This window comes from Vigna unguiculata, chromosome 3 (genome assembly GCF_037176805.1).
Source record: "Vigna unguiculata cultivar grain cowpea cultivar isolate G323 ecotype 2 chromosome 3, ASM3717680v1, whole genome shotgun sequence".
Lineage (NCBI taxonomy): Eukaryota > Viridiplantae > Streptophyta > Magnoliopsida > Fabales > Fabaceae > Vigna > Vigna unguiculata.
In genome coordinates, this window is record NC_140794.1 from 12,192,926 (window position 1) to 12,264,289 (window position 71,364).

General features: G+C 30.8%; 9 protein-coding genes across 10 annotated transcripts in view; 4 read left to right on the forward strand and 5 right to left on the reverse strand.

Annotated features, from left to right (window-relative positions):
- The window catches only part of LOC114177749 (transcription factor bHLH143-like), a 3,985-nt gene extending 2,649 nt beyond the window's left edge, over positions 1-1,336 (reverse strand). The window contains exons 1-2 of the mRNA XM_028063256.2: positions 1,137-1,336; positions 1-483 (exon numbers count right to left, since the gene is read on the reverse strand). The exon at positions 1-483 is cut by the window's left edge and continues 84 nt beyond it. The gene's annotated coding sequence lies outside the window, so the exon portion shown is untranslated. The remainder of the gene's footprint in view (positions 484-1,136) is intronic.
- An 8,327-nt stretch (positions 1,337-9,663) lies between these two features.
- Positions 9,664-11,399, forward strand: LOC114177282 (uncharacterized). Its single transcript, XM_028062560.2, has 5 exons — positions 9,664-9,981; positions 10,067-10,141; positions 10,644-10,726; positions 10,835-11,037; positions 11,140-11,399. Exons 1-5 carry the CDS (start codon positions 9,773-9,775, stop codon positions 11,215-11,217), a joined length of 648 nt encoding a protein of 215 aa, XP_027918361.1. The 5' UTR covers positions 9,664-9,772; the 3' UTR covers positions 11,218-11,399.
- A 1,419-nt stretch (positions 11,400-12,818) lies between these two features.
- LOC114176843 (uncharacterized) lies at positions 12,819-13,509 on the reverse strand. Its single transcript, XM_028062024.2, has one exon. The coding sequence runs from the start codon at positions 13,406-13,408 to the stop codon at positions 13,010-13,012; it is 399 nt and encodes a 132-aa protein (XP_027917825.2). The 5' UTR covers positions 13,409-13,509; the 3' UTR covers positions 12,819-13,009.
- A 4,275-nt stretch (positions 13,510-17,784) lies between these two features.
- Positions 17,785-18,609, forward strand: LOC146887475 (uncharacterized). The gene has a single exon (XM_085670249.1). The coding sequence runs from the start codon at positions 17,785-17,787 to the stop codon at positions 18,607-18,609; it is 825 nt and encodes a 274-aa protein (XP_085526375.1).
- A 2,919-nt stretch (positions 18,610-21,528) lies between these two features.
- LOC114178695 (bifunctional riboflavin biosynthesis protein RIBA 1, chloroplastic-like) lies at positions 21,529-26,353 on the reverse strand. Its single transcript, XM_028064750.2, has 7 exons — positions 25,999-26,353; positions 25,286-25,634; positions 24,956-25,177; positions 24,105-24,427; positions 23,530-23,659; positions 22,456-22,752; positions 21,529-22,042 (listed from the first exon to the last, which is right to left on the reverse strand). Exons 1-7 carry the CDS (start codon positions 26,040-26,042, stop codon positions 21,773-21,775), a joined length of 1,635 nt encoding a protein of 544 aa, XP_027920551.1. The 5' UTR covers positions 26,043-26,353; the 3' UTR covers positions 21,529-21,772.
- Positions 26,354-26,627: 274 nt separating this feature from the next.
- On the reverse strand, positions 26,628-33,178 carry LOC114179666 (uncharacterized). Of its 2 annotated transcripts, none has more exons than XM_085670928.1 (14): positions 32,075-33,178; positions 31,829-31,905; positions 31,412-31,573; positions 31,011-31,224; positions 30,576-30,662; positions 30,354-30,493; positions 29,912-29,992; positions 29,727-29,791; positions 29,244-29,419; positions 28,775-28,905; positions 28,581-28,668; positions 27,987-28,203; positions 27,798-27,901; positions 26,628-27,561 (listed from the first exon to the last, which is right to left on the reverse strand). In XM_085670928.1, exons 1-14 carry the CDS (start codon positions 32,240-32,242, stop codon positions 27,142-27,144), a joined length of 2,130 nt encoding a protein of 709 aa, XP_085527054.1. In that variant the 5' UTR covers positions 32,243-33,178; the 3' UTR covers positions 26,628-27,141. The 2 variants fall into 2 exon arrangements, with proteins under 2 accessions (XP_085527054.1, XP_027921879.2); XM_028066078.2 differs by having other exon boundaries at positions 31,412-31,551; positions 32,075-32,213.
- Positions 33,179-33,302: 124 nt separating this feature from the next.
- Positions 33,303-36,227, reverse strand: ABC4 (UbiA prenyltransferase family protein). Its single transcript, XM_028062170.2, has 11 exons — positions 35,977-36,227; positions 35,640-35,871; positions 35,457-35,560; positions 35,002-35,073; positions 34,755-34,893; positions 34,556-34,662; positions 34,377-34,476; positions 34,259-34,297; positions 34,055-34,165; positions 33,851-33,916; positions 33,303-33,768 (listed from the first exon to the last, which is right to left on the reverse strand). The coding sequence occupies exons 1-11, from the start codon at positions 36,063-36,065 to the stop codon at positions 33,640-33,642; spliced, it is 1,188 nt and encodes a 395-aa protein (XP_027917971.1). The 5' UTR covers positions 36,066-36,227; the 3' UTR covers positions 33,303-33,639.
- A 12,976-nt stretch (positions 36,228-49,203) lies between these two features.
- LOC114176689 (ABC transporter G family member 1-like) lies at positions 49,204-55,315 on the forward strand. Its single transcript, XM_028061802.1, has 9 exons — positions 49,204-49,428; positions 52,361-52,582; positions 52,691-52,770; positions 52,864-53,334; positions 53,427-53,513; positions 53,599-53,724; positions 53,837-54,031; positions 54,112-54,201; positions 54,543-55,315. The coding sequence occupies exons 1-9, from the start codon at positions 49,323-49,325 to the stop codon at positions 55,167-55,169; spliced, it is 2,004 nt and encodes a 667-aa protein (XP_027917603.1). The 5' UTR covers positions 49,204-49,322; the 3' UTR covers positions 55,170-55,315.
- A 9,167-nt stretch (positions 55,316-64,482) lies between these two features.
- Positions 64,483-67,584, forward strand: LOC114176690 (ABC transporter G family member 1-like). The gene is made up of 8 exons (XM_028061803.2): positions 64,483-64,692; positions 64,822-64,901; positions 64,982-65,452; positions 65,537-65,623; positions 65,777-65,890; positions 66,091-66,285; positions 66,444-66,533; positions 66,629-67,584. The coding sequence occupies exons 1-8, from the start codon at positions 64,515-64,517 to the stop codon at positions 67,286-67,288; spliced, it is 1,875 nt and encodes a 624-aa protein (XP_027917604.1). The 5' UTR covers positions 64,483-64,514; the 3' UTR covers positions 67,289-67,584.
- Positions 67,585-71,364: the final 3,780 nt, after the last annotated feature.

Genomic DNA, 71,364 nt, shown 5'->3' on the forward strand with positions numbered 1-71,364 from the left:
TGCTCGGAATCTTGTTTGGCTCGCTGCTTGGTACACCATAACTTCTTTTGTTTCTCACCACAATACTCAATCAATCTAATGTTATTGTACACAAAGAAGAAAAGTCTAATAGAATATCACAATGAAGATACCCCAATCTAAACACAATCAGAATCAGCTAAACTTTAGAATAACAAGAGATGAGAACATACTGAAAATACAAAACACGGAATGTTCCTTCACTTCCTATCTTTTAGCCTATTCTATACTTATCAGAAGAAACGATCAAACAATTAGCTTCCATGGCAGTAGCTAAGCACAGAGATTTTTGGGAATGATGATCTACAGAATAACTTTACAATATAAGTTCAACTGTATAACTTGGCGGAACACATCAACAGAAAGACCCAACCAACGCATGCTGATTTTTCCTGTGTGGCTTTAGATATAAAGAATTACTTAGACCTTCAGGCTGATATTATGCACTCAAAGAAACCAATATCCCTGAAACAAAATGATATCATAGAATAAACATCATAATTTCATTTTATCCAAAACATCACAACTTTTTTTTTTTTAATAAACCAAATAGCCTAATATTACAGTCAAGCCTTAAAAGAGAAAACATCAACAAATAACCACCATGGCCATGGCCAGAGACATTATACAATCTAACTTAACCGTTCATTCATTCAAAATAAACCTGTATGAACCTCATCCTTCTGTTAATTTTCTTGTTCAAATGGAAACATCCATAATAAGAAAACAGAAACAGAAATTGAACATATTCACTACAGGCTGACTTGTTCTCAAGTAACAGACGAGGACATGAAATACACTTAGCCTATTTGCAAAATCTGTCAACCATAAAGGTTTCTTCAACATAAAGGAGAATAAAAAATAGCAAAATAAATACTACAATCCTCAAATTTCTCAAAAGCAGAAGCCTGTCAGTTAAACAGAGTATGATCCAATAAGAATAGACACACAGATACTCTTACAAGACTTGACTCCGAAACCAAACTTCATCAAGGAGATCCTAATTCAACCAAAGGCTTCAGCTTTTTACTCCCCACCCCTTACCCACTAACCATAGCAAATAATTCAAAAAACCCACAAAGAAAAATTAAGAAGTAATCAATGTTTGAAATACTTACAGATGGATTGGAAGGAAAGGGTGTTTTGAATTGAACAGAGTGAAAGATATAAGAGAGAAGAGAAAAAGGGGTGATTGAGAATGAATAGGGAAGAGCAAGGAAGGAAGCATTCACTACAACAAGAAAATGTCCAAAGAGATACTGCTGAATGTGGAAGCCACTGCTATATAGACATCTAAACGTGGCTTTAGACTTAATTTCTTGGCAGTTGCTCATCAGAGTCGTTAAACTAACAGTGAATTTTTTATCAATAAATATTATTAATGTATTTTTTTATCATAATTTATATATTATTTTGATTTAAAAATGAAGGCATTGATTAATAAAGCTTCTTTTTTTTTTTTATTTTTTGAAAAGGATACCCATGAAGAGCCTTTAAAAATACGTATGTATTATAGGGCAATACCAAAAAAGGAGACATTCTTATAATGAGTTTTTAAACATAAAATAGGTTATTTTTTAGCAACAAATTACCTATATAATATTGTCTGTACCTATTTAGATTTGAAATGGAGAACAACTTTGGATCTCTCGTGAATTTCTTTGAAGAACTTTGGATCTCTCAAAGGTAATATTAGAATATGTTGGTGTAGCTACAGAGTAACTTTACTGAAATTTGGTAAGAATAATAAATTATGTATCAGTGTATTTTACTAATTTATAATTTAATTTAATCAAAATGAAATTTTTGATAAACATTTCAAAATAGTTTGTTTTATTAACTTTTAATTTATAAATTATAAACTATTTTAATTGGTTTATAACTTATGACTTATAACTTTTTATATATAGTAAAATTATAAGAAATAAATTCAATATAACAATAATTTAAATTTATAAGAAATAATTTTTGTTTAGATAGTTATAGATAATTTGACAATAATTTGGTTCTTGACCTTGTGAGTTGAAGCAAATTAAGTTATGATAGTTGAAAAGAATAGTTAGGTTGAAAAGATTAGTGATAATAAGAAGCATAAGCATGCTTACAACACGGTTGAATAGATATGATTAGAATGGCAATGACGACAATAGCATTGGTGAAGAGTTGATAAGAGACATAAACACTAATGAAATTATTAATCCATTGCTTACCACATTCCAACCTAATTTAATGGGTCCATTAGCCCCCACCAAAGTCACCACACTATATTGGATGAATCATTCAGGAGCATCACAATAAATACATAACTAAACAAATAAATAATAATAAATAAATAAATAATTAATTAATTAATTAATTAATTAATTAATTAATGTAGGACAAGAAAATTACACAAATGCAAAAACCATCAAGTGCAATCCAAATTTTTCCCACTAACAACAATAATCCAATCTAATATATTACACCCGTGCGTTTGATGAAAGCAAGAGAGACTCTCCAAATTTTAAAGAGGCCATCAATACCTCATTGTTTAAAGTAAAATTAAATTTTAAGCTTTTAACTTGTGATAATACAATGTCATTAAAAGAGTATTGAAGATTACACATTAAAATATAAATATGGTTAAAACAAAATACATACAAAGTAAAAAAAAAAAAAAAACCAATTATTTAAATTTTTGAACACATATTAGTTATTATTAAAAGAAATATAGGAATTTTGTAGAATTGTATAAATGAAGTAGATGGTGGAGGAAATACGAAAAATCATATAATGAGGTCTAGTGTTTGGGTTACATGTACCCCGAAAGTGTGGTTAGATTTGGGAGAGTGGACGCTAGAATTAAGGGATTCCTTTCACTAAAGAACATCCTCGGAATTGATTGCTTTCTACTTTTTGTTCTTTTTAAACCCACAAAAAGCATTTAACAACCTTTTTCTCTGCAAATGGTGTGCCGTGAGCTTTATCACAACCATCAATGGAGCCAACATTCTTACACTATCATTCTTCTTCTCAAATCTCATGCCTCAACACAATTGTGTTTGTAATACTTTTCAGATTATTAATCTCATGTAAATTAAACTTTGAAAATCTAAACGCAATGTTGCTACTTGTAGAAAAAGATCATGATCTTAAATTGTGTTAAGCATATATAGATTTTGAAAAGATCATTGAAATTAGTTAAAAAATAACTTTTAAACATACGAATGGTGCTATATGGATTAAGTTATTTCAAATTTGGTTAAATAAGTTTTTTTTTTTTTTTTTTTTTTAAATGAGTTAAACTGGAACAAAACGACTTATATGGTCTAACTTCTAACCCATTAACCCATTGTGATTGCCGATTAGATCAATTTTTCACGACATCCACAACAATATAAAAAGCAGTTATATATTATCTTTATGTATTAATATAGCTAAATAAATATTTTATACATTTTAAAAATGTAGTTAAGTGTTTATGTTTAAATATCTAAGTGTTTATGATTTTTAGAACATCATTTGTCTGATGAGAAATAAAAATTGTCAAAAAAATTGAGTGGCTCGCGAAGGGAATGGTAACGGAAAGAGAAACAAGACTCTTTTGAATATTGTTTTTATTATTATCAAGATATATAATTAATTTTTAAAATAATTATAAAATATAAAATTAAAAAATACAATATGAATATAAAAAATATTTTTAAAATTATTATTTAAAATAAAAGAAATTTTTAAAATAACGGTTAAAGTTGAATTATTTATAAAATAATTAATTTTTAAAATAATAATTAAGGATAAAAATAAAATAACGGGTGAATTAAAAAAGAATATTTTCTCGTATATTGTTATAGATTAGCTAAAATATATGTGTTATGTGTTCGTATTTTTTAATTTTTATAAAAGTTTAAATTAAAATAAATAATAAATATATAATTAATTTTTAAAATAATTGTTAAATAAAATTAGAAAATAAATTTTTAAAATAACCATTAAAATAAAAGAGGTGTTTAAAATAACCATTAAAATTAATCTATTTATAAAGTAATTAATTTTTAAAATAATAATTAAGAGTAAAACCAGTATAATAACAAAAATAATATCTTTTTATATATATGGTTATAAATTATTATTGTAGTTATATGATTAGTTTTTCGTTTATTTCGCCTTCCTCAAATATAATTTTTCATATACAAAATATTATGCAAACGTTAGCTACTTTGATTCTCAAATATTTTAACAAAAGTATAACTGTACATTAAATTATATTCGTTTTCTATGAAATGAAATTACATATACCCTTTTCTTATTCTATTATTCAAAATACATTTCAAATTTTATTTTCCAATTCATATTTTAAAGTTGATCTAAATTTTTAAATTAAGCATTTTATTGCCGTAGTGAAGAAATAAACATAAACATCTGATAAATTGGTCACGTCACTTCAATTTGTCCAACTCTCTTTTTTAAAAGAGAAGAAAAGACCTAATGTCCCCCTGATTTGAATCAAGAAAAATAATTAAGATAAACTATGGAAGGCATTGAAAAGAAATTGTGATCATTTAATAAATTAATGATTGTTATCCTTAATCATCATTACGTTGCCACATGTCTATTACCTTCTTTCACCATAAATTTTGGAGGTTTCCCGTTTGACAATTTCAAATCTACTAAATATGAATGATTAAGTTGAAAATTTGGCCATGGGAGGACAATTAGTCTCTCTAACCGATTTTACTCCACTAAGACTTCTACTTAAGAATTATATTTATTCTATAAAATAATAGAAAAAATAAAAAATGAAACATAAATAAGAAAAATGGATGAAAAAATTGCATAAACTATCCTTTACGTTAAATTTATCCATTGTATTGATAATGAGATTTGAAACATCCCGGTTAGATTGAAAAATTAGTGTTTACTAGTCTTGTGAAAAAACCTCACATTGAGACTATTTAATTGTAAAAAATAATAGGTAATCAATTTTCGTTGTTCGTGTCTTTTCCTTCATTTGAAGTAGTTGATTAAGTGATTCTCACTTATTCTTCTTTAGCCGCTTATATGCTTCAAGAGACTCAATGAGTTTTTCAACCAATAGCGTTGACAGGTCCTTGGACTCATGTTAATTTTATACACCACATTCTCAAAGTCATTTGTCATCGACCTCAAGATCTTCTACACAACTCAGCTAGTGGGGCATCATTTACTGAGCTAGTTCACCATGTTTTCTACCTTAGTAATGTACTCGGAAACTCTTTCTATCTTTTTCAACCTCATGTTCTCTAACTCTCCCCACATATATTTCACTCGGTCATCCCCTTATGGGCTTTCTCCAATATATCTCACATTTCTTTTGAAGATTTGACACTTGCAATCTTTTCAAAGTCAGACTTATCAATAGTTTGATACAATATGTATAGGGCTTCTTGTCCTTCATACGTGTTGCTTTCAATGCATTTAACTAAGCATTCAAGCAATTCGTGGTGTTTGTGTTAGTGAGTAATGTGGTTACATATTTTAGGAGCAATTATGTTTTTGTTGAACAAAAATCCACCTTATTATTAGGAAACAGAGTATGATATGTAGTGTGATATGTGCATAGGTAGTTTTTCAGTTTTCTTATGTAAGGCTATAAATATTAGCCAATTATATGATTCAATGCACAGTGAATAAAACACGTTCTTTTTTCATTTTATCCTCTATATTCTCGAGAATCCAACATTGTTGTATCAAAGCTCCATCACGGGGCATGGTCCAAAGTAGAAGCCACAACCTTCTAAAGCATCACACATGGCATTGGAAAGTTTGTTTGTTCAGCCTGCTATACCAAAGTTTGATGCTCATGGAGAATTTTTTGCATTCAAAGGAGTATTAGGGCTGGTAAAAAAAGGCATTCCTACATCAACAGAAGGAACACCTCTTTCAAACGCATAGAGGAAACACATTAATGGTCTTCAATTAAAGGATTTGTAGGAAAATAACTATCTATTTCAAGCATTAGATTGTCTAGTCTTGGAGAAAATTCTTAACAAGGATACATAAAATGATATATGAGACTCTTTGAAACAAAGTATCACGATACTTCATGGGTCAAGCATGCCCAGTTACAAGCTCTCCACGGAGAATTTGAAATTCTCCAAATGAAGGAAGGAGAATTTGCCAATGATTATTTTGCTCAAACACTTACTATTTCCAACAAGATGAAAACCAATGGTGAAAACAAAGGTAATGTTGTAGTTGTTGAGAAAATCCTACGGTTCGTGACTCCCAAGTTTGATTATGTTCTGGATGCAACAATTACATATGCGGGAAAAAATGAATATTTTTCAACTCTTGATGAAAATTACAAAGATTCAGTCAAGTTGGGCAATAATTCTAATACGACTATAGCGGACAAAGGCAATGTTCTAATACACATAATGGCAACACTTATACTATTATTGACATCTTTTTTGTGCTAGATTTAAGGAACAACTTACTTAGTATTGGGCAATTACAAGAAAATGGTCTTGGTATTGTTTTTCAACATGGCAAGTGCAAAGTGTTGCATCTTAGTAATAGTATGGAAACCAGAATATCTTCCAATCACATGTTTCTTTTGCATGCAATCCCCCCACCTACCAAATCCACTTGTTTCCACACAGTTTTGAAGGATATAATGCATCTTTAGCATTGTAGATATGGACATTTGGATTTTCAGGTTCTAAACACATAGTATCAACAAGATATATGGTACATGGTTTGCTAACGACGAAAGCACCTATGAAAATATGCAAGGATTGTTTGGTTGGGAAACAATTGCAAGATTCGTTTCCAAAGAAAAGCACTTGGAGGGCTACACAAGTTCTGCAACTAATTCATGCAGATATTTGTGGACCAATCGCACCTACCTCTCACAGTAAAAAAAATGTATATGTTCACCTCCATTGATGATTTTAGTACGAAAACTTGGATTTATTTCTTGACTGAAAATCAAAAGCTCTTTCTATGTTTAAGAGTTTTAAAAGTCATGTTGAAAAAGAAGCTGACTCATTAATCAAATGTTTACGTACTGATCACGGGGAGAGTTTACCTCTCAGGCCTTCACCAATTTTTGCTCTAATAATGGTATTCGTAAGCAACTAATAGTTGCATACACTCCATAATAGAATAGAATTGTAGAACGTAAGAACAAAACCATTACTAACATGGTTCAAAGCATGTTCTTAGAGAAGAAGGTGGCCAAAAATTTTTACGTTGAAGCTGCCACCTTGTCTGTTCACATTTTGAATCAGATCCCACATTAGTTGTGAGAAATAAAATATTGGAAGAAATAAAACACTAGTATTATCCTTTGTAAGTTTAACACCAGGAACAATTGTGTGGAATGCAAAGGTAGGCTGATATTGTAATTCATTGTGATAGTAGCTTTGTTATTAAATTGTCAAAAAATACAATAATGCATAGGCGTTATAAACATAGTAATGTCCGATTTCACTTCCTTCGACATTTCACAAAGACTGGAACTATCAAGATAATACATTGTGGGACACAAGAACAAGTGGCTGATATAATGACCAAACCGCTTAAGTTGGATGCCTTCTTAAAGTTTCGCAGGTCACTAGGAGTATCTAAAGAATATGATATAAACTAATATAATATTCAATTTAAGGGACAATTTGTTAGTGGGTAATGTGGTTACATATTTTAGGAGCAATTATGTTTTTGTTGAATAAAAATCCACCTTGTTATTAGGAAACAAAGCATGATATGCAGTGTGATATGTGCATAAGTAGTTTTTCAATTTTATGATGTAAGGCTATAAATATTAGCATGTTTTGTTATTCAATGCACAAATATGCTAATATTATATCTTCCATATAATATTCATTCTTTTTGCATTTTATCCTCCATATTCTTGAGAGTCCAACAGTTTGTTGGCTCTTCATGACCATTTTCCACCACCTCCCAATTATCTTGGGAACTAAGAACGACCTTCATTTGGAAACTCTAATTATCATAGTTGACCACCTTTGTCAACTTAGGCCGGGACACACTATTTGTAAAAGTAGTCATCTCACTCTTTCTTTTTCAAACAATCAAGCTCTCTCTAGGTCTTTTCTTCTCTTTTTTTTTCACTCAAACATTTAAGCTAACTGGCTCTTGAAACAAATTTGTAAACAACAAATCTCTCTTGTGAATAAACTTATTCACTTCTTATTTTTGTTCCATTCATGCAATCAACAACACAATTTATAGACCTATATATCTCTAACTATTGTACTCAAAACAAACAAAAATGGTTATAACGACTAATTCATCAACTACCAAAAGTTTCCAACCGTTAATACATTAACTCTCCATAAGATTTTAATGACTAATTCATTAATTACCCACAAGATCCAACAACTAATTCATTTTAGTTTATTCCATATCAACAATATGTACATTAGAAGAAGATTATATATATATATATATATATATATATATATATATATATATATATATATATGGGGTTAAAATACTCTTTTAGTCCTCTAATTTTTATAAAAAAATCAATAAGGTCCCTAGTTTTTCTTTTTCAATTTAGTCTTCTAATTTTATAAAATGTTTAAATTTGTTCATTTTCATTAGATTGATATTAGATTTTCATTAAAATTAATATACATTAAATCTCTTCATCTAACAAATCTAAATATTAAAATTAATTTTATTTTGTAATTTGAGTAATTTGATGTATAAATTATAAAGAAATTTTAATATCAATCTAACGAAAATGAGCTAATTAAATTATTTAAAAAAATCAAATAACTAAATTAAGTCAAATAAAGACGAAGGATTTAATTGAATTTTTTATAAAAATTAGAGGAACAAATTAGGATTTGAACCCCATTTATTTATATATATATATATATATATATATATATATATATATATATATATATATATATATATATATATAATAAATAAAAATTATTGTGAAACACTGAAAAATGTTATCAGTCCATAACATAATTATTTATTATTTAGATTCATCCAACATTATAACTAAATTTTTTTATATTGCTAAAGATTATACTTTTCTAATAATAATGTAATTGTAATTAACACTTTACTAGAAATTTAGAATACTATAGGATATAATTGCTTAAATTCTTTTAGCAATATTTTTAGTTTAAGCGTTGTGAATAAGTGTGTTTTAAGAGAGCAGATTCCAACAAAAGAGTGAGTTAACTTTCCAATAAAAATTAGTGATTATAAACATGTCATGGCTAAAAAAGATACTGCAAACATTGCTTCGTTTCTTGAACTAGCTAGTTGCTAATGCCTAAACCATTTTGTGCATATCTGTAGCAAAGGTCAACCCAGAATTTTTTTCTTCTTGTGTTTCACGTATTCAACCCTTTTTATTTCATGTTTTTTTGTTGCATGTTTTGGAAGAAACGCGTCTAGATGATAAAAAAGGAGAACAAATTATCACACTTTACCTTCAAAACCTAAAGGTTGAACTAACTTCCAAGGAACACACACATGACGCATGCAACAACACTTACGTACGTTTCCCTTTCTTTTGCTACAACTTTGCTTCAAGTAACCAAATTCACGTTCAAATTATTAGTTTCTTCTCATTTCCAGTGTTTTTAGCCTGCAAGACTATCCAATCTCATAACTATAAACCAATGCTAAAGCCATAGCCATCCCCATAATTGAATTTCTTATTATAAACCTCTTGCAAGAATCCATCATCATCTTTTCTCATTCCAACTTCGTTCAAGAGATTAAGAATATTTTCAACATGCCCGTTAGAGGCTCATCATGGATAACTCTGAAATTCAGAGGTGTTCTTGATGTAGTTCGAGCCACCAAGTTCCAATCAGGCTATGTTGGATTACAGAGAAACAGAACAATTGTGTCAGCTGCTAAACCAGAAACAGTTCATTGGATGCATCCTAATATGCAATTCTACAGCACCAATAGCAACAACACAAGTACCAATTCAAAAGGGTACACCCCAAAACCTTTATCTCCATAATTCCTAATCTCACTGTTGAATACTACATTCTTAAATTTGTTTATGAACTTTTTACAGTATAAAAGATGAGAAGGTTGAATCTGAACCTGCTGCACCTGCACATTCTTTTAAAAGTTTTGCCTTCTCTTATTGGTATGACACTAAAATCCCTTGCTGCTGCTATTTATTAGAGGTTCCACAATTTTTATGTCTCTAAATAAATTTTTAAAAATTTAATTATTTATTGTTGTCTTAGTTATATTATCACTTTAGTAACATTTTTTACTGATGTAATTGTTAACTTAAACTGTCTGATTTTTCTTTTGTCAATTTAAAGACTAATGCAATTAAACTCAGAATTAAATCCAAAATATGGATATTCAAATCTTAAACTAGCTGCATCAACAAGATAGATAAACAACTCATTAATCCATGTTTTATTGAAAAATCCACCTAAAATTAAGATAAAGTTGCAAGTATTAATTAATGGACCAAATTCTATCAGAATTATGCAATTAAACGGGTTTAGATAAGAATAGTATTAAGATGATTAATCTTCTGAAAAATCCTCTTATTGCACCTTAAAATTGAAAGAAAAAAAACTCAATGAAGGGAAATAAATATTTAATGTACATTTTTCCTTATGAACATGCAGGTTAAGATGGGTTTTGGGAACGACACTTTCTATCTTACTACCCTTCTGGAAACCTTACTGGGAGAAACTGCAGAGAATAGAAGGTAGATGAATATCTCTTACATATGGAATATTGAACAGACAATGTAATTTCTTAAAATTTCCAAATATACTAAGAAAATAGTTTGGAAACAAAATGTGAATTAATTCAGGAGAGGCAGAGTTTGTGATTGAAGAGGCTGAAGCGGTGGCAAAAGTGGTAGAAAAAGTGGCAAACGTAGCAGAAAAAGTATCTGAAGATATATCAGAGATGCTTCCCGAAGATGGTAAACTAAGGAAAGTAACTTTGGTGGTAGAACATGCATCAAAAGAAGCAGCACATGATGCTCAGCTTACTCAACAATTCATACATAAGGTACTAATTTACTCAAAAATTAAAATTTATTTTTTAAAAAATTTTGGTACATTTTATTCAAATAATTGCTGATTATTACTTTCTTCTATTACTGAAATATAGGTTGAAGAACTGAAGAATGACCTGGATGGTATAGAAGCCTTTGTTGAACCAGTAATTGACAAGATTGTAAAGATATAATTAACCCTTTCCTTGTAGTTATTGTTTTGTACATTGGTGTATTTTGAAGTTTGAAATTGTAGATTTAGAATTGAATAACTTTGGTGAGAAGGTGTTATTTTAATGGAAAGTGAGTGCTGGTTGGGTTGGTTTTATGTTGTTTGGTTGAAGTTGGTAAGAAAATGATTGTGATGGACACCACACATACATTAGAGTGTATATAAGTGCTTTTTTCACGTTTCAGCCGCGTAGGAAAAGCTACAATGTCAGTGCCACCCTCATCACCCAACTTTCTGTCTTCTTCTTTTTTTCCTCTCATCTGATTTTAGTACCTATCTTCATATTTATTCTTACCACTTTCCTAATTATCAACATTAATTTATGTAATATCAAATTATTTTTTTATGATTTGACATTAAATGTAAAATGCACTATATATATATCAATGGATAAATATAGGCAAACGTTGTATGTTTAAAGTCTAACAATAATAGTGGTAAAATTTTTCTCTCCTATATCACTCAATATTATTGAAAAATCTATATATAATAAAAATAAAAACAAATTATATTAAAAACAAAATAGTGACACATAATCGACGTAAGATTTATGTTGATTACAATATCAATATAAAGATATCCACCACTTTCAATATATAAATGAGATTTATATTGAACCACCATGGATAAAGAATGTCCAAAATAGATTATAAAATAAATTACTTCATATAGAAAATATTAAGCACCCCAAATCTGTGACGATGAGAATAAAAATAATAATCTGAAATAGTTTTCAAATTATATCCACCAGCAAGAACATATACTTGCAACAGTGCAATCAATGTTTCAAATTATACTTGCAACATTGTAATCAAAGTAATACTCACAGACTTTACCTTCATACAAGATGTAAGATTCAAACTTATTGTACAAATAATTAAACTAAATATATGGTGAAGTAAAACATGTTACAAAGAAACCATGTTTTAAAGATTCAATTTTGGACCACTTCATAGCTATGTCCATCAATAATGATAAACGGGCACCCTGCTTGCTATATTGCAATGTACATTATTCAAAATGAATGGAGACACTTTCTCATGTCTTTTGTTAGTAGTACACTTCGCTTTTGGCATGTGACCTTATCTTCCTTTGTGTTTTCAACTGTAACCAACCAAACTTCAATAATTCACTATTTCATCGTACAATGAGACTGAAAGAGAGGCCAAATTAACACACCAAAGTATCATTTCTCTCGTTCAAATTTCTCAACTTAACTTTTTCAAAAGAGAAAAATAAAAGTAAAGGAAAACGAACCACGAAGTTCATTGCATATGATTCCTCGCAACGGCCCCATTTCAACTTTTGATTCATTCCTCACACAACTTTACCAACCATCACTTTCTCAATCTAAGTTTTGGAGTCATGCTGCAATCTTAACCCCAAATCTTATATTTGTATTTACTAATTTGCGACAGATGTAAGAACTCTCACTATCTCATTACCGTTGTAAACAAGTTCAAACACATTGAATTTTCTCTTTTTTTCTTCACGGTTTTTCTTGAACCAACTAAACAATGATGCAAACAAATTATTAATAGTAGTGGAATAAGAATGAGAAAATTTAAGAGCAATAAAAGTGTATCAATAGTAATCGTCGTCATAAATACAATACACGAAATAATCCAAAGAATGAACTCTCACACAGCAAAGAAGAAAAATAAAAAACAAAAATGAAGTACAAGAGGAATTCGCGATCCGAGTAAATTCGCAACGACATTAGAAAAAAGAAGATAAACTCCACTAAACTATCTCTACATAAACAAAGCCGCAGCGAGAACCACGGCAGCGGCAGATCCGGCGAGGGTGAATCTGTTCAAAGCGGCGCCGTTTTGCGAAGGAGTCGGTGCTTCGGTCGGTGGAGCGGAGATTGCAGAAGGAGTGACGGAAGGAGCACCAGCCGGAGAAACGGGAGGCGACGGCGGAGAGTCGATGCCGGTCGGCGAAGGAGACGGAGCGTTCAGTGCCGGAATAGGGGGAGACGATGACGGCGACTCAGCGGCAGGAGAAATCGCCGGTGATGGAGAGCTCCGCGGTGTGGCCACGGGTGTTCTCTTCGGAGAGAGAGCTGGCGACGACGCCGGAGACTGAGCCATCGCGGAGATGACTAACAATGCGGCGACTAACGTGAACACAACGGTGGAGTTAGCCATTGTAGAAAGAGAGAGTAAAACACAAAAGGATTATGGAGTATTAATTGAACTATCAGAGAGAATAAGTTGATGAGTGAGAACGTGTGTGTAGTGAAGAGAAACATAGGGTTGTAGGGTATTTATAGAAGCGTGATCGCGTTGAGGTGAGTCGTTACTCACCGTTGATGCGTTGAAATCATTATCTGGTTGAACACGCGGCACTTATTCCTTCTGCCAGTGCACAAATAAATAATAATAAAGAATAGTTTCCTTTATTTATTTTTTTAGAAAAAGTTTTTCACTGATTTTAATCAATAACATAAGGAATAAAATTAAAACTATATTTGATTTACGAAATATGTGAATTAAAAATTGGAAAAAAGAAAAAAAAAAAGGAGGAGTTTGAGTTAAGTAGAAGGGTAAAGCAGAAACGACACGGCACGCGAGAGATTGAATGTGGGCAGCGAAACTGCAGATACAGCTGTCTTTGAATCAGGAACGTACTCGTGGTGGAGAAGTTTGAAGGATGAGATGAATCGGTGAGCGTTGGATGGAAGCTAGTTAAGGAAAGTGGTAACGGTCGAAAGAAGTAAATGAAGTGCACAAAATTTTCATGTCAATTCTGTGGTACATAGTTTCATTAAAGTTGGAGTCGGTCCTAAAACTGGCAGGGACCACCTCATTTGTTTTCGACAAAGGTAATAATTAACAAGTAACGGTGTCTCTCTAGTGTCTTACCATCTTCACCGGAAACTCACCGCAAACAACTTCTTTCCAACTTTTCAAGAAAATCTATATGTGTTAGCTGAGGTTACAAAATCATATTAACTCTTCTCTTTTTATTTACCAAGTGATGAAAGAGATTACTTTTTAAATGAAGTGAACCATATATTTAATGTAAGCATTTGAAACTAAAAAGTTGAAGCAGCATGCTTGGTCTTATGCTAGGTTGGACCCTGTAGCAGAAATCATATATCAATACAATACTGAGAGCAGAGCCTGAAACAAGTCTTCATAAACTATTATGAAATTTAAAAATGCTACCTTTTCCTTTTGGTTGAAATGATGCTGTCCAGCCAGATTATATCCACTGAGTTGATCACCAAAACCAAAGATTATATATATAACAGTTCACTAAGTAACTCCAATATTTTAGCTTCATTTTTTACATGGTTGTCTTATTATGCTAGATGAAGTTAGAAAATGCATGAAAAACAAAGTTTCTTAGGTTTTCCATTATCATTGTGAAATAATGGAAAGCAAATGTCTTTATAATGAACCACTGAGAACGTACACATGCATTTGCTGCGTGTTTACTTTTTGAATTTGAAAAATAAATGTAAATAATTTTTTTTTTTATTTTGTAAATAATTTTTTTATTGAAAATGTTTGTTTTAATTTAAAAATGACTAATTTAAAAGAAATTAAATGAATGAGATAGTTAAATTTAAGATAACAGGTTATTTAAAAAGTAAAAATAATAAAACAACTATTTTAATTTCAAAAATATTATTTATTAAAGGGTAAAATTGAAAATAGAATTATATATACCAAAATGAATTATCCATTTTATATATAGTTTTATATATAGTATAGATAAAGTTAACAATGTTTTAATGTTTTAAGATGATTTTTTTAGTGACAAGTTAATTCCAACGTCTTTTGATTTAATGAGTCATTTTTTTGTTTTGTTTTATATACTATTACATAGTGATAATCACACACACAAGACTGACTTTTTAAAAATCTAAATCTTTTAAATTAAATTTTATTTTACGATCATGTCAATATAAATCAAATTTTATTTTAGATTATCATAATTAGTAATGTTTTAAAATTTAAATTAATTCATATCTTATAATGACATGTGTTTTTCTCTCTATTGGTGAACTATGTTTAAGCATTTCGATAAATGTTCTTAGAGTTTTAAGACACTTTTGGATCCCGATGATTCGTAAATTCACTCAAACATTTTTATAATAAAAAATGCTATTGACTTTATTAAATTCAAAGGAAATCCTAATAACTCACATCACATTTTCTTTAAAATAGTATTACTCCTAAAACACACAAGAAGGCCAGAGGCTGGACAACCCCTTTCAGCAAGAGCCTAAGGTAAAGTTAGGTTTGAATAAACTTAGAAGTCTAGCAACATCACATGCAGTACAACAAATTAAAGAGATGCAAAATCACACATGTGAATAATGATACATGTCAGAATCTAAATTTCATTCATAGGTAGTGTTCATAGCCAGAGCAAAGAAACACAAGACGCCAATTCTTTACCATTAAACAGTCCTAGTTTTCTCAAATTGAAAATGAGTGGAGCTGGGGTTTGTCACTGGAACAAGAAAAACCTTTCTCCCACCCTCCAAAGAAAAAAGATATCGTTTTAACCAACCAATACAAATCAAATGGTCCCAAAACGAATTGTTTCCTCTTCTTTTTCTTTTCTGCTGTTAGCTTTAAACAATTCAATGTACAAAACATCACCACATGGCCAAATTTTTCAGTCCATTGAACCATACGACCTCATGGCCTCAACTTCTTGGCCAGCCGATGCATTTTATCAAGGGGCCTTCTCCCTGCACCTCCAAGAGTTTTCCTGTACCCCCAAAATTGACGCTTATGCCCTTATTTAATATACCGTGAGAATGGGTGAAAGTGGATAGGGACGCAGTAAATAAATTTACTGCATCAACGTCCCTGCACCTCCAACGTTACTATTAGTATTCGTTGTAATCTCGTTTCTTCTCCATGCCAGTGTTTGCTTTCATTAAAATTTTGCTCAGTTTCATTGTGGTCCGTGGTCCTGAGAGCTGTACTTCATTCGTTCATTGTCTCTGTGGTGGTCCCTCTTCTGGTTTGTATGACTTCCAATTAATTTTTGTTAAGGAATCCTGTTTATTCTCTGAGTGTCTTAAGTTTGCATTGTGGTTATTGTGATTGAAGGTTGGTTCTTTGAAGGAAGGTGGTTGTGAGTAACTGCGTTATCTCCTCTCCAAGTGGTACTTCCGTCAATCCAGGTTAGCCTTCATACCACCTTAAGTTGTTTTAAGTTGTTTCCGTTTGCTTCTGATGTGAAACGGAATTTGTTTTACGTTTGATAAACTATATAACGAAATGTTTTATAGAACGGATTCTCTAATGCGTTTCAAAATTTTACCAAACGGAATACAAAAGTTGGTGCAAGATAAAAGTAAAAATGTATGGGAAACGGAATACGGAATCCGTTTCAAAATGTTATGAAACGGAATTTGTAATCCGTTTCATAAAAAAAATTGCACTTTTTTGAAACGGAATACAGAAGCTGTTTCAAAACGTTATGAAACAGATTCTGTAATCCGTTTCATAAAAAAAATTGCAATTTTTTTTATGAAACGGATTACAGAATCCGTTTCATAACGTTTTGAAATGGTTTCTGTATTCCGTTTCCCATAAATTGTGATGTTCGCATGATTACAAAATTACACACACATATATATATATATATATATATATATATATATATATATATATATATATATATATATATATATATATATATGTTCATGACTCATGTTCGTAGCTGGTTGTGGGGATGCTGTAAGTCACCTAATTTAAGAATACATTTGGTGTTTTTGTTGTACGTTTGTTAAATGATAAATGAGAGTTGATAAGGAATCCATTTCACAATATTTTATGAAACGGAAAGTGTATGCTGTTTCCCATAAATTATGATTTTTTCGCTTCCACCCCATTCATAAAAAAATAACACCCTCACCCCATTACTTTTAAACGTTAGTGGTAAATAAACCTTGCATAATAATCTGTTCAAAATTACACCCACACACCCACACCCCATTTCTTTCTTCTTGATTCCATTTCGAGTTCCGACAACAATGTGCAAAGAAAAGAAGTCGTGAATAAGATTGGTGTACGTGTTGTCCTCGTCTTAGAAATAGAATTGAATCACTTATTTCGTTCAAATTCCCGCTCCTTATTTGCATGGATGTTTTGTTCGACAGACCAAACACTTGAACATCAAAAGTTTACCAAAATTTTGTTTTTCCAAACGGATTACATAATCCGTGTCTTAAAGATGTGAAACGGAATTTGTAACCCGTTTCACCAATTTGCCATATGTTTGTCAAACGGAATAGGTATTCCGTTTCATACTTGGATTTTGTGTGTTGGTGTGTATATTGTGTTATTGGTGAATTTTTAATGTGAGTGAATGTATACTGTGTGATTGGTGAATTTTCTAACGTAAATCATGCAATGCAATTAGTTTTCAATTTTTGATATGTTGCATTCACTCGTTTTCTGTGATACATGTTGCATTCTTTATGCATTTATGTGGTTATCCTGGATGGGTTATTTACGTATTAAAATTTCTTTTTTTATTATAGTTCATTATGGAAGATCATCATTTTCGTTATTTGAGTTTTTTGGATTCTCAAGCGGAATCTCAGCTAAATTGTAGTCTCATGTCAGAGTTTTCTGATTTTGTTCATGATATCTGCAAACATGATTATACATCTCATTTTACAACCGATGATATTTTCGCAACACGTGAAGATTTAATTAAATGGGTTAGAGGGGTTGCTTATAATCTTGGATTTGTCGTTATTATTCTAAGATCGGATAAATATAATGGACAACCAGGAAGAAAGATCCATGTATTATTAGGTTGTGAAAGAGGTGGAAAATATAGAAAATACAAGTGTGATGCAGAACCAAGTTTATCTGGGACAAGAAAATGTGATTGTCCCTTTAGATTGAGAGGGAGACCCATCTCTCAAGGGGAGGGATGGGTGTTGAACGTAAAATGTGGTTACCATAATCACGATGTCTCTTCTACTCTAGTTGGTCACCCCTATGCGGGTAGGTTGAAGTCTACTAAACAGTCATTGCTTGTTGATATGACCAAAAGTCAAGTAAAACCTGCAAATATACTTCTCACTCTGAAAGAAAAAGATGATTGTAATGTTACAACTCTGAAGCAAGTGTATAATGCAAGATATAGGTACAAACGTTCAATAAGAGGTTCAAGAACTGAGTTACAACAGTTAATGTTGATGTTGGAACGTGATCACTACATCCATTTTAGTAGATGTCTTGATGAATCTGATGTGGTAAGCGATTTGTTCTGGACCCATCCTGATGCTGTGAAGTTGTTAAATTCATTCAATATTGTGTTCTTAATGGATAGTACCTATAACACCCCACTCTTCCCTTAGGCTGTGTTCCTTTACCAATTCAAATTCAATCATTAATACTGTTCTCTCCACCTCTCCAACCAGTTTAAAACACGCTCCACCTCTCCAACCAATTTAAAACACGCTAAAACGGGTTTCGGAAAAACAAAAAAAAAACAAACGGAATACGTATTCCGTTTCAGCTAAAATCAAAAACCTAAACACGAAACAGATTGTGTATTCCATTTCAGCATTCTGGGAAACGGATTACACAATCCGTTTCGAAAAAAAAAATAAAAAACATGGAAACGGATTACACAATCCGTTTCAAAAAAAAAAACAACGAAACAGATTACACAATCCGTTTCGAAAAAAAAAAACCAACGAAACGGATGACATAATCCATTTCACATGCGTTCACACGCATTTCCAAAGATGCTCCTTCTCCTCCATTTCACACAATAATATATATGGATGATGGACCCAATCAAGTAACTTTACTTCATCATCTGGGTCCTACACGTCCCTCTACCCTAAAATCACAAAATTAATTTAATTTTGGTCAACAAAGCTTACCCTTTCAGCTGCCAATGCCATGCACATCCAAATTACCACATCTAGCTATCTGCCACATGTACCAGATATTAATTAATTCAATCGCAAATCCAGAACCAAAAGTCAATTTGCCAATTACCCATCTCTTGCATCACCCTTATAAATATCAACACCCAACCATGTCACAAATCTCTCTCATCAATTCCATTTTTATCGATCCAGCAAGGTAGTAGATATTTACAATAGTATATACAGGAATGGGAAACTGTTGTGCCACAGAGTCGTCTACGACAAATTGGGGTGGTGATGATTGGGGTTCTTTGTCATCGAGGAGGAGGAGCATGAGTTCGAAAAAAAAAAACAAGGAAACGGATTACACATTCCATTTCCTTAAAAAAAAATAAGGGGTTTGAATTCCGTTTCACGCCTGCTCGTGGAAAATCTGTGCAATAAATATTCAAACCAACACGATCTTCTAATCTATTGGTAAAATGAATTAAATCAATTAAAATGTAATTACACATGCACTATACTAATATTAAAATAACATTACTTAACTGTAAAAAAATGGAGTAGAGGACTTGCGCGAAAGGAGAAAATGGTGTTGCTGACCCAGGGGAGAAGAAGGGTGTGTGGAGGACAAAAGGATGCTGCGGAGCTTCGGGAGAAGAACGGTTTGGAGGAGAAAAGTATGCTGGCTGGGGAGAACAACGCTGTGTGGAGGCTGTGTGTGTGGGAGAAGGGGAAGAAGAACGATGAACACTGTGTGAGGCTGCGTGGGAGAAGACCAAGGAGAAGAGGGAGGCTCCTTACGCGCACTAGGTCAAGATTCTTCTGTTGGGGGTGCAGGGAATCTGATTCTTTGCATTGGGGTGCGTTTTGGAGGTGCAGAGGGCCACAGTGTGTGCTTTTGGGGGTGCAGAGACACGGTAAAAAAGAGAGAGTGAGTTACTCTTCATTTTTACCATGGGCAAAGATGGGAATAAAATTAGTTTTGGGGGTACAGGAGATATTATTGGAGATGTAGGGAGAAACCCCCTTTTATCAAACAGTTTTGAGGCATCATTGAAGTTTTATGGCCCAGTTCAAGAAGAAATGCAAAACTCGGGGATATTGACCTTATATTAAATTTTCCATTGCAGTACATTATACTTATATATAAAAAAGATAATAATATTTTGACTCATTTTTAATCAATCATTATAATTACCCTTCGATTATGTATTTTGATTATTTTAGTGATGTGATGGAATAATCTAAATGTGATTGTAGAGGTGGATTAAAAAGGGATCAAAATATTATTACCTTATAAAAAAAACTAAATGTAAATCCCATTACCTTAGTTGCATATTCTAATCGAAGAACAATGGGAATGTTGACCTAGGACAAGATTTTGAACGTTATTCCAAATGAAGATTTAGAAAGGGTTTATGTTATGTTTCGATAAATGATTTAGAGGATAATTTATTTATTTGAAGAATTTAAAATTCTTTATATTAAACGATTGATTTGGATAAAATAATTAGAAAGAACTTTAAATTTAAGAAAAATTAGAAGGTATTTCAAATTAATAAAATAAAAGAATTTCAAATACTCTAAAAAATATAAGAAATTTGAAATTTCGCTCATTTTCACCCACTCTCACTTCACTAACGAAAGTTAAGTCGAGTCGGCTCAAGCTAAAGTCTTAGTTGAGTCAACTCGGACTAAAGGCTTAAATCACATTAGCTTGAGTTGAAGGGTCAATTGAGTAAATTTATACTGAAAGTTGAATCAATTTTGCCCAAGTTGAAAAAATCCAAGCCAAGATTGGGCTAAGTTAGTCCAGGTTGAATTGACTCAAGTTGAACTAGGTTGAATCAAGTCAAATCGACTCGAGTCAACCTAAACCAAAAGTTGAAACATGTACAAGATTGAAGGTCGAACTAACTCAACTTGGTCTTAATGATAAAATTGACTTCGTCTTAAAATAGAAATTAAATTACTTTATCCAAAAAAAAATTAAAATATAAAACATTTCAATTATTTTATCTAAACAAAGTATTTAAGAAATAAAAAATAAATAAATTATAAATAATTTAAATAAAATGTATTTCAATTTCTTATAATTGTGAAAATCTTTTCTCCAAACACAAGGTTAAGAAAAAGGAACTGTGTATGGCGGTCGGTTTGGAATGGTAGTGATGGGTTTGGGTAACAAAAGCTCAGTGTAAAAGATGTACTTTTCTGATAACGAACCTCTCTACAAATGCACACAATACTGTAAAATGAAACTACACAAACGCGCACACCTTTATATATATATATATATATATATATATATATATATATATATATATATATATATATATATATATATATATATATATATATATATATATATATCATAAACACAGAAGAAAGCAATAAAGTGAACCTCAAGTTTGTCTAGACAATGCCTGATATATCATCTACGAGACTACGATATACATACATTACATGGCACTTAATAAAGTTTAAGAGTGACAAATGTTTGACGAAGCCTAATTTGTAGCCTGCCAGAAGAAAAATCAGGCAAATGAATCAGAAAAATTAAATCATGAACCGTATAGAAAACCACTCTTTATGCTGTTTGTGAGATAAAATTGCGTATCTGGCAGGAAAAGCAGGTTTATAAGCCAGGAGCAGCATTAGAATCATCACCACTGCCGGCTTTACCATTGCCACTGTCTGGATTGTTCAATATGCTGTTAAATTCTGAGCCATATACATGACCCATTTTCGCACGTTTGGTCTCTAAGTATCTCTTGTTCTCTTTTGTGATAAGTGATAACAATGGTATCCTACCGGAAATTGTCAAACCATAACCTTTGAGTCCCACATACTTTGCTGGATTATTTGTCATTAGCTTCATAGAACGAACACCCAAGTCTCTCAAAATCTGCAAAAGCAATTTCAAATTCCAACCCTGACTCAATACAAAAAATAAATCGTAGGAAATTATCTGTTGCACTAGATATAGCATGCCAATGAACTTTCATCTCGTTGTAAATTTTTACATTTCAATCACAAAAATGATATACATAGTAAATTTGTTGACTTCTGTGATAACTATTACGGTGACAAAACAGGCTGAACACACAGACTAGTCCGTTAACCCATGTTAAAAGGAACGGATTGGATTCAAGATTCCTAGAAATTTCTAATTAGTTAACCAAGTCCAACTTTTTAAGATCCGCGCAAAGAAATTAAATTCCATTCTAAATCACCATGAACTAAGAAGTAAGACCGTAAAAGAATCCAAAGAGTATAACATTCAATATTCCATTCGTTAAGTATTTTTACTATAATTACCTGTGCACCAATTCCATACTCCCTTGAGTCAACAGGCAATCCCAACTCCTCATTAGCCTCTACAGTGTCCCGTCCATCATCCTGTAGGTTATAGGCACGAAGTTTGTGGCCCAACCCAATGCCCCTTCCTTCATGTCCACGAAGATAGACCAATACACCTCTACCAGCAGTCTCAATCTGTTGCATTGCAATCGAAAGCTGATGTCCACAGTCACATCTGGCAGATCCAAATATGTCTCCTGTGAGACACTCTGAGTGTACTCTCACAAGTACATCATGTCCATCACCAATGTCACCCTGTTAAGCTATAAACAGTCAGAACCACCACATTGGCTAAAAGTTTACTGTTAAGCAATTTAATTTTCTAAACGGAAAAAAGTTAAACATAAGTTGAGCAAATTCTATTTTGCAAATGCTTCAGGTCCATAAACTTACCAGCAAACACCTTGAAGACAAAATGATGAAAATAACAAAGGCTGAACATCAATTTATCCCCATAGAAAGAAAATACTACGCCGATGTTAGTTTAAATGATAATAATATGCTTACATACATTTGTAATTCCTAAAGATAACCACGATTATCACCCCTATACTTTAAGAGTTTGGCCTTAATCCCAATAATTAAGATAAATAACTAAATTAAGCACTTATTTAATAAGCTTTCATCACATGAGAGCTTATGCCATGAATTCAATCATGAAACTTATATGCTAAAAAGAGTGTATTTTGATCATATTCTCACAAAGACACTTATTGAAATAAGCTTAAAAAAACTTATTATAAGTAGTAAGTCATTTTAATTTTCAGAGAAAGAAATTTGGAAATATCAATTTGCCCTAAAGTAAAAAGGTTGGATTTAAGCATAGCAATAAGGATTTATTGCAGCGCTGTATGATTAACATAGACGAAGCTGCCTGGTGATTTTAATTCATGTTGTTATACGATATTGGAATCCTTTCTATTTTCACATTTTTTTCGTTGTTATTTATTTAAAATATTCAGTCCAACTATCGACACTGTTCGCACCTGTTGCTACAAATAATGGTCCAACATAAACACAAGCATTGCTCACCTTAACCATTGTAATATGCTCAATGCCATCTAAAAGCGACCTATAGCAGTTAGCTGTAAATGGCCCCCACATTGTTGGTATTACTGCAGAACCAGCAGGCTCTACTAGTTTATCTCTCTTCCTTCTATACCTGCAATAAAAATAAGAGTCAATCTCTGGAGTATTCAAAGAAAAGTCTCCAGGAAGCAAAACCCAGGGAAAGAAGACCTGTGTAAGGAAAAAAAGAAATAAAAGCACAAAATCAAATAAGCATTGAGAAAATTTTAACGGTTTATATAGATTCTTTTTTTTGTTCAATGGCACTCTAATTCTGGGACATATAATGGAATAAAAATAAAATAGAAGTTCTGTTCGAATAATTTTATTTGAAAAAAATCATTGTAAATGAAAATTTAAATCAAATGTACTTCATAAGCAATCATTGTAGTTATTTGACAATGGCCTCAAAAGTCAAAAGTATAACAGAAAAACAACTTTTGGTATTTTAAATTATATCTTCAGTAGCTGAAGAAACTCACTTAAAAGATATCATAAACATGCATACAGTGAATGTTTCATGAAATATAAACACATACCTTATTAAGTCAGCAATAGATACAATTTTTAAATTCTCACGCTCTGCAAACTGGCGAAGCTTAGGTAATCTAGCCATTGAACCATCATCATCCACAATCTCACACAGAACTGCTGCAGGATTCAGACCAGCAAGTATGGCAAGATCAACTGAAGCTTCTGTATGTCCAGCTCTCTTCAGCACACCACCCTCCCTGTACATTAGTGGGAAAATATGGCCTGGGCGGTTGAAATCACTTGGTTTTGAATCTTTGGATGCAAGGGCCAAGACTGTCGTAGCTCTATCGCGAGCTGACACCCCTGTGGTAGTACCATGTTTAGCATCCTGCAAGTACGTAAAGCGTTAAGTATAGAAAGATACATTAATAATTTCCTTAATGGTAACAAAATACGATTCCATAACATCGTATGATTAACTGCATCATAGGATGCATGTTCCAAACAATTTGAAATGCACCAGTTTGGTTGCTTCACTTTGTAATTTCAGGATTTTGATTCATTTGGACGCGAAAATATTTCAATATCACGAGTGTTTTTAATGGGGAAGCAAACATGAATTTAATTTCAATAAGCTCTGTTAACATGATGCATGCTGGTAAATGATTAAATGATCTGCAAATATTTGGAGATACACGATAAATGTAATAAAGTTGCACTGAATTCCTAACCAACTATATGGCATATCGAAGGATAGCTTCATATAAGACAAATTATTCTCTGAAGTTAACTAGCTTGACTATCTCGTTAGGCAATGAAATGTAACGCTTCTAGCTAACATTAACAAAGGAGGACCATCATCATAGATACACAGAACAACTACATACATAGAATGGATGCACCAAATTGTACATACCACTGTTACAGTGAACGCTGTGCGAAGTTTCTCATCATTATACTGACTGTTTACCATCAAAGGAAGCTCCAATCTCTCCAAATCTTCCTCCTTCATGCTTATACAAACTATCCCAGTTCCATGCTTCACAATAAAAGCCATGGCCTCAGGTGTAACCAACTCCGCAGCCATTATCACGTCTCCTTCATTTTCCCTATCCTCGTCATCGACAACCACAACCATCTGAAGCACAAATTTAGTTCATAAATGCAAAACCAAAACCTTTCACACTATAAACCTCCCCTTAACTAAAAGAAAAAGACAGATCCCATAAACAGAGAAAGCAACAACCTTTCCATTCCTAACGTCTTCAATGGCCTCCGGAACGGAAGCAAAACCTTCTGTTGGAGTGTCGAAATCATACTCGTCATCATCATCATCAGAAAAACCACTGCCTGCTGGCACTGCTGTGTCTATTCCCGGAGTTCCAAATGCTGCGACATCACGTTGCCCCTCAGTTCCCACACCATTGCTGTTTGGATAAGACACCCAGACTCCTCGTCCAGAGGTCAATGTAGCTTTAATTCTAAAGGTAGCACTGGAGACACTGGCATTGAGTTGGAGAAAGGACAAATCCGACCCAGGTCCATTGAGAGAGAACTTGTGCAACCCAGTAAACAATTTCAATTGTTTGCATACGCTACATCCAACAGGAAAGCAGCCAAAAGGTATACAATTAGCACTTTTAACATCCAAAAGGTGATATCACAGACACAACATGTGATATCCAGAAATTAAACATGTTTGATTGAATCCACACTCTGATATGCTCAATTAAATTCTCAAAATGGACATCCATAATTCAGAACTGAAAATTATGCCAATCTTAATTTCGTTTCCGGTGATATGCTGAACTAGAGTTATACTAAAACATCAAAATTATCACCAACACTGGTTAAACTAAACCAAACGAGAACCAAACATTCGTAAAGTAACTTTTTCTTTTTTTAAAAAAAAGGGGGAAATGGTGTATGAAGTGTTGAAATGGAGAGATGGAAACAAACCTAGGGCGGTAGAAAGGAGTGGAGAGACTGATAGAAGAAGCCATTTGCGTTGAAGAGTTTTAGCGAACTTCTCTGCGTTGCGTAATACGAATATGCCAAAAAATCACACCCTCCTTACCTTTTCTCTTTCGTCAATTCATCAACAACTAGTCTGCTTATGCGGACGCTCCGACCCGTTTGAGGTCCGCTTTTTAAACTGACGGATAAGTCCCAACCCACGAAATAAACGGATTTTTTCTAGCCAAAGCTTTCAGATAGCACTGCTTCGCGGGTTCAAATAATAATAGGTAAAATATTTTTCTTCAAACAGCGGATCTTCTTCGCTGAGGAACCACCGTGTGTTAGCACCGGCGACGGGGTCTGCAGCGGCGACGTCTCTGCCTCTTGGCGCTGAAGGAGGCAGGTCTTAAAAATGGGTCCGTAAATGGTACGTGGATCCGAACCGGTTTACCTACCTCTAATGAACATACATAAACGTGGAGTGGCCACTGTAACTGTAACGATGGACCTCAATAATTACATGCGTGAAAATTTTCAATTTTTCTTCCTATTTATGCTGTTTTACTTACCATAAATCTATTCTCAAAACTAAAATTTATTTATTTAATCTTCATCCTTGTAACATTTGATTCCGCAATTCTAAGAAATACCAATGGAATTTGTGAATGGTGGTGCAGTGATAGTAGAAAACCTGTTGTAAGAAAAAGAGATCATTAATTTCAGATTAATTACTGCACACTATGTCTCTTATTTGAAACTGTACACACTTCCTCCATACTTGTATTAAATAATATTTAACTGATGTGAAATAAGAAAAAATCTTTATTAATTTCATCACCATTAAAATATTAATACCCTAATTTTTTCTACTCATTTCCAACAGAAAAAAAATTGAGACAGATAATTCATGAAAAATGTGATGTTGTGAAGAGTTACTGTTAAATGCTAAGAGTATCCCTATAGCATTTCTTCAAACTGTGTTCACATTCTACGTGTTCTTGTTTTGCATATGAAGTTCAGCATAATCTATCATCTGGGTACATTTCTATCAGAGGAGAAAATTTGCTCACTAATTCTCCCTATATAAGAGATACACAGTTTATCTTGCAAATGCCAATTCCCTGAAGTCCACTCATGATCATTTCAGTCATCAGAATCCCTGTATTCAGGAGGAGCATGTTTCAATTTCTCAAATATTTCATCAAGGGAATCAGATGAAGATTTTGAGTTTAGAATTGACTCGGGAGGATTAGATATAGGGATAAATCTCTTGGAGTCAATGTTAGATCTAAAACTTTTGAATCCATCCATCATTGATTCCCATCTTGAGGCTAACACTGATGATGATGATGATGATGATGGTGCTGAACTTGTGCTCTGAGAATCATTAATATCACTTGTAAAGGAGGAAGAAACTCCTTCTTGGGTCAAATCTTTTGTAGACACTTCCTCGTTGAGGCTTGTCCTCAAAGCTGCATATTTTCTGCTGCCAAATTTTCTAATCTTGTCCTGGTTTTCATTTTCCTCTTCCAGTGTGTTGGTAGTGTCACTCTCATCCTGATCCTGAAGAACAAATAGAAGGAGGGAAGTGAGAGTTTAGTTAATATGGTTAGTTGAAAAAGACTAGCCTAGCGATATTGCTTGTAATGCTTCTTCTACAAATCTCTGTTCTGTTGCTGATCAGATTTCTTGGTTCAGTGATACAATAAGCTTAAGAATTTGAGCCAGTTTTAAAATTGGGACACATTCTAAGATTCTAAGAAGAAAAATGATCAAGCCTACTGAGTTTAGATGCATACCGTGGTCTTGTTTGTTGACTCAACATCCATAGTTATGCTGAAACTTCTGGCCAGAGGGAAAACAAGTTCACCAACATTGTGCCCTTGCTGGAGTAGAGAACGTTCTGAGAAAAGGTAATAAATTAGATGTAATGGAGTTACGGCTCCAAAATTAAGGATGTTGTAGAAACTAAAAAGGTTTGAACTCACCTCTCCGCAAGATTATTACCCCAGATGGATCAAATCCATCCATATCTTCTGCATCCTCATTGATGAACTTAAATATTTTCAGATTCCCAAAATACTTGATGACCCGGTCAAAAGTATTTGCTGCTATTAGTGAAGTGTATATAACCATTATTAGGGGGTAAATTTTGTTGAATCCTTTCCCAAAAAAGGGAACAGCGTCATTGATTTTTCCCATTTTCTGCACAAAAAAAAATGAGTATTTCAACAATATTAGGGAAGAGGTCAGGAATATCTAATGAGCTGAGGTGAAGATCTTCTAAATAACATGCAGTGATAGATTAGATGTTAAATCATTGCAGAAATTTTCATGTTATCATTCTTATGGTTGTTTGATGGAAACACTCTCCTAAGTTTCTTCCTACTGTTTTTATAAGAGCTAGAATACAGAGTTTCTGTAGGTATATGAATTGAAATGAAGAGTTGGGATAAACATAAAATATTCAACCAATCCATTCCTTTGTTACCCTCAAATTTGGATGAAATTCTTAGACAATAGATAAGGAGAACATCATGACTTTAGAACAACAAATTAAGCACCAGTATATAGTAAAATACTTTCTCAAAAACGGTTTTTCTATGCCCTCCAATATTTATGAGATTGAGAAAGTTGTATGAGATGGGTGCGGCATATCTTGCAATCATCCTACACACACAAAAAAAGAAATACATGCAAAGGCAAAGAATTTAGAATGATTATACACTTCATACAAATGAATTAGAAAATAGTATATTTATAGAAAGCGACTTACGAGCATATCATAAGCAAGCTTACTGGGCTTGTTTGCTTTGGAGTCAGTGAGTAAAACATCATCGTTCCCATTTTAAACAAGGAATAATATGTACAAATACACATATACATCAAGGGGATGAAGGCAGCTAACTGGGAAAATGAACAAAGGAAACTATTAATTTCATGCTGTATGTAGATGGCAAAACCGAAACTTCTGCAAATGTTTCATCTTTCTGACAGGAAAACTTGTCTTTCCTAAACAAAATTATCTCATGGATAAATGATTAATTACTATTTCTTTTAAATTTATTTTTTTTATTTATGAATAAACCAACTTTTTTAAATGTTATTTTAGATATTCATTCACCAACTTGAGGGGATGTGTTGTTAGAAGGATATTATGTATACTACTAGATGTTATTACAAAGAGATAAGAAAATTACTTTATTACAAAGAAAAGTATATTGGAAGAATCCTACAAAAATTACCTGCACAAGCACTTCTTGCTGTCCAGCAGCGTGTACTAGGATAGAGAAAAGGGATAAATCAACTCCACTGGTTAGTATGGTAGCCTCTGCTAATAGAATTGCAAATGACATGACGCCCAATATAACAGCCAATGATTTCTCAACATATTTCCATAATATACATCTCCATAGAAACTCTGATAAATTTACATTTCAGTCAGATATAATGGTTCTGTTCAGTACCTAACAAGAAACTTTTTGTGGAGATCCAAACTCTAATACTTTTGTAAAACAAAAGAAAATGACTTCATGGTGATGACTTTTGTGGAGATCATCTAGATAGCTTTTATATTTGGGGACATAGATTTTATTTCAAACACGCTACATGTAAAGAGATCAGTTTTAATACCATAAAGTAAAACTAGTGAGTCTAAAGGTGACAATACAAGCATTTATCAGAAAAAAGAGTAGAAAGAGCTCATAAATTTAATAAGCGGCAAGTACCACATGTTTCCAAAAATGCACCTACTCTGCCTATGCGTTCAGGCCTCAAGCATGAAGTATATTTCCTGCAACATGGAGAAAAAATATATCTTTAATCTCAAAATAAACAGCACAACGAAGAAACTGTCAAAAGAACAGACAATGAAGAAACTGAAAAATGAGAAAAAGTGAAGGTTAAGACAAACCATCCTGTAGTATCACGACGCTCATAATTCTTTATGGTATCCTCCAGCTCAAGGGCTTCTAAGACAAATTTTGTGTATTCACTGCAGAAAGATAACATTAATGAAAATAATAGTAAGATATTCATTACACAGATTTACTTAGGACATGCAGAGAATATGCATCTATTGAAAATAGGAGTATTATGGTATGTTGTATCAAATGGCATTTCAGAAACGAACACTTCATCATATAAACAGAACAGTGTACAGCACAAGAGGACATACATACACAAAAAGGTCAACTCATTAACCTTTATTTTGCTAGCCATGTTGCATTAAATTATCAAGATTTCATGCAGTTTCAAGGTATTTGAATGAGGCAAAGGATTTTCTTGAAGGATGAAAATAACTCCTACAAGAGTCTTGCATAACCCTGAACCAACATCTATATATCAGTGGCTACCTTCTATATCTGTAGTACTGCTCACGAGCTCTCTTAAGACGACGTCTCAGTGATGCCATAGATTTATCATCTCTGTCATAATCCATGTCACTTTCTCCTAGTCTTCCACCCTGTGGTTTGAAGGAGGGGTCTTCCTTCAACTGGAAAATCCAGTTACATGAACATGTATATATCAGTAGAACATTTTGAAGCAAAATACCAGCATGTATAAAAACGCTTTACCATCTGAAGCAACATTCTGTCAATTATATTCATGTAGGGTCTCAAAGAATCCCGCTTCGACATTTGCTTTGATGTTGCCTGTGTGATCTGACAATGGCACACCATCAAAAATCATATCTGCAAAGAATAAAGGATAAAAAAGAAAGCATTTCTCTTTATCATTGCAATGCAGATTTAGTTTGATCCACACCAAATTTGTCAATAAAGTGAATATGCTACTTATCAAGATGAAAGAATGCCAAACTTTCTACAGTTTTTATTGCAGTTCTCAAATTGAAATTGGATCAATAATGATTGATATTGCAGGGCAGGATACTTAAAATTACGTGACAACAATCCCACTTTCATGGAAAGAGACAATGAATGCAAATTCAGAAGACTTTACACATTTAATTGTTAGAGGGTCATTGTAGACAAATGGTATGAATAGCTTACAACAATAGCATTTGAAAAATTACGATGAGCATCGTCTAATTTGACTGCCATTTTTGCAACTTTATGTGAAAGAACTTTTTGCTCAATGCTCCAATCTGCATTCAACCAAATGCCCTTTGGAATTTCACTCAAACCAAATCCAAGTAGAAATGCACCAGTAACAAGTCCAAACGTATTGGAGCAAGCCATGGCAAAACCCGAAATATTACCACTCCTGAAAATTATGTAACATAAAGTTAGTAGAGAGGGTAAGCTTGCAATGATTTAAAAGTTTGGCAGTGTGCAGAAAATTTGAAAGTTGGATATAAAATTAATTTAAGGATAACTAGAAGAAGGGTTCACATCCAATGATTCAAGTAAACAAATGAAAGATAACAGAAATATAAAAGAAAGAAACAGACCAATAATTTTTGTGTAAAGAAATTAGTAAGATGACTCCAAAGAGTGCTACAGAACCGAGAGACAGATAGAAAACAAGGTTTCCGTGTAAGCTGGTCCTCAATCTTTCTTTCACTGTGAAGTCTCCAGCATCTTCATAACCCTGAATAGTGGGAACCACAGCCCTGTTTAGAGAAATAATTTAATACAGAACTATGAGTGTGTATTTCTATTCACCTAGCAGCCATAAACATCCTAAATATTGCACACAATTTCATACCAACTAGGATAATAACTCATGAAAAAAAATCAAAATCTTGTCAATTACAAAAGGTAATAGAATTATTCCACATGATGGAGGCATACATAAACATCACATAAAGCTATGAAATTTCAGAGGAGTTAGTCAAGTGGGACCAGATTATAGGGAAACAGCTTACCATGTAAGTAAGAAGGTACTCCAATATGACAAACTCCATAAGAAGGAGATTGCTCCACTCTCATAATTATTTAGTGCCTATCAATGAAGGGAAATGAATTGATCAAGTGGCAGTGAATCAAATACCAAAAAGTAAAAATATCTGTTCATGAAAGAAATAGAGTCTATAACTTAACTCTATTTCTTGTCTTTTTTGTACAGAAACAACAAAAACCATAGAAAACAGAAATAAATGTGTATGCATTACCGTCCAAATGTCTGCAGGGACGAGGATGATGATGGAGACAGAGCAGAACCAGGTGTATGCAACGGTGAAGAACACATATCTGGGTACATCAGGCCCAGAGAAATAATGCAAAGTAAAAATAACCATGCCAATAGCCACGGGCAATGAGAACATATAGAACACCCACATTTTAATGTTACACTGTCTTATGTTTCACGTTATGCATGCATGCATGTCCCTTTTTTTTTTTGTGTGTACAATAGTTTCCTCTCCTTTTCCAATCTGGAAAACAATACAGAGAAGATGGGAAATTGAGAAAAGAATGTTGTGTTAGGACCTAAGTTGAAGAAGAAGGAGAACCGCTCAAGAGGACCCCTTTTTTGCTCTTCACTACCTCATTTAGCATGCTATTTCCCCCATGTCTCATCTCATTTGTAAATTTTTTATTATTTAAACTGTGTAATTCTATAACATTTTATAATTATGACATTTAATTCTATTTTAATATGATCTTCTTTTCTTTTCTTATTTTATTTCATGTTTTTAATGTTTTATAATAAGTATAATTACATGATCGAATGTACTCAAGTTGTATAAATCCAAACTTATCTCAAAATGATTAATATTCATGTTTTAAATCTTAACATCTCTTAAATTCGATCATGTAATAATTGGTCGCAATACTGCTAATTATTTTTGTCTGTGTTTTTCTTTCAAACATGACCCTTTGGAAGATGATTGGTTTATATCATTTCATGGGGTAAAAGGCTAGTCCTACTTTGTGATTATTTGTTGATCCTACTTTTCCCACATAACATAAATTTAGGAGAGATGTGGCTCTTATTTTAATCACAAGTCAATAAATATATAATAATAAATAAATAAATAAAAGTTTGCATATTTCAATTCCGTCTTGAAAATAAAAAACATTTAGGACCCTTTAACAACATAATAATTATGTTGTAAGAAGTTGTAAGGTATTTTCAGTTGCACTAATTCAGATATAATAGGACAGATGACTATTTTAGTCTTTGTATGTATAAATCAATAACAATTTAATCCATGAAAAAACATAAACTATATTTTGGTCAGACAATAATATCTAATGACTAAAACATAATTAGATATTCTTTCCAAATATTTCTTACTTTATCATGAATAATAGAAGCTTACACGCTTTACGAATTTTTATTCTGTTATTTACTCAACATCTCATTAATTAATTAGTAAAGCTAGAAGCATTTCACTCTATGGTTAATCCAATTTTCATTCTAATCTGTATAGTTTGTTGTCAAATATTAAAGAATCTACATGTGATCTGATTTCACAAAAAAAAAAAAAAATTCTTAGCAGCGACTGTTGTTCTTCTAATCAACTAAGGGCTAACAGTGGAAAGGTGCATGTATAGTGGAACCATCTTCTGCTTTCTGCACAACTCTTGATTGTTGTCAATGTCATTCAGTTTCTTCAAACTCATTAGGCCACAAGAAGAGGAAGAAAATGAGAATTGTTTCGAAACCATATGCAGAAGAAAGTGTTCATCACCAGAATGTTATGGTTTACTTCCTCTTTCCACAAGCCAATCTTCAACTCAATATTGGCCATGGTGTAAATGTTGTTTTTCTAGCCAGTACTAGGCCTAAAGCCAGAGCAACTCCAAACAAAGCATGTAGCCTTACACAGAAGTACTTAGCCATGAAAATCTTGTTTTTGTCCTGAAACAGTACAACTTATGTTTAGCAAACTTCAGGAAATACACCAGGGAAACAAAAACTAAGCACGAGTCTTTTCACTTGCCTTGTGATTCTCTTCTACAAATCTAACGACCAGGTTTCCCATTGGCAAGGTCAATGCACAAAGGAACTAGTACAATCATAATCATAACCAGAAGAACAATCATAAGTGCATGGTCCAAATTTACACAAACATCAACTATAACCGTAAAGAAGGGAAAACATCATAAATGAGATGCAAAAACGGACTAGGTTTAGAAGTACATACTATACAAGTAAGAGGAAGTGCCTTGCTTAGACCAAAAGCAGCCAAAAGAGCATAAAGCATCAAAACTGCCCCTTTCACTACCTCTGCACCTTTTTCAGTGCCAAGTCTAACCTGAAAGAGAAATGGAAAATAAGTAACAAAGGTAGATTTACATTGTTAACTTGAACAAAAAAAAATATGTTAAATTAGACAAAGTGCATGTACCAATGGTGACATTTTCCCAACCTCTTTGTCTCCTTCCACCTGTGGAGTGCATAAAAACATGCCACCTAATCAAAGTTACTCAAAACCTTAAAGAGTTTAATCACAGAAATGAAAGTACCTGATGGAAATGACTGCAAAACAAGATAAGAGATGTTGTGAGGCCAACAAGAATTGATGCAGAAAGAACTGTTCCACTTAAAGGGACACGATTCATCACACTGTCCAAAACATTGAGAATCAAAACCATGAAAAATGAAAAGAGTGTTAGGGACATTCTAGTTAGGTAGCTGAAGCAACCTTGCACTCCCATGTAGTAAATAAAAAGCACTAGTAGCAAAGGGACCAAATGCTGCAAAACACAAGGGCTCTCCCAGCCCCTGGTAGCTTAACCGAAATGGTGGACACTGCAACGTAAAAGGGCCAAGCAGAGAAATTTAAAGTTAATAACTGCTGAATAACTTTCTAACACTATTCTGATGTGAGAAGAAACTTATACCTGATATATATAGCCACAAATAATTGCACAAACAAGAAACAACATTGAACGAATGTTTTTTTCTGCAACAGCAGTCCAAGCCAGCCCAACGAAGCCAAGAGCAAGGCACAAGTACGCAGCAATGAAGGTTCCTTTACGACTGTCCAAATTCAACATGAGGAATAATCAAACTGAGTTATTTCTCTGTATCAAATACAAAAGCAAAAGAAGACAGAAAGCACCAGAACCAAGTCTGAGAAAAACTCACCTACCGACCAGGTTTACAACTGATTCCTTTTTGTTCTTGTCAACTCCAGTGTCAAAATCATAAACATCATTGCTGTCATGGCCAGACATAAGAAATTACTTAACAATTATTAGTATATTCCTTTTATGAACATTGGAAGTATTTGATAAGAATGATCCATAAGAGTAATGAAGCGGGAGAGGGAGCCAAAATTGATAGTAAATTCATAGAATTGCATCATTTTCCTTGGATGGTTAGTACCTGCTAAACTTGATAGAATGGTTCAAGAACCACGTAGTACATTTTGTTAGTGTCCATGTTGTTACAAGTTTTCAAATGATATTTAGCCTAAGATTTGGGTACTGGCAGTTTATATTATATTTTGACAGAAAATTATGGCTTCCAAAGTTCGAATGATGTTGCCACCAGAATCCATTTTCATTGTATATTTAAGAAAATATAGTATTGAAACTTACCTTAAATTGAGCCAGGTAATAACAAGAACTGAGGAAGCCAGTAGAACAAAATAACATCTAGCTGAGAATATCCCTGTCTGCAAATACGCTGCTGCACTACCTACCTATCCATAGAAACCAAGAAATAAATTAGAAATTCTCTCACTACCTTCTCTTGCTCAACTTAAAAGTTCAGATTCTCACAGTGAGAGGAATCAATGCAACAGAGTAAATTGGCAACTTGATGGCTCTCCAAATCAACGTTTCCTTTGAAATATCTTCCTCAGTTTCATCTCCAGAGTCTCCAATGACAGAAGGGGATAACTCCACTCCTCTTGCACATAACACATGTTGATACTGTTCAACTTCCAACCTTCCCCCATATCTCCTATGAAAAAAGACTTTCACAACACTACATGTTGATCTCTGCTGGCACCTGCAAATCAAAGCTCTCTTCAACACAGCATTACAGAAACAATTCACTTGCTATCTTTCACTTTCCCGTTTTCGTTGATGAACAGAGAGAGAAAAAGGAAGTTACTTTGTGAAGTAGCGCTGCAGCTGAATGTGGTCATGGAGTTTGCTGAAAGCAGAAGAAGGTTGGGTGAAGTTGCAGCACGTGGCAGCCATTTGGGTTACTGCCTTATCATTTGGGTGAGTGAATACTGTGATGAACTAGTTGAGTTTGAGAAAAGCATCAGAAGAGAAGTGAGGGATAACTGAAACTGAAAGTGAAAAACGCTTTTCTCAATCTTTCTCCATGAAGAATCCTATCTCCTTACACATTGCAATCCCTCCATGGACCACTAGAATGCTGCCATCTAAGACTAAGCTTAAAGGTGTCGCCCTTTTCTGATCACAAGACTCACATGACATTATTAGTTAATCAAAACAAAACAGTACTATGTCATGTCTTATTTATTTAACACAACTAATACCTTGTATGTTACAAGAATTATCATGTTATGTCTAATATGTTTTTTATGTTTCATATTAATTACATGGTTTTTTTAGCTTTTCACTCTGTACTAAATGGTTAAACATATCATAAAAAAATTTAAAATACGTCCATCACCTCATAAAAGAACAATCAACACCTCAAAGTATTAGGTGATCAAATAAGAGTTAGAATGGCAGTATGTTTAAAAAAAAAAAGATTTTAAATTTAATTCAATTTTATAAAATTAATATTCAAAAATAAATTTTAAATTTAATTCAATTGTACAAAATTACTTTGTAAAATAAGACTTATATTCATTTATATAATTTAATAAGTTATAACCAAATAAATATATTTCAATATTTTGATGAAAGTTTTAGAGAAAATTTTCGAGAAATATATAATATCATCACCATTCATTATTCAAACCAACTAATTTAAAGCTTTATGTGTCTAGAGGATGACATTTTTTTTATAAATTTCATCTACCTATATCTTTAGACTAATTTTTAATATTGAGATCTTTTTTTCCCTTTGTAAACAAGTTTATTATAATTCTATATATGTTAAATTATAATATAGAATTTTTCAAAGAAAAAATTTAACTGACCTATTTATTTTAATATTTCATTCTCAATATAAAAATATTCTTTAAAAACGCACATACATTATGTATTTTTTAATTAAAAAATGCAAACAGATGCCTCTTTTTTCATTCTTTTAATCATTTTCTTAAAGATCATCAATAGAAATGATGTCAAAAAGATAAGATAAGCATGGGAATGATTGTCCTAAAAATACTTATAATAAGACAAAGGGTTAAATATGTTTTTTTGTCTCTTAATTTTTAGTAAATTTTGGAATTAGTCCATTTCGAAACTTTAGATTAATTTAGTCTTTCATCTTTTGAAATACGTGAATTTAGTCATTTTAATCAAATTTTGTTAGGTTTATTTGATGTTTCATACATATTTTAATATTGAATTTGAGTTGTTTATATTGTTTGACATATTAATAATGAAAAAATATTAATCATCAAATAACCGTTTAAAATTTATATATATTTTTATTTAGACATATAAAATTAAAGATATTTAAAAAGTAATAATTTTTAAAAAAAAATATCTTTTACTGCAACTCTTTTGAATTTATTTTTTTAGAAAGATCAAATTTATTTACATTGATATTTTAGCGTATAATTTTATTTAAATTGTACGTTGAAAATAGTTTTTTATCTAAATTTATATTTTAAATAAATTTATTTAAAATTAAAAGCTATATATTTAAAATTAAAAACTATTTATGAAAATATTATTAAGAATGACATCAATTATCTTGTAATCCAGGTGAGTGAAATCAATTGTTTTCATAAATATTTTTTATATTGAAAAATTTAATTGTTAAATAAGTTTGACATTCAATATGATTATCAATAATTTTTAAAATTTTATTATATCAATAGAAAATAACCCTACAAGAAAATTCTTATATTAATCAGCCGAAAACAGATATTTTCTCACATTTCGATCCAGTGGGCTCCAGAAATGCCGTGACTATTGGGCTTTAAGTTATTAAAAAGGCTAACCAATTTCTTTTTCTTCTTATAGCTTTACAAATACCTTATGAAGAAATTTCTCACTTAATTTATTATATTTTGAATAATCATCATTGAAGTTCAAAACTATAAAGCCAAGAGAAAAATATTAATATCCTTCACTGATCATAATAAATTAAAAAGGAATACATTTTTATTACTTAAAAGCTACGAATAAATTAATGATTACCTGATAGCATAAAGGAATTAAAATTTAAAAATTTAATTAAGTAGTAAATACATTATAAATTAATCTTTTTGAACTAATTTTTATTAAAAATTTGTGTTTTGTTGAATACTTAAAATATTTTTTATTTTTGTTAAGTATTCTAATGTTTATTAGTTAAAGATGATTGAGAGAGAGAGAGAGAGAGAAAACAAACTAATTGACAAGTTAGAGATAAAAATATAAAAAAAAACAAACAAACAATCATATCGTCTTAATAACTACAAAAATCACATGAAAAAATATTAAGACAAAAATAAAAAAAGTTAAATACTCAATAAAACAAAATATTTTAATAGAATATCAATTAAATCAAATATAAATGAGTAACAGTATAATCTTGTTTAATAAAACTAATTTAATTTGAATGAAACTTAATTTAAAACGGTATGATGCATTCTTTTAACTAGTTTAATTATAAATACAATTTAAAGTGCTTTAGAGTTTTTTTATAAAAAATGGTCCAGTTCAAACAAGTCATTTTGTACACTCTAAACTAGTGTTTATAGTTTCGATACATATAAAAGTTTTCAAAGATAATTTTGAATGGAACACCACTATAAATAACATATTAAACTTTTAAAAAATTGTTTTTATTATAAATATTTATTTCTTTTCAATTCCACATGTTTGAAATAGTAGAAAAGGAAAATTCATATATTCAGCTAAATTTATTAGCATGCGTCTAATCATATTATATTATATTATATTATATTATATTATATTATATTATATATATATATATATATATATATATATATATATATATTTTGCTAGAAATATTGTAAAAGTTGGTATTGTACATTAACTATGGAAATAAGTAGTTTCTTTCATTTGACTAATTCAATGCTAATTCTAATTTTGGCTAAATCCTAACTAAATTCTATCAAGTTTCTTTTCTTGCTAACTAAATTACTATTGACATGCATATGAAGTTGGTTGGATATTGGTAAAAGATTGTTTAGAAGACACGTATTTTTTATAATTGATGGAGTAAATTTATTTCTCTGTATACTTGTCAGAATTTTTATGATTGTGAATAGATTTAAATAGCGTCAATCGCGCTGTTGATTTAAGAAGCATCTATGAATATTTTTCAAATACTTATTTCTTACAAATATTTTTGTAGTGTCCCTCTAATTTTTGGTAATTATACACAATCATGTAAATGATATAATTACAAAGAAAAAAAGTAGTAACGTTCTCTAATAAACATTTTTTAAACACTATTAGTTAAAAATTGGTATAAATTTGAAACTTCACATACTATTTAACAAATATATTCTATAATCTAAAATTTTTAATAAATTTTAACAGATAATGATAATAATGAATATCGTAAAATATGTTGTTCGTAAAATTCTGTAAATTTTTTTTTTCTAAATAATCCCAAATTTCAAGTTTTTTACTTTCAAAAGAAGCATAAACCTTTTTTTCTTTTTTCTCAACTCCATCTCATCCATCTTCATCTTTGAATCCTCATACTTCACTTTCTGTTTGTTCGTTTATAAAATTGTGACCGTAGGGTCATTTCTCGTAGCAAGACCTTCGATTCCTACCATTTAGTTTTTTGTTTGGGACAAGTTAGTTTTTCTCGTCTTTTTTGTTTCTTCTACGATGCATGCAAGTCTTCAATGCTTACATCTTTTTTGGTTTCCAACTTGTATCTCTTCTAATCGGTGGCTGTGTGGGCACGATTGAATTATTTTCCATTGTCTCAGGTCGAATTTGAACTTTCGCGAGTTTGAAGGTGCCTTGAGGGTTATTAGAGTTCGAGTCTATCTTCGAAGGTGAGGGAAGTTAAACCTTACTTGCATGATGTTTTTGTTTGAATGTATGGTTGTGTGTTGATATTGTGTTTGGTAGCTCAAATTGATATGTTGATGTGTTGGCACAAATACCCTAGATGATTTGGTGCTTGAAGATTTGATGAAGTTTTAATGAAGTACTTGAAGCCATTGCCTTGGAAGATGTTGGAACCATGCTTACATTGATGAAGATGTGAAGATTTGATGTTTCACATCTTGATCAAGCCTTGTGTGTATGTTCTTTATTTGGATTGATCAAGGGAAAAACAAGCTTGAAGATTGTAATTCATGTTGTAGACCATTTTTCATCAATTAGGTGTATAAGGTCTTTGTTGTGTCTTTTAATCTATTGAAATGTTTTTCAACAGGTTAAATGATATCTTTTAATCTATTGAATGAATTTTTAACAAATTAAAAGGTTAGTTGCAATAGTCTTAACTAGACTTATTCAATTAGTTGATTTATTTTGTAATAGACTGATTTCACTTAAGTGAAATCAACGGATTGATTTGAAAATCAACATGTTGAATTTCGTGATAATTTGACTATTAAAGCTATATTTTTCGAAAGAGAGGTGTGAAGATCATTTTTGAGTGTGAAATCTTTTTGGAAATTGTGGAATTCTCTCTCTTTTGTGATCATACAGAGTGCAACTGGTGAATATTGATCTTGGATCATTCTTAGAGCATTTTGCTTGGTGTTTGAAGCTTGGAGAAGGTGGTTGTGGTAGGCAAGGTTGTGCTACCACTAAGGTTTGGTCTTTCTCAAGCTTTTAGGTTATGCCTGGTGGTTTTCCATGTCTGCAAGAGGTGTCTTGTTGTGCTGGTTTGATTCTTGTGTGATTCAAGAGTCATTGTGTGGTGTTCTTACATATTTTAAAAGTGTAATGTTGTGAACTTTGTAAATCTTTTGAAATAGTGCAAAGTCAAGCTCAGGTTGCCTTGACTAACTGGATGTAGCTCATGTTTGAGTGAACCAGAATTGTGCCCAGTATTGCAAACATGAAGAAATGACTCACCTATAGGTATATACTGCCTTGGACCACCCTTGGAAGCCCCAAAAACCACCATTGGGTGCCAGACTGACTCGCTAGGTAAGTTGATGGCTCGTTGGGCAAAAATGACAGCACAAAACTGCAATATTCGAGTCGCTGGGCAAAAATATGTCTCGCCCAACGAGTTACAAGTCAAATAACATCGATTTTAGGCCTCAATGGGCGAGAATGAAGCTGGTGGGCGAGAATATTGACCCTGATACGCGAATATGGTTATTTGATCATGTTTCTACAAGAGTTTTAGGGGCATTCCTCATTTTGAACAAATAGAAACACCTTGGGTGCTTGAGAGAGGCTCTTTGAGGCTGCTAGGGGTGTTGGGAAACTCCCCCTTCTCCTTCTTGGACCTCTTTCTTCATCCATGGAGGTTTTACCCCTTTTGTGTTGGAGAGGATGATGGGTTACGAAATTGGAGGCAGAGATGCGAATAAGAGGAAAAATTGGAGCATGAAGCAGTTGTCGAGAACCTTCGAAGAGGGATTGCTTCTACTTTATGGTTCTAATTTCTTCTCCTTTCTTCAATTTTGTAAAACCCTAGGTTCTCCACTATGGAAAGCAATTTCTATTTGTTGAGATTATATGTAAAACATTGAATTCTTATGTAAAATTGTGTTGTTAATATTATGATTTTCCAATTCAAGTTAGTGTTTGATTTTCGTGCTTCATGCTTGATGTGGATCGTTCCCATGCTTGATTTATGATTCTTGAGGTGTTGGAAAATGTCTTTTGAACCTAGATAATAGAGCTTGTATCCAGGGATAGAACATGATTCATTAGTAATCTTAAGACTCTTGAACTTAATGCATAATTGCACCATTAATAATCTTAAGACTCTTGAACTTAATGTATGATTTTACTTGTTAAGGATTCAAGGAATTGGAACTTGATAAATTACCATAGGCTCAATGTAATATCCTAGGCAAATATTACTTAATTAAACAATTTATAATTTCAAATAAATTATATCAAAGATAAAGTTCCCAAAAACGTGGAAAATTTAAAACTTTATTAATCGTGCGTAAGTCCAAAATCCACAATTCAAACATAATTATTACAAGTTCCAAAGTTTGAACATCATACTTAAAAGAAATACAAAATAACATGCTTATTTAAAATAATCCCCATGCTTGCTCTCACTTTGGCTCTATGCGTCAACAACATCACTTGAAATATCATCCTCCCGTATGGCAAATCACATGATCATCACCAAACACAAACAGAAAGGGTGAGCTAAAATGAATAAAACATACATAAAAGAAGTTAAATAACCCTCACCCAAAATACTTAACTTTTTTATTATTTATAAAACCCTTTGTATAATGCCCACATGTCTCATAACCTATATAAGACGAGCACCTACTCAACCATGATCTTAGGGATTTCAATGCTTCCACGAACCTGTTGCTCGTGGTCCAACACGCGTGGAATCATCCCGTTATGAACGTCTCGCTCGTAACAATCAAGTAGAGCCATCCAATACGAACATCGCTCTCGTATTCTCACATAAGATTCCCTCATTGTGGATTCTTATATCCCAATAAGACTCCATTGCACAATGACTCATCTCATACACCAATAGTATATAAACATAAGTATCCATGCATTCATCACTTTACAAACTAGCAATTGAGTTTAGAAAAAGATTAATTATGTTTTAGTGGCACCAAAACTAGCAACCAAGTTCCACATACAACTCGTGCGTATTTCTGATTTATCTAACTTTATTTGAACTATTTTTCGCATTGCAATACCTCTAACCAAAACTCAATTTTAACATTATTCCCTAATCTTAATTCATGCATTAGACTTACAACCATAACACCCCTCTCATATTATCACTATACCACGTTCATAAATCAAAGTGAAACTTAGTAGAACCCTCAACTCGTAACCATTTCAGCCACAACGTGAAGTGCAACTGCGCACTAGGCTGTCGCTTGGCAGAAAGTCATGTACCGCCAGGTGGTGCATCAGTTTCTGAGAAAATCCCAGATTCTCTTGCACCTGCGAAGAACCACAAGGACCCCCAACCACTCAAACAGTCGTCCCATTGCATGCAAAACACATGTATTCATGCTTCCAGTAAATATAGGAATCTAATTTATCATACCAACATCATTTTTTTTTCATAAATCACATAATAAATATTCCCCATTCTTCCCCCAAAACCCTAGCACACATTCATCTTCATTCACGCAATGATTCATCCAATACATCAAAACACAATAACAATTCATCAGTTTATGACATCAATCACTCAACAAAATACTACAAACTGGATTCCCTTGAACAAAATAACCTTAGAATTCAAAAAAAACCCAAAAACGAACCAAGTCTGCTTATGTCACCTGGCGGGCATTCATCACTACCAGGTGGTTCGTGCCAAAACTCAGAAAATTGGGTTTACTCATGTTGTGTCATCTGGCGAGCCTTTAATGCCGCCATGCAATTTCTATATAGAAACCTAAAAACCTCGAAAACAAAGTGAATTGAAAAGAATTTCAGGCATCAAGACTTCAACACATCATGAAACACATACATCAATTAAAACACAAAATTACAGCTCCTCTTACCTAGATTCCTTGCTCCAATTGCAATCCTAGTCCTCTCTTGATCCAAAAAATGATCCAATTCCTTGCCTCTCTCATAAAGCACTCTTCCTAGTCCTCTGAGTACTCCTTGGGTCAGGTTTAGTGCACTCAAAACAGTCTCCCTCGCAGTAGTATCAACTCCCTTCTTTCTCCTCCCTAATTTCACCCTTCACCTTTCTTTTCCAGCTCTTAATAATAATAATAAATTAAAAAAACGAAAATACAGCTTAATGTCCATCAAGTGCCATTACTTTAAGGTTTCTCCTCCATAATGCACTACCTCTACCTCTTTGGCTTCCCTGACGGCTAGGGTTTCTAGGTTCTCCACGGCTTAACAAAAAAAATATAAAATGTGAAAAGGAACTATCTCGCACTAACCTAGGTTTGAACTCAAATTCACCCAATTACCAAGTATATGCACAACCAACCAATCAATCCATGTTTCATTATATAATTCATGCACACCTATGATTATACTATCACACTGCAGTGATAACACACATGCAAAATAATTAAATAATTAAATTAACACATTAATGACATACAATGGACTCAAACTCAAATCATTTCCATATAATCAAGTACTCTCAATCACTTAAGCTAGTATTGTTCATTGTCCTAACTCTCTGCATTAATTACTATAGAGGTCCTTTCAATTGCATTTATTTTAAATAAATATTTATTTATTTTTCATGGGTCTTACACTCAAAGGCTCTAGGAATAGAATTTAAGTATATTTGTGAGTTGATTTTAACATGAATATGGAATTGAGATAATTTAGAATGCATGAGTATGAAGTGGTTGAAGTTTAATCTTGACAAATTGTAAATACACTATGTTAATTTTTTGTTGCACACTAACTGTTTGATAAAATATAAAAAGAGTTTCTTAGTGTTTTGTGAACTTTGTGCCTAATAGGGTTGTGAAGTGCGATAGTTATCATACGTTGCACAAATTTCTTAAGAGAGAACGATAAAATACTTATTACTTGCTATATGGAATCAGTGTATTTGTTGTGTTGGTTATCACTAACACTACTAAAAAACATTAAGAAGAGAAATTACTAAAGCAAATGTTAGAAAATTTCTAAATTATAATACACTTGTGTTCAAAAGTATTGGAATGATGATTACAATCTTATTTTCTAAAGTTTTATGAGCACATTGTATTATACTCAGACAAATTTAGCCTCGAACATATGTATTATAAAAATATTAAAACAAAATGCTGTTTATGATAAATGTAATTGTATTAAAAAAATTATTAACATTGTTTTTTATAGGAAATTTTGTCATCAACTATTTTATAATATTATTATTATTATGTAAAATTGCTTATTATTACATGTTTTTCATTTTTTTAAGTGATGAGAGAACTTAAATTTTGAAATATGAACAATTTTAACTGTATTAAATTTATCTATAATATGAAAAAAGTTTCTTATTAAAATAAATCTATACTTTATTTTGTCTATAAGAGGTAAGATATTATGATAGTAGATGATTGAACAATTATACATATACAACAAAAAGAAAATGATAAATTAAAATTTTATAGCATTTTGTGTGAAATATTAATTGATAGGTGGACGTGGATTAAAAGTTTTTCTCTAATGACCCACATCATAAATTGTGGTAAATTTATCCTATTAATATATTTGGATGTGGTGTGTGCATGTACAAGAAAATATTCTTACATCATATTTGTTTAATTTTTATATTATTTTTTAATCACTCTTAGATTTTTAATAAAATGAAACAAAACCTTCTTATTTGTTCTAATTATATTTTATCTATTTTATCTATTTTAACAATTTGTTTTTAAATATTTTTTAAGTTATGTTAATTCAAGGTTAGACCATTTAAGAGATCCCCATTTTTGTAGTAAAATCCCAAGTAGTGTTAACTATGTGTCATATGTCAGCACGTGATTTTTTTTTTAAATTTTATTTTCATTTTTTATTTTTTTATAATTTTTTTAAAAAAATAAAAATTATCACATGTCAATATGACATTATGTTACATGACAAAGACAATGTGATGTGACAATAGTAGTGCCATGTGTCACTATTTGATATGAAAAGTCTCAATGTAATTCTTGTATTTGTTATTTTATCTCAGTACCAATTTTTTAAAATGGAATCAATTTCATCCCTATATAAAATTTAATTTTTATATAAATTTTGCAATGGTATTTTTATTATAATTAATATTTTTAACCAAATTAAGTTTATTTAAATGTATATTTTGCATTGAATTTTATTTAAATTTTGTTTTAAATATTTATATATCTATAATTTATGGATAAAGGTTAGAGTTGCTTTAAAAACAAAAACTTTATAAATTCAAATATAAAATTTTAAAACAATTTTATAACAATTTAAAATAAATAAATTTATTTAAAAATTTTCAATTTAATTTATAAAGTTGTTATTTTTAAACCAACTCTAACATTTATCTATAAATTATTGATATATAAATATTTAAAACAATATTTAAATTCAGTTCAATATAAAATATACATTTAAATAAACTTAATTTTGTTAAAATATCAATTATAATTTAAATATCATTGTAAATTTTATATAAAAATTAAATTTGATATAGGGATGAAATTGGTTCAGTTTTTAAAAAATTGGGACCAAATTGAAATAAAAAAGCAAATACAGGGACTGCATTGAAACTTTTCACATCCAATAGTGACACGTGACATTGCCATTGCCACATCATATTGTCTTGACCACGTGGCACAATGTCAGATTGACACGTGACAATTTTTATTTTCTTTTAAATTATAAAAAAAAATAAAAATCAAAACAATTAAAAAAATCACACACGTGGCACATAATTAACACCGTTAGTGTACTACTAACGGAAAAGACCTAGTTGTAACAAAGTTTTCAAAATAAGGACTTAATTGAGTCAAATAAAACTAAGGAGACCTAATTGAGATTTTGCTACAAAAATGGAGACTTTTAGAATGATTTAACCTTAATTCAAACTTAACTCAACCTATAAAATTAATTTATAGTATCGTATTAACAACTACTTGATACATAATAAATTTATTTTATCTTTAATTAATATAAATTTTTAATAATTGTTGTTTATTCTAATATATATATATATATATATATATATATATATATATATATATATATATATATATATATTAAACATGAAATAAGATATTATTAAGTAATCTCACTAAAAATGACAAGTAATTTTATAAATAACAAATTTTATTAGAATCAATTTGGGATAATTCTCATATTATACTTTCAATAATTTAATTTTATAAAATTAATTTATATGATGGAATTTATATAAATTAAACTTATCCTAATTCCCTCCTACATAAATAACTTTATATTTACTTTAAATTTTTTTCCTAAATAATTATACTTTCGTTGAGTTTTAGATGAAGTATAATTTTTTTCTTGTTAAACTGTCAAACTATTACAAAATTATGTATCAGTCTAAGACTGTTAAATCATACAAACTCAAACTCTTTTATTCAATTATTATTTCAGGAAATGAAATTTAAATTATAATTTAATTATTTTTATTTATAAAATGTGAACCACTTTCCCTTCTCATCATCACGGTGGCTTTCTATATGTGTGACAAAATAACTGTCATATCAGAACTGTCAAACTGCCATCAGAACTTGACCCTTTTAAGCCAACGTGGAGAGTTCAAATTGAACGTAACAGTAGTAAGGACTATACCTACCATTTCATGTCACATTATATGGATCCTACTCACTTCTCTTTCTCAACCTCCACATTTTAATTATGTGCCAAAAAGTAAAACATGTCAAAATTTGACTTTCAAACTAAGGTGAATCACGATGGCTGGCGTGAATAACGTAAGAATAAGCATCTCAGAATATCAATTAGCTACTTATGATCATCCAAGAAGTGACAAGACTGTATTTATAACTATGCATAGTATATTTATGGTCTTTAAAAGTTTCAAACATCGATAGCTTATGCACAAGCTATTCTATCTATTCATGAATTGGTTAACACAAATCTAACAAGGAACGCAATCACCTGCTTCCAAAACAGTTCCTACTTATGTCTTCTTCTCTTATCCTTAAAAACAGTAAACGACACATTACCTAAGAAAATTTAGCAGATTATGTTAAAAAAGGAAGGTAACATGTGTAAAGTTAGTTTTGCTGCTTTCCCTGGAGAAGATACTAACTACTTCCTCATCAACCATATTAAAAATTATTTAAGAAAAATATAACTTTATAGTATTTTTTTAAACTATTAACATTTAATAGCAATTTTTTATATTATTATAGTAATTTTTTTCAATTCTTTTTTATTTTTAATGTTTTTAATTTAATTTTCTTAAAAAAACATATGTCTATACAAACTCTTTTTATTAATTTTTTTGTGTGTCGGTGATGGTACGATGTCATATCATACTCATTTATTTAAAAAAACTAAAATATAAGTACCAACTAATGAAATACATCCGACAAATGTTTATATTGAACGTCCACAATTCATCATACTATAACCTAATTATATAATGTATAAAAATATATATCATGTATTTTAAATAATGAATATAAATAAAATATTTTTAATATTAACTATATATATATATATATATATATATATATATATATATATATTACTTTTTAAATAAGTTGATTATACAAATATTTATCCAAACTTCTCTATATTTGTGTAGAGAATTTGGTGATGAAAGTTTCTTGGCTAGAAAAGTTTAGTATAAACTTTTTTGCAAGTCTCTTTTGCATTTATTATGAAAGTTTTTTACATTTATTAATTTTACTTTTTTAGTGTTTATTTCCATGAAGCCTAATGTATTTTTCAATCTACTAAGAATATATATCTAGTATGCTATTTGAATTGAAAATTAAAGGAATGCAAGTGCAATAATCATTCGGTTATCATTTACAGTATCATCAAAACAATCAGAAGTGATTTTGATTGAATCAAAACAGTGACTTGTTAACATGGTCTTCATCCACATGAACAATATAATTAAAAATACACCGTTTGACGTCTACTAATAAATTCCCTGAAAGATAACTTTAGAAGACATTTACTAATAAATGAGATGTGGGGTTGTGTAGTGACATTCTAAATTAAGTACCCATGAGTCCTCAATTTTATTCTCTTTCAAGTAAAATTCTTATTCCCACTCTTAAATTTTTTTGTCACAATCTCCATCAATACCACATTTTCCCAATCATCTTCGAGCCTGCACAGCATAGCAGACTGCAACAATTATGATTCCGATTAGATCAACCGATAACATTCAAGTTTAATTACACAATGTTCATACATTCAACACATCTATAATCATATTCTTTTCCGTTTTTATCTGGTTTTGGAATATCGAGGAACAAGTTTTGAATGATATATTTTGACCCTAAGCAGCATTTGAAAAGTTCAAGGTACACGTGGACGATCAAAGATTTGGTGTAAGTTTATGAGGGCTGGTTTGTATTACGTGCCCTATATATGTAGTTTCATGGCTTTGCCCTTCATCACAGTTTCATGTATTCACTTCACGTACCAAACAATGGACCATGCTTAAGCTTTCTATATCTCCATTCTTCATACCAAACAAAGACACAGCACATAAATAAGCAACAGATAACCAAAGAAGAAACAACAAATAGCATGACGAGTTCGAGTTCCGTTCACTGTGATCTTCTTGTGCAAGAAGAAGATATTTTAGAGGAGAAGAACAGAAAAACTACTCTGCATATGCTCATAGCAGAAGAAGGTATTTTTTCAGACAAGTCCATTCTTTTTTTTTCTTTCTTCTTTTTCAATCATTTCACTGATTAATTTATTCTTTTGATAATTAATCTAGTTTGACAAGGATATAGAAATTTGTTATTATTGTTTAATGTTTTGTACCTCACATCTTCCATCAATGATGAAAAATGTAGTGTATAGAAAACTCTTGCCTACACAGATAGAAAGAACACTGAGTAATTTGCATAAGATTTTTTTATCATTTATTATCATTAGGTCTTACTTATTTTGCATCCATCTAAAATATCATTCATATATATATATATATATATATATATATATATATATGTATATTGTAATTGTATATGATTTCTATTTTAGTAATTTTGTTTGTAGGGAGAAAAGGTTAATTTTAAGATAAAAGAAATAATTTTTTATTTTTATGAATGCAGGTCTTATTTAAGATTTAATTTTATCATTTCACATTTTTAGGGAAAGAATCTTTATTTATTAAGTTTAAAATCTTAAATCTGTTAAAGTTTTCAGGAGAGTTTTTCAAACCCAAAGCTTGAACCCAAAATTTGAATATAAATATAACAGATGAAATGAATATAGCTTCAGATGAGATTAATTTTTCTAAACCAAAAGTGAAATATTTATGTTTTTTCTCGTCCTCTCTTTCTTCATTTATCTTATTCACACTGAGAAATGACCAGACCAACTTCTTGTTGACGAGGTTTAAACAATAAAAAGAAGTATCTTCCTTTCTTTCTTTTCTTTTTGCAAACCAAAGTCATTATCCATCACATTTTCTTTCTCTTTCACCATAAATTATCCTAGTAGATACTGAATATGAAATATATTACCTGCTTTTTTTTTTTTCCAAACTATTGAGCAAATTTATATGGAGACAATATGTGGAAGACTCTAATGGTTCTTCTTTTAAAAGAGGTTCAAAGGAAGAGATTGATCGTGTAATCCACATTATCAAACTTTGTCTGTTTAAGGTTGTCGAGTTCTGCAAGTTGAGGTTACATGGACTTAACTTTTCTTTGCCTAACAATAATAATTGAAATTAGATACATCAAATTCAGACAACTGCTGTGTACATAAATAGTATTTGAATAGTAAGGTTGTTGATTTTTCTCGCCGATTACTAGAAATTGTGTTTTTATTAAGTTTATTTAACGTTTTAAATATATTTTATGATAATATTTGGATTAACATTTTAAAAAAAATGTCAAATGGTATAAATAATTCAAATATTATGATGATATATGTTTGAAATGTCAAAAAAATCTAACAAAATCTGGTTAAAATAATTAAATTCATATATTTCTAAAAATAACTAATTTCAAATTTTACTAAAATGTGAGAGACTAAAAATATAGTTAACCTTTCTATTTATCTCGTGGATGGAGTCAACAATACAGACAAATAATTAAAGAAAGATGTGTAAAGTCTTAAAAACAATATTTAGAAAGTTAGAAACAATTATTTACCTGAGAGGAATAAAGAATGACATGAAAGTTTAAGAATAGTATATAATTTAACTTAACTGTGACATACAGACGTGAAATTTAAAATAAAATCAAAAGATCATAAAAAAGAAGAAAAATTAAGAAGTTTAGAAACTTAATAGACAAACTGGTACAGATTCAAATTTTAAAGAAGTATATAATTTTGATTCACAAATTGATAATTTTTTAAATTAAAGGGTTGGGTTTAATTAAAAAAAAATGATTATTTTTTAAATTAAAAGATGCACAAAAAATTGGTAGAAATTTAAGTAAATGATAGCTTGTACTAATAATTGATAATTAATTTTAAAAATTGTTTACTTTTTAAATTAAAAAAATCCTATTTACTTTGTGTAAATAATTGAAGTAAAAGCGTTTATGTAAGAATTGAAATAAAAAATTACATTACAATTAATTGAACAACAAGAAACATGATGCACATTTAAATAAAAATGTTACAATATGTTTAAGTCAAAGCAAGTTGCACAAGTAGAAGAAACAGAGGGGAAATGTAACTGAATTGAGAAATACTTGGTGTTTGTTTAGGTGAAAACAACAAAAGGAAAAAAAAAGGTGAATTTCACATCTTTTATTTCCGCTCCCAAATGTGAGGAAATAAATAGTGCATTTTGAATTAATATTAATGAATTAATTCTGAAATGACCATATTTATGTTTAGATATTTTTATTATGAAAATAATCTACCAATAAAAATTAGTATACAGTTTTTTCATCAACTAAAAAATATTGAAAATTGTTTCATCTTAGAATCAAATGAGTCTAGAATCATAACCTACTTTTAACTCTTAACAATTGATTATATTATAATTTTTTATTTCTGTTCTTTTACACTAAAGACAGTAATTCTATTATAATTTTTATTTACTCTACTTTATATTTCCTATTTACTGCTCTCTCGTGGGTCAAATAACAAAAACAATAATATACCTTTCAGCATAAGACCACTTTTAACCTTTTTCCGACATGATGGTTACAACAATAGAGATGTGTTGTTAGGGAATAAATGTGTACGGCTAAGATTTTCCTTGTTCTTTCAACCCTCTCTCAACTTGTTTGAGTTGGAATGAATACTCACATTGTTGAGTGTCTCGTAAATCAACAATGAATGTATTTTGTATTTTTCGAAGCTCTGGTTGTTTACATCGCCTTATAAACTGCTGTTACCTCGTAACATGTTCTGTGGGTTTATGCTTTCTAAAACAAAATCAAAAACTCTCATCTCTAATCACGAGTTGCAGTAATCAATAAACTCCCTTGTTCTCCATGTTTCTGTGAAAATGTAACCCTTCACATCAATGAATGCAAACACCACAATACCTCTGCATGGAACCATCGAGTCACATTGCTTAATCACTCTTACGTTTGTTCGTCCAGAACATGAGCTTTTCCAAACTAACCCACAAGTTTTAACCACAGCTGAAGGTGATGACACCAAGGCAATAGAAATGAGTGTAAGAGTTGAGGGAGCGAAGGAGGACATAACAGTGACATGGGAGAATTTGTGGGTCACTGTTTCAAGTGGAAAGAAAAAGAAGCCAATTTTGCAGGGTCTTACAGGTTATGCTAGCCCAGGGAGGATTCTGGCCATAATGGGCCCTTCAGGATGTGGAAAATCTACACTTCTTGATGGTTTAGCAGGTCATTACTCACACACTCTAGTGTCTACAATTCATTCATTATGGTAGTGTTGATTCCTTTATCTGTATATTACCTGTATAAAATCTTATGATTCAAGCAATGTTGCAGGAAGATTGAGCTCACAAATGAAGCATACAGGGAAGATTCTAATCAATGGCCAGAAACAAACACTGGCCTATGGAACATCAGTAAGAAAATTCTCAAAATCTACGATCTTAAAAGAAAAAGTAGCATCTTTTTGCAGGAAAGAAATAATTGCTTTAACTACCATGTGAAATCAGGGCTATGTAACACAAGAAGATGCTATGCTGTCAACTTTAACAGCTGGGGAAACTTTATACTACTCTGCTGAGCTCCAGTTTCCAGATTCCATGTCCACAGCAGAGAAGAAGGAACAAGCAGATATCACACTCAGAGAAATGGGTCTGCAAGGTGCCATTAACACAAGGGTTGGAGGGTGGGGTTCTAAGGGTCTCAGTGGGGGACAAAAGAGGAGACTTAGCATCTGCATTGAGATTCTAACACGGCCAAGACTCCTTTTCCTTGATGAACCAACAAGTGGACTTGACAGTGCAGCTTCCTATTATGTTATGAGTAGAATTGCAACTCTAAATCTAAGAGATGGAATTCGAAGGACTATTGTTACTTCCATCCATCAGCCAAGCAGTGAAGTCTTTGAACTTTTTCATGATCTCTGTCTTCTGTCTTCTGGTGAAACTGTATATTTTGGTCCAGCCTCTGATGCAAATCAGGTGAAGAACTCAAATCCTACATTCCTAGTACATAAACATCTTTTGATCTGAGAAGATGGCAAAACACATAGTAACTTTTTGATTCATCGCAGTTTTTTTCTTCAAACGGTTTCCCATGCCCAACCCTCCACAATCCTTCTGATCACTACTTAAGGATCATAAATAAAGATTTCGAACAGGTACGTATATTCTCAACTTTTACTATCTCAGAGGAAAATGCTGACAAAATACTCAAATTAAATTGATTCATCTTATTGTTCTCAGGATGCTGAAGAAGGCTTTGGCAAGGGAGTAAGTACAGAAAAAGCAATTGATACCCTTGTAAAGTCTTATAGGTTGTCTCAAGTAAGAAAACAAGTTAAAAGGGAAGTGAAAAAAATAGTTGAAAGTGTAAGTTTCATGCTCCGCTCTACCTACCTACCAACACTACAAGACAAAGAATAATTTCACAAACCCAAACACTTACTACACACAAAATATACTTACTTTTGCATGACTTCAGGATTCTTGTGAAGCAAGGAAGAACAGGATTCATGCTGCATTTCCCACTCAATGCCTTGTTCTTACAAGAAGATCTTCATTGCAATTCTTTCGTGACATAAGCAATTACTGGCTACGTTTAATAGTCTTTATTGTAATAGCTATAAGCATTGGATCTATCTTCTACAACATAGGCACAGAAAATGGATCTGTTCAGGTAAGTAGATAATAAGCACAATGCTTACCTTTAATAAACAAACTTTGAAGAGTAATACAATACCCTCATGCATTTTTCAGGGGAGAGGTTCTCTGCTCATATTTTTTGTTTCAGTTCTGACTTTCATGACCCTTGTCGGTGGATTTTCTCCACTCCTGGAGGAAATGAAGGTAAACATCCTGTCATTTATTGCCATATAGTGAAGCAGCTTTCATTTCTGGAGTCAACAACTGCTTTAAGAAACTAAGAAACATAACATGTTGTAATGTAATGTAATGCAACACTTGTCCTTAAACCAGACATACTACTCTTTCAAAGATTTGAAACTGTTTTAAGAAACTAAGAAACATAACATATTGTAATGTAACACTTGTTCTTGAACTAGACACATACTGCTTTGAAATCTACTTAATTTAAGAAAAGTATTAAGTATGAAATTATTACCTAAACTTTGACGATCCAAACTTTGATACACTATTAACCTAACTGCATCAAATATTTGTGATGTCAGGTATTTGGACGAGAGAGATTGAATGGGCACTATGGGGTGACAGCATTTCTGATAGGACACACATTCTCTGCTGTTCCTTACATGATACTGATCTCTGTTATTCCTGGAGGAATAGTGTACCACCTTTGTGGATTGCACAAAGGAATAGATCGTTTCTTCTACTTCACATCTTTGCTATTCGCCATAGTTATGTGGGTTGAGAGTCTCATGTTGGTGATTGGAAGCATCTCCCCAAACTATGTAATAGGCATGTTCCTTGCTGGTGGAGTTGAAGGACTCATGATTGTAACGGGTGGATTCTATAGACTGCCAAATGATCTTCCGAAGCCATTGTGGAAGTACCCTTTCTACTATGTTTCCTTCCTCAAGTATGCCCTCCAAGGATCCTTCAAGAATGACTTTGATGGCCTAACATTTTCAGTGAATCTTGAAGGAGGAGGCTCTGCAAGCATGAGTGGTAGAGAAGTTCTAGCAGAAACATGGCACGTGGAAATGGGACATTCTAAGTGGGTCGATCTTGCAATCATGTTTGCAATGATTCTTCTGTATCGAGTTCTGTTCTTGGTCATCACTAAGTTCAAGGAGAAGTTCAAGCCTTTTCTTGCATCCATTAGTCTTCGACCATGACTTCTCACTGCAATCAGTTTAGAGACACTAGAGTCAAATGATGCTCGATGTGTTAGTTTGTTTACTAACTTCGCTGCTCTTGTTTTATATGAAAATCTTTTGAATTTACTAGATGAATGCGTGCATGTAATTTCAAATTATTTAAATATGTCTAATTATTCAAATTTGTTTATTTATTTATGCCCCTATGCATTTTTTATGATATATATATATATATATATATATATATATATATATATATATATATATGCGTTTTCATTTTATGCTTGTGTTGGAAGTTCGTGATGATTCTTAGGACTTTAGTGTTGCATCTTTAAATTATGAGTAATAGTATTTTGACAAACAAAGTTTTAAACTACACTTTTTTAATAAATAAGGTACTACTTTATTACTTTATTTTCATTAAAAAATAAAAAATATTCTATTTAATTCTATTTATAAAAATTTTGTCTAGTTTGACAAATTTGTCAACAAATAATTTTCCTTAAATTAGATGCTCATGTTCTTCATGAAAATATCTGACTTGGTATCTCGTTTCAAAGTGTCTATGTTGCCCATATTTTAATATAATTTGGTTCGTATTCTTTACAACTTACTTATGACTAAAATTTACCTAAGAAAATGAGGACTAAAACTTACCTAAGAAAAAAAAATCCAAATCTTGATTAAAGCACAATTTTATCTGCGCTATTTGCATGTTTCCTTTACTTGTGATATAATCCAATGTTTTTGTCCATATTTAAACATTTTAAAAAGTTTTAGAAATAAGAAAGAAAAACTCTTAAAATCTATCTTTTTAATATATGAATCTTAATACACTAAAATAACTAAAATTATAGTTTCTTTATTTTATCTTTTATTTTAGTTGTTGCACAATAATATTAAAATATAATTTAATTATTATGGATTAAATTGAATTTTAGAAGTATTATATAATGAATATAATATTTATACGTCTACAAATGTTTTTTTTTTCCTTTTTATATCATGTAATGATATAATATTTGTACACCTAGAATATCATTAGATTTGAATATGCATAGATTACAACATGTGACCTTAGAAACAAATATATAATAACCATAAAGTATATCATCTTGATTATTAGTCAATACATGTCTATATAATAGATAAAGAAGAAATGCCTACAACATCACAAGTAAACAAACCATGACCAATATTAAAGAATAAATCTTAATAATTTTACCTGTATTCTGATCTATCAGCTAAATGAGCTTCATAATATTGGAAATAGTTTAAGTATAAGTCAAAGTCCCATATTGGATATAATAAACAAAGTTAAATACTATATAAGAATAAAGATCCATAACACCATTGCCCTAAGGTTTTGGAGTAAAAGTTGTGTCAAATACCTTATATGTGTAAGACCAATGTCATATAATATAGAACCACAATCTCTCCATAACTATAACCCACAAATGAAAATTTATATAAACTCAACACATAGTTCCCCCACTAACACAACAATCAGGATATAAACCCAAACAACATTCAAAACCCTTTATGGTACAATTCACACGATCTCTCCATAACTATAACCCACAAATGAAAATTTATATAAACTCAACACATAGTTCCCCCACTAACACAACAATCAGGATATAAACCCAAACAACATTCAAAATCTTTTATGGTACAATTCACACGTCTCATGATCAATTTCAACACTCATGGCTTCGATCTCTTTATTAGTATAGCCTTTGTTTGTAAAACCTTGAATGGTCCTTGAGATTGGCATAAATGAATAAACATAATGATATAAACACATAGCACTTTTCAATTTAAAAAACACACATTACCATTTCTTTTATGTTCAAAAATCTTGACTAAATATGATAAGTCTTTAAAAATATTTTGAAATCCCAATTGAATGCAATCCCCTAATGTAGATTTATTCATTGAAACTCTCTTTAAAAATAATAAACATAATAATATAAACACAGAGCACTTTGCAATTTAAAAAACACACTGTGTCATTTCTTTTATGTTCAAAAATCTTGATTAAATATGATAAATCTTTAGAAATATTTTGAAATCCCAATTGAATACAATCCTCTAATGTAGAGTAGGGAGATTTCTTAAGGTTCTTCCCATGGTTCAGTTCTCCTACAACAAACCTATCTTGTGCAAGATGGTTCAGTGATGATGCAAATGAGGTATGAAAAGAATTGGAGAATTTGTGAAGGCCGGCTCACTAAAAATGCAATTGCTAATGTGCAAAGAAATTGGAATGCCTTGTAATTGCTTCAAACAATTATTTGGATCTTTTCTCTTACAAGGGAATTTCTCTTTCTTATTCCACTAAATCAATGGCTCTACTTTCTCCAATATTTTCTCTTTTTAGGAGGATTTATAATAAGCACTAATGTACATGTTCTCCTTCATAGTAATATATTTCTTTTTTGTTGAAAAATATATTATGGTAACTACTACACTACTATAAGTTTATTGATCTTTCCTGCAATGGCATCTATCATTAGTATACTCCAATTTTATAAGGCTATAAAGTATACTTATAGAGCTCCTTCTTAAACTACTACCTTGTAGTTCACAGATTCTATTATTGAAGTCATTGTAAGTTGTAAAGCTACAAACTTAGAAGTTTGAACAAAACAACAAATTAGTTGTGCAAATCAATATTTGGAGGAATTAAAAATAACATGATATTGAGAGGCAACTTATAACCCTTTAGCAACACCTGGATATTTAACTACTCCAATTGGTTGATTAATAGTCACATGTAAATCAAAAAAACCTTCAAGTATACATGTAAAATTTTCCCAAACTACAATTCTAGCATCAATTTATTCAAAAAAAACACAAAATGATAACTAAATAGTCCCATGGTCCTGGTAATAAACACAAGATCAATGGATTAGTCATGATAAATATTCAAAGAACAATAACATAAATAATGCTCACTCAAACCAATACCATTTTTTAACAATTCATTATAGTTTTACTAAATGAAAAAGAAAACAATAAGCAATCTATAATGAGAAATCAATTATAAAAAGATCATGACAATATTAGAAAGATGAAGGATCATTAGCTCATATGGATTTTATAAAAAAAACTAATCAAAATTTTCGAAAGTTGAATAATGGGTTCTAGACATCTAATTTATCCAAACTATTAGTCTTTTTCTCCAAAAAGTAATAATAAAAAAATCTAGTCCCTATGTAACTTAACTAAAAGTTAATATAGCTTCAAATATAAGCGTTTGCTTTCTATAGACTCACCTTGTTGCATATACATTTGATAGATAACTAAAATGTTAATTTCATTTAGTACCTTGGCATGAGCCTCAACCAATTTGTCATTCTACAAACCTAAATCTTCTTTTTTTCACAATAATAATCACCACAATAATTAAAATTCAACACAAAATTTTCGACATTTCATCAAACATGCACAATGATACATTTCATTTACCTAATGATTCAAAAGAATTGACTTCATATGACGATTGGCATCACGATTCTAAAGAAACCACAAGTCTTTTAGTCAATGTTTCTCTCTTCCCATCGATATCCTTTATCACATCAAATTTTTTTGTCACTTCATGACAACTAATACAACACAGAAATAATAAGAGTTCAATATAACATTTAAGTACTTAGAAATTTAATATATATATATATATATATATATATATATATATATATATATATATATATATATATATTACCGTATGAGCGAACCTAACAACCTCAGAAGCTCGTAACAACTTCAAAACCTACGAAAAACTCAATAAACAATAACCTTAACCAAGAAAACATATCCATAGCAAAAACATATACAACATAATTAAAGAAGAAACTAAACCATAAAAGATCGACTATAATAAAATACAAATACACATTGAAGACGAAGAACTCATCTTACGATTAAAAAACAAAACACCACCTTACAATTAAAAACGCAAAACTACCGAAAACTTCAAAACTTTTGTAGAACTAAAACAACACTTGAAGAAACATTTACGCGTAAAAACATCCGAACATCCATAAGTCAATCACCTACGGTACTCCCTCCATCCCCCCTAAGTGCGTAAAGCAAAATAAAAATAATCAATGGCAATGACTATTTTTAAAAGTAATCGCCAGAAACCGTGAGCCACTACAACTCCATCACACCTGCCAAAAGTAATCACCTTTGTCTTATTGGTGTTATTTTTTCAAATATATTTGTGTGTACCTATGGTGCTCGTTGGTTTTCTTTCAAAATATCTTTTTTTAGTGTTTCATCTGAATGTTTTATATTCATAAAAAGTTCTCAACTTTAGTATTCATAAAAATGTTTGTTGTTTTGAACGAAGTTATATATTTAGTATTGAAGAGACCAACTCATACCTCTATTTCTTTCTTGTCATCTGTTTTCGCTGGGAGTTTCAAGTTTTGTTCTTGTTCTTTTTTTCTGGAAGTTTCAAGTTTTGTTCTAACTGTCTTCCGAACATTTTTATTATATTTTTGCCAAATTTCATCTCTTTTTTATTTTAAATTCAGTCATTTGTTTTTATTAATTGATTTAACCCTATGAACCCACCTGGATGAACCCATCAGAATAAAACTGTATTCATAACTAACTCAATATATTAATCGATCAAAATAAATTTAAAAATATAAAATATAGATTATAATGAATTGGAAAAGTTAGAGCTGAATCCAATCCAACTCAACCGTTACTCACTCATGGAATGAATTTTATTTATAAACAATCATAACCTATTGGTCTAAATTCAGGTCTACCAACTACAATTAGGCCGATCCATAATGAGAATGTGAAAGACAAAACATGAATCGAAATGGTATAATTAATGCTTAATATATAATCAATAAAACAATTCATTAATTTATTATTGATCCACAATGAATTCATTAAATCACCTATTACAAATTATAAGAAAATAGATTGGTTCATCTACGATTTCTTAAAATTAATTTAACCAATTTTGTGTGATTAAATATTTCTTAAATCTATGTTTTCATTAATTTTTCAAAATCCATGTTTAAATTTATTTAACAAAATTTATTTTTGATATTTCCTAAAATATATTTTAAAATTTTTAAATAAATTATTTTTATGTATAAACTATATACCCACCCATAAAAAATACTAATGTATAGATTAAAATAGATTTCGATTAAATCCAACAGGTTTTCTAATTAAGTTTTGCACGGATCAAAATAGATTAGTAATCCTTTTTACTAATTCATTGTAACTCGAAATAAAGTTTTTTTTCTTAGTTGAGTTTGTCATTCCTTTTTCAGATACAAGAAAACGGAAAACTAAATGATAAAAAAAATGAACTATCTCTAAAAATAAAAATATAAAAGGGTAAATTAATGTCTAATAATATAGATATTTTCCTCTCTATTGGGTGTTGATTTCTAATTATCATATCAGTCTAAAATTAAAACTTTGGTGGGAAGACTTTGAATAATAATATATGAAAATCCATTACTTTTAAATAGTTAATATATTTATGCTAGTTTTCTCTATCTTTATTTATATCACATCTTATTATTTATAATTTCTTTTTTGTGGGCTTGTCAATATCACCAATTATCTATATCTTATTTTCCATTGTAACTTATTTAAATTTACATTTAAGATAATATGAATAATTTTTTAAATTTTTTCCTTCCCAATTAAATATCGATAACTTCTTTTTTAGGTATAAACATAGTTATGCGTCATATTTTTACAAGGAATGACAATGTAAGTCGATCCGGCTCGTTTAGGCTTGTCCTACATTAAAAAATGCAGGCTAAAAATATTGGTATGTTCCTGTATTAGTATTGGCATGTGAGACGCAAATTGGCCCACTTTTGTTAAGTAATTAAATTATTTTTTAATAAATAAATATTGCATACATGAATTTGTGGCCAAAATTTAACTGTCAATCTCACACATGTGGAACATCATAAGTGTTAGTTAGAAGTGAACAAATTATATGTGCACCTTCAAAAAATATGCATAAAAATGTATCAAATTACATGTGCAAAAAGTTATGTGGGTCAGCTGGTTCTGCTCGTACCAAGCCTGCGTGGATTATGAGTTATGTGGACGGACTCAAAATGTGAGTTCGTCCTGCGATTTTCATCTTGAGCCGCCTCAAATTGTCATCTTTATCTAATTTTTACATATCACATCACATTTACAAATTAAAGTTAAAGATGACAAAATATCTATGTTCGTAAGCATATGGACATAAAATCCTTTATGCGTAGTAAAATAATGGAGTGTGAGTATAATCTTATCTATACCCACGATATCCATAACCCAAAAAAAAACTAAAATTAAAATTATATTTATATTTTATTAAGTTAAATTTAATTAAAATTAAAATGAAATTTATTACATTTATATATTTTTTATAATTTTATTTAGATTTAACTTTAACAATCTATCAATGGTTTTTAAAATATTTTTAAGTATTAATGAATATCCGCAAATTTTAAAAAATTGACGTAATTTTTTAAATTTGGTATAAAACAAAAAACAATAAGATAGATATGAAATCAAATTTTGTTTACACTATTCTTACCGTATCCAGTCATTGTCATCCTAATTAATTGGAATTACTTCACTTGTGATCTAATTAGCTGTATTTGTCTAACTATTTACTGCACTTTGGTCAAACTACATTCAGAAACAGTAACTGTCCTCTGTTTTACTATTATTGGTAGCTCCAATAATTCACTCTATCTACTGTCACATGTCACACTACAGCTCCAAGATCAATCTTATTTTCTCTCATTATGTAGTTTAAAGGTTTGGGTCGGATTCGGGTTTAAGGAGATTGATCCGACTCGATCCGAATTTAATATTTACAACTTATTATATCTGGCCATTTTGCTTCGACTGTATTCTATGGCATCCCTTCAAAAGCAAAATCGTTTCTGTAAAATTATTTTTTAGAATTAGGATAGGTTGGTTGAGATGAATGAAAAGATGACAAGAAAGATGAGAAAATGACTGTGTTTTATGGTGTTCTAACATGACCAGAGAGATTTAAAAGTTCCTTTTAGTTTTCAATCGTATTGCAGATGCAAAAGATTGAGGAACGGCTACATCAAATTAGCAAATTAGGGTTTGAGACTTTAAAATTAATAATTCTCAATCGGGTCGGGTATCCATGGATGTTTAATTTGATATTTGTATCCGACCATTTATCCATATTTACTTAAATATTTTTGTTTATTTAACGGATAGAGTAATTTTGCTCACCCTTAATTTAAAATTTCATGCTTACTCAATTTTGCTCTTAATCTTTTTTTTTTTTATAAAAAATATACCAATAGATAAATGCAAAAATATAATTATAGAACTACAACTTTTCTAATATTATATAAGAAAATAAAAAAAATTTTGTTATATTAATATTTTTTTATATCAATTTGTTTAAATTATTTTTATATTATTTCTTAAGAAATAAGTTTTAAATTTAATTAACTTTACAACATCAATTTTTATAATAATATTTGTATTCAGTAAATATATCTTATCATTAATTAATATAATGTAGGATCTCCTTTACAAATTACTTTTAAAAAACAAGAATAGGAAAAAAAATTGACTTTTAAATAAATTAAATTAGCTAGTTTTTATGTAAATTAATTTGTGGAGGTCCTATAATATATTTTTATAAATTTTTCTTTTAACTTACGTATAATGAATTTAGTTCGTAAACCAATGTTGTTAAGACATTTTCTACCACTTTTTCCATAACGTACTTGCAGAAAAAAAAAATAGGATTTTTTTTTTATAAACTAAAGTTAGTTTTAAAATAGACTCTTAGACATTACAAGTTAATATATATAAATTCTTTAATCTATTTTTTTAAAATTTGTATTGTTTATTTGTTTTTAAACTAATTTTAACTTATAAGTTTCTTTTATCAAATTTATTAATTGAACAATGACTCGATTACTCAAATGTGCAGCCTGATAAATCATTAGACAACATCGAACTTTTCTCCAAAATCGAATATTTACCTCGAAAAGAAATTATTCATAATTTAGAAAACAATATCAACTAATAACACATAACATTTGACCGGATACTTATATGTTTCATTTCAATTATGTTTATATTCTTCTAATTTATGCACCTTTAACTTTCATATAATAAAATTTCAGTTACTCTTAAATAAATATTAAAATACTTCTTTAATAAATATATTTTATATATTATGTAATTAATTTTTTGTCAAATATTATTACATAAATTTATTATACTTCAGTAAATATATAAGAAAATTCTATGATAAATAACTATTCCATACCAATTTTTAATTCTCTTATTTTTACAATTTAAAAAATTAATTTTGTCACTTTATTCATCATTAATAATTGTTTACTTCTATCACCAAATTCTATACCATGAAAATATTTTTTTAATAACTATTTCAAATGAGTTATCACAATTTTATTTTACATAATTCTTTTTCATCATTTAAAAAAAATAATTATATATACACATAATTATTATAATAATATTTTTCTTCTTTTGTGAAGAAAAATAAACAATGGCAGAATTGATTTCCAAATAGCTAAGGTTCCGTCCTTTTTTTCCAGCGTATGGGGAACAATTTTACAAAGCTAGAAAATTCAGTTCCAAGAATCCGAATTCTGACTTGCACGGTAAAATGGGTTACTTCCATCAATAAAAAGCTACGACATGCTATATGGGGAATTAAATATGTGCACAGTACAATTACTCCAAAACTTTCTCGATACCAGTGTATGTATATTCAAATAATAAATATATTCTAAAAATTAAAAATAACATCATATTTATATATATCAAATTACGTGTTTCAAAGATTGAGGTTCAGTTTAATTAATGTAATTTGAATTAAAAACGTACTAAAATTATAAGTCAATCGTTTGACAAGTTACAGAGACCAAATCCAAATCATACCTTTTCCACGTTAACGTGGTAGATCGAACGAAGTACCCATTATCACAGAACTTTGATATTTCTAACATACGAGATGGCAGCATTAATTAGTCGGAGTTAGTTGTCAAATCTTTGCTCCGTCGGTTCAAGCGTTAATTTCGCTATAAACTAGACAATACAATAACTCACTTACAGTGTATGCCACTCTTTCCATACTCAATGCAAAACTCTGTTGCATCCACCACATTAACTATTGCCTAATACTTCAAACAGTTAATAAATGGCAACGCACGTGAAATCTTATTTTTTTACATTTTAAAAAAATATCATTTTAACTACATTGCAATTGCTTCTTCTCTATAAATAAACACCTCCATACCAGGATGTAATCAAATTAGTATAGAGTGCACACACATGGAGGAAGAGAACGACATAACGTTGACATGGGAGAATTTGCAGGCTAGAGTTACAAGTGGAAAGAATAGAAAAATAATACTCAATGGTCTTACTGGTTATGCTCAACCAGGGAAGCTTTTGGCTATAATCGGTCCTTCTGGTTGTGGCAAATCAACACTTCTTGATGCGTTAGCAGGTTCATAAGTTCTTTTTCTAGTTCAGTAGAATTACAGGTTTCTTTCTTTTTTCTGCATGTGTGCTAGTTAGTAGTTACTATATATATATATATAACAGTTGTGATGATATGATTGAAACAACGATGCAGGAAGATTGGGATCGAACATAAAGCAAACGGGGAAGATTCTAATCAATGGCCTCAAGCAAGAACTGGCGTACGGAACATCTGTAAGAGCTATACTCATCCTGAAAATAGCTACCAAGTTTTTGGTGGAAAAAAATAATGAGTGTGAAAAATGTGAAAGCAGGGGTATGTGACACAAGATGATGCGATGCTGTCATGTTTAACTGCTGGGGAAACGTTGTACTACTCAGCAGAACTCCAATTTCCAAACAGCATGTCTAAAGCTGAGAAGAAGGAAAGAGCAGATGCTACACTGAGAGAAATGGGTCTGCAAGATGCCATCAACACAAGGGTTGGAGGGTGGAGTTGTAAAGGTCTCAGTGGGGGACAGAAGCGCAGACTCAGCATTTGCGTTGAGATTCTAACACATCCCACACTCCTCTTCCTCGATGAACCAACCAGTGGCCTTGACAGTGCTGCTTCCTATTATGTTATGACTGGCATTGCAAGTCTCAATCTGAAGGATGGGATTCAAAGGACTATCGTTACTTCCATCCACCAGCCCAGCAGTGAGGTTTTCCAACTTTTTCATCATCTTTGTCTTCTCTCTTCAGGAGAGACTGTGTATTTTGGACCAGCCTCTGATGCAAATCAGGTTTACAAACTAAAATCCCTTGCAGTTCCACCTATATATTCACGTCAGCTTTGTATATATAGTCACACTTTTCCTTCTGTGCAGTTTTTTTCTTCAAATGGTTTTCCCTGCCCACCTCTCTACAATCCTTCAGATCACTACCTAAGGATCATAAACAGAGATTTCAATCAGGTACATTTTTGGCCAAACTTTGAGTCTGTTCCCTAGGTTTTACTTGGATTCTTTACGCACTTAGATACTGTTGTTTTTGTATTTATTTCCTACATATAGTAATGATATACAAAAGGTGCAGATAAAAATTTGACTTTGTTTAGTTGTTTTCAGGATGCTGACGAAGGAATTACCACTGAAGAAGCAACTAATATCCTTGTCAGTTCTTATAAGTCGTCTGAATATAGAAATCACGTTCAGAATGAAATAGCAAAAATAAGTGAAAACGTAAGTTTCACATTCAATTTATTCCTTCCATATAGAACGTATATATATATAGAGTTGAAACTTGTGGAAAAGAATATAAATTAATAAAAGCAGTAAGATATTTAATTCATATTCTTATATATGTCAAACATTATTCTGGAAACTCGATAAGTTGTGATGTGACTTATCACTTTGTTAATTTTGCATGGATGCGCGCCTAGGATTCTGGTGCAGTTGGAAGGAAGAAGATTCACGCTGCATTCCTTACTCAGTGTCTGGTTCTTCTGAGAAGATCTTCGAAGCAAATCTATCGTGATATAAGCAATTACTGGTTGCGTCTAACTGTCTTTATTGTAGTATCTGTAAGCTTGGGCTCTATCTTTTATCACGTTGGTGCAAGTATGAGATCAATTCAGGTAAAACTATAGAGAGCAAAATCTTGTTTTCGCTCGTAAAGCATATAAAATATCATTTATTTAACCCTAATGATTATTTGTTTTTATGAATCAATTTATTTAAGTTTGAGGTAGAAAGCTGATGTAGGTTTGTTATAATATTCTTGTGCATGGTTCAGGAAAGAGGATCGCTGCTTTGTTTTTACGTTTCAGTTCTGTGTTTCATGACACTTGTCGGTGGATTCTCGCCGTTAATCGAGGAAATGAAGGTAAAGTAGTTGATCCATAACTTTGAAATTTCGCTGCAAATTGACTTTGGAGTAAACAATTTTTGATAGCAAGATTGTTCCATTTACCTTGTCAGGTGTTCAAGAGAGAGAGATTGAACGGACATTATGGTATAACAGCTTTTCTGGTAGGGAGCACATTTTCTGCTGTTCCTTACACACTATTGGTATCTTTCATTCCCGGAGCTATTGTTAATTATCTTTCTGGACTGCACAAAGGACTAGAGAACTTTGTATACTTTGCTTCTGTTCTATTTGCTATTGTGATGTGGGTTGAGAGCTTGATGATGGTTGTTGGGAGCATTTTTCCAAATTTTGTGATGGGTGTGATCACTGCTGGTGGAGTTGAAGGACTGATGATTTTGACAAGTGGATTCTACAGGCTGCCAAATGATCTTCCGAAACCACTGTGGAAATACCCTTTCTACCATGTTTCCTTCCTCAACTATGCTTTCCAAGGATTGTTAAAGAATGAATTTGAAGGATTAATGTTTTGTTCAGATGAGGATGGTGGTGCCAGAAGTCTTAATGGTAGAGATATTCTGGCTGAGACATGGCATGTGCAAATGGGTCATTCAAAGTGGGTTGATCTTGCTATCATGTTTGGTATGATTGTTCTGTATAGAGTTCTGTTCTTGGTGATCACTAAATGCAAGGAGAAATTGAAACATGTTCACATTGGCACTAGTGGTCCTCAAGCAAAAGTTTTCTCCAGAACCAACATTAATGATCTGTAGACAAGTGAAATGGAGAATTATGATGCTCACAGTCATCAACAGTTTCTGTCAGCGATAACCAGTTAATATGAGAGTTATATTAACACATCCAGAATGTTAAGTCACACCTACCCAAAGAAAGAGAGATTGTAATATAAGTAATAAAATCTGATAGAGCCGGAAAAGGCGAAATCGTAGATGTCAATTTAGTATTTGAAAATGATTGGTCGTGAATTCCATGCATTTGTTAGTAAGTAATTTTCTGTTAATGTTATTAAAGTTTATATAGTACTTTTTTAAATAAATGTTAAATATAATTTGATGCTCAAATTGAAGAAAAGTTAAAATAAGTTAAATTCCATATGCAAGACTATTGCAAGGCTATAAGTGAGTGTAATCATTAGATAGAAATGAGTAGGGATCACAATCCGATAGACTATATTTGTTGGTACACTATGGCTCTTGCTACACTAGCTCTTAAGAAAATATGTGAAGTCAATCGAGGACTTTAACTCTTGATTCGTCTAAATTCGTCATAGGTAACGTATATCTGGTTAGGGACATCAACGGGATAAATAAGATATGGGTAATAGTTATCCTAACCTTATTCATTGAATAAATATATGTGTCGTATTTATTTCGTTTTTACATCCGTGTGTGGGTATTCCTTATCAGGGACGGCTCAATGAATTGAAGATCTAAAGCAAACATAAAAAATTAGGCATTTTATTTAAAATTTATTTTTTGGGTATTTTTTTATGCAAAATTATTTATTGAATTGTTATAATTAATATCATTTAACATATCTTTCATAGATAATGTGGCTAATCCGTTTAATATTTCTTGAGACATTGTTAATCTTAAATAAGTTTTGATTATACTAGCTTTGAAAAACTCATTTCGACTGAAGTAACTGATACTAACCAAAATTGTTAAGATTATTCTATAAGCTATATATTCATTTGAAAAAAAAGAATTATTATTTTTTATATAATTAAGAATGTCAATTGGTTTATCATTTTCCAAACTTATAATTTTCCTTAAGATATTTAATTTTGAAAATAAATCAAATCCATCAATATCCAATAAATTATAATATTTTAAAGATTTTTCAAGTTTTAAGCATTTTTCTTTCAAAAATGTATAATCTAGTGACTTTTACTTTTAACACTAAATCGAAAACAAACAAATATCTTCATATATTTTAAATTGTTCAAATTTATTGATAGCTCCTGTTTGATAGCTCCTGTTTGTGATGCAATTAAAGCCTCAATTCTTGTCTTTGTTTGGATTTTTGAATAGTCTGAATCAAATTTTCTAGTTGACATATCTATATATTTTTCTATGAAATAAAAAATTATAATATATAAAACACTACTAAAGATAAATATATAAAACGAATGAATTAAAACAATAAAACATGGTTTTGATTGTCAAGAAAATAAACTCGATAACTTGTAATATCTTGAAGTCTCAAGTCTCTTTTTCGTTCTTAAGTCTCAATTTTTTCACAAACCTATAAAGTTGTTTATTTTAAGATTTATCATTAATAAAAATAATTTAAAAAAATTATTTTTCTTCTCAACGCGATAGTAAGTCTTTTTTTTCCCTAAACTTGAATTATTTTTCTACAAAAAAACTCAAATTTGAATTATGCTTCAATTAATCTATTATTCATCAACAAATATTAAACCGTAATCTAATTAATAGTTTTGAAGAAAAATTCAGTTTCTGGTCAACATATATGCAAAAAAAAAACACTATCAAAACCCGTAAATCGAAAAGTATCAAAAAACAAAATTGGACAAGAGAAACACATTTTTAATTCTAATACAAATTCAAAACGAAATTAAAATAACAACAATACAAATAGAAAGAAAAAACATACTAACCAGGAATGAGGATGAAAAAATTGGTACACACGGGTAACATGAGATTAAAGAGATTTAAGGAATGTAATATGTCAAAACCCTGCAAATAGGACTCTTAGTAGAGAAGAAAGGTAGGATAGGCAAGAGAAGTCATAGAGAGATGAGAGAAGAAGAAAATATAATCCATATTAATTATAAGAGAATAAAGATAACTAATTATTCTCTTTCTTATCAACAAAATTTTAATTTACTAAAAGAATGTTTAACTCATTAATTATCATTTTTTACTACCAATAAAAATTAATTAATTGTATAATTAACTTAGTAGAGTTATATTGGTAATAAAATATTTTTTCGAGGCCTTTTTATATTAAACATAATTGTATAATTTTTTAATAGAGGTATATTAATTAGTACTAAAAAATATTGAGGCCTTTTTTTCTTAAACATAATTTTATAATTAATTTAATAGAGAAATATTACTAGTAAAAAATTAAGGCCTTCTTTACCTTGAGGCCTAAAGCGAGTGTTTCATTTGCTTTACCCTTGAGTCAGTCCTATTTATGCGAGTATTCGCATAATTTTTTAATATCCACGGGTACTTGTGGGTATTTACAAAAAACAAATTAAAATATGTAACAAGATATTTTGACCATAAATTCAAATAAAATACAATACATAACATTGTAAATTTCAAATAAGTCTAATAACCCATTTAAATAGTGTTGAATGATAGTTTAAAAAAACATGTAGATTTTTTTAAAATAATTGAGAAAAAATAATTCATTCAAAATAAATGTGTTAATTTTTTATCATGTTTTTTTAATTTGTTTATAATTTAAATTAGACTGTAACAGGTACGAGTATCCACAGGTATGAATATTATGATACGCGTACCCACTCTGTTAACGTGCGGGTATAAAAAATATTTATACATGTTACTTGGAGGTATCCATTTACAACATTCATTTCCTACTCATTGCAAATTCTATTCGTGGGTTCATATTTTTTTTACATCCCTACACCTTGCATAGGTCCATGACGGGTCAACGCGGGTTGTCTGGCGTAACCCGAATAAAATTTGTCATATTTTAATCTCTATATCAAACAAAACTATTTTATTTTAGTATTCCTTTACTTCATGTTTGAATTCCTAAATCAATTCTCTTGCTTGTCTTTGGTATTGATTAATTGCTATAATTATTTGGTAACTTGGACAATATTTTATATTTCATTATTCATGAAAGGTTTCATGTTGAAATATTTATTTGATGTGAATCTTAATCTTATTTTACTTAGTTTATTTCAATTTTATTGTTAATTTTAGACTCATGGGTGCAATAAAGATGTAAAACATTAAAACAAGGTTATTGTTATAACATTTGTATAAAAAAAATAAAGATTTGTTTATGCGAGCCAATCATTATATAGGATGGACCAAGAAACCTAAAACCCTCAATAAATGAGGCATTGTCATCCTAGAAATGAGAAAGTTACATCTTGTAAATAAAGTGTTAGGCTGATGAAAATAATACGTCTTGAAAAGTCTCATATCACCTAGGATAAACTAGAAGTGAATGTTAATGACTACATAATGAGCTCTAATAAATCCATCATGTTCATTGCCTGAAGTCAAAAATACTTTGATCTAGTGTTTGACTTTTCTTATTCTCTTGTAGTTGAGTGTTGTGAGTTATAGCTAAATTCTTGCTTTGGAAAGTGTGGTGTACTTAGAGTCAAAGGGTTGAGAGTGTTTTCTGTGTGTTGTACAAATTTGCAAATAGTGATTATTCTTTGTGGTCGTGGTTTTTCTCCGTATATGAAATTTCCACGTTATATTCTTGTGTTCCTTGTTTTTATCTTATTTCTCTTTTAATAGGATGCTTCTTGGAGGTAAAGACAGTAATGTTCTTAATTGATGATGCATTTTTCCTAACAAGTGGTATCAGACCTATGGTTCGAAAGGATTTTTCTTAGTATGCTCTGCGGTTGCAGCATAGTATGATCTTCCAAATAAAAAAAAATTAATTCCTTGTTGTTGGAGAATCATCTTTGTTTGCTAAAATTGCAATGAGAAATTTGATGGAAGGATCATTGTTAGCGTCGTGTTGACATGCTAAATCTACAGTTGGGTTCGTGGAGGTGCAAGGATTGTGAGTCACGTTGATCTGTAGTGGAGTTTGCGTGCGGTGAGAGGCTCCTGGATATGCAAAGGAGGATTGTTCT

What these genes read in the sequence shown, in the direction of transcription:
- LOC114178695 (XM_028064750.2), bottom strand. Translation starts at nt 26,042, where the DNA reads ATGGCTTCTTCTATCAGTCTCTCCACTCCTTTCTACCGCCCTAG. An exon ending in AAGACGTTAGGAATGGAAAG is followed by an intron (nt 25,178 to 25,285) that starts GTTGTTGCTTTC and finishes TTTGTGCTTCAG; the next exon opens with ATGGTTGTGGTTGTCGATGA. An exon ending in TCTATTGCTGACTTAATAAG is followed by an intron (nt 23,660 to 24,104) that starts GTATGTGTTTAT and finishes TTTTTATTGCAG; the next exon opens with GTATAGAAGGAAGAGAGATA.
- LOC114176690 (XM_028061803.2), top strand. Translation starts at nt 64,515, where the DNA reads ATGGAGGAAGAGAACGACATAACGTTGACATGGGAGAATTTGCAGGCT. An exon ending in TAGCAAAAATAAGTGAAAAC is followed by an intron (nt 65,891 to 66,090) that starts GTAAGTTTCACA and finishes ATGCGCGCCTAG; the next exon opens with GATTCTGGTGCAGTTGGAAG. An exon ending in CGTTAATCGAGGAAATGAAG is followed by an intron (nt 66,534 to 66,628) that starts GTAAAGTAGTTG and finishes TTACCTTGTCAG; the next exon opens with GTGTTCAAGAGAGAGAGATT.
- LOC146887475 (XM_085670249.1), top strand. Translation starts at nt 17,785, where the DNA reads ATGGAAGATCATCATTTTCGTTATTTGAGTTTTTTGGATTCTCAAGCG.
- LOC114176843 (XM_028062024.2), bottom strand. Translation starts at nt 13,408, where the DNA reads ATGGCTAACTCCACCGTTGTGTTCACGTTAGTCGCCGCATTGTTAGTC.
- LOC114176689 (XM_028061802.1), top strand. Translation starts at nt 49,323, where the DNA reads ATGACGAGTTCGAGTTCCGTTCACTGTGATCTTCTTGTGCAAGAAGAA. An exon ending in CACTGGCCTATGGAACATCA is followed by an intron (nt 52,771 to 52,863) that starts GTAAGAAAATTC and finishes ATGTGAAATCAG; the next exon opens with GGCTATGTAACACAAGAAGA. An exon ending in CAGAAAATGGATCTGTTCAG is followed by an intron (nt 54,032 to 54,111) that starts GTAAGTAGATAA and finishes TGCATTTTTCAG; the next exon opens with GGGAGAGGTTCTCTGCTCAT.
- ABC4 (XM_028062170.2), bottom strand. Translation starts at nt 36,065, where the DNA reads ATGGCTGCCACGTGCTGCAACTTCACCCAACCTTCTTCTGCTTTCAGC. An exon ending in ATTACCTGGCTCAATTTAAG is followed by an intron (nt 35,074 to 35,456) that starts GTAAGTTTCAAT and finishes TGGCCATGACAG; the next exon opens with CAATGATGTTTATGATTTTG. An exon ending in GTTGTAAACCTGGTCGGTAG is followed by an intron (nt 34,894 to 35,001) that starts GTGAGTTTTTCT and finishes GAATTTGGACAG; the next exon opens with TCGTAAAGGAACCTTCATTG.
- LOC114179666 (XM_085670928.1), bottom strand. Translation starts at nt 32,242, where the DNA reads ATGTGGGTGTTCTATATGTTCTCATTGCCCGTGGCTATTGGCATGGTT. An exon ending in TCCCTGCAGACATTTGGACG is followed by an intron (nt 31,906 to 32,074) that starts GTAATGCATACA and finishes CTTCATTGATAG; the next exon opens with GCACTAAATAATTATGAGAG. An exon ending in AGCTTGCTTATGATATGCTC is followed by an intron (nt 28,669 to 28,774) that starts GTAAGTCGCTTT and finishes TTGTGTGTGTAG; the next exon opens with GATGATTGCAAGATATGCCG.
- LOC114177282 (XM_028062560.2), top strand. Translation starts at nt 9,773, where the DNA reads ATGCCCGTTAGAGGCTCATCATGGATAACTCTGAAATTCAGAGGTGTT. An exon ending in AGTTTTGCCTTCTCTTATTG is followed by an intron (nt 10,142 to 10,643) that starts GTATGACACTAA and finishes ATGAACATGCAG; the next exon opens with GTTAAGATGGGTTTTGGGAA. An exon ending in CTCAACAATTCATACATAAG is followed by an intron (nt 11,038 to 11,139) that starts GTACTAATTTAC and finishes ACTGAAATATAG; the next exon opens with GTTGAAGAACTGAAGAATGA.